This window comes from Strongylocentrotus purpuratus, unplaced genomic scaffold, assembly GCF_000002235.5.
Source record: "Strongylocentrotus purpuratus isolate Spur 01 unplaced genomic scaffold, Spur_5.0 spur5_scaffold_6, whole genome shotgun sequence".
In the NCBI taxonomy this organism is placed as follows: Eukaryota; Metazoa; Echinodermata; class Echinoidea; order Camarodonta; family Strongylocentrotidae; genus Strongylocentrotus; species Strongylocentrotus purpuratus.
The window spans coordinates 36,088,333-36,160,421 of record NW_022145612.1 but is presented as its reverse complement, the minus strand read 5'-3'; the positions used below and the strand labels follow the sequence as shown (position 1 = coordinate 36,160,421).

At 37.2% G+C, this 72,089-nt stretch overlaps 3 protein-coding genes across 3 annotated transcripts; 1 reads left to right on the top strand and 2 right to left on the bottom strand.

Moving 5' to 3' along the window:
• Nucleotides 1-33,952: 33,952 nt before the first annotated feature.
• Nucleotides 33,953-42,097, bottom strand: LOC115929890 (G-protein coupled receptor 161-like). Its single transcript, XM_030999990.1, has 2 exons — nt 41,711-42,097; nt 33,953-33,997 (listed from the first exon to the last, which is right to left on the bottom strand). The coding sequence occupies exons 1-2, from the start codon at nt 42,095-42,097 to the stop codon at nt 33,953-33,955; spliced, it is 432 nt and encodes a 143-aa protein (XP_030855850.1).
• A 5,818-nt stretch (nt 42,098-47,915) lies between these two features.
• Nucleotides 47,916-54,906, bottom strand: LOC576256 (39S ribosomal protein L32, mitochondrial). Its single transcript, XM_031000362.1, has 3 exons — nt 54,774-54,906; nt 51,190-51,436; nt 47,916-49,073 (listed from the first exon to the last, which is right to left on the bottom strand). The coding sequence occupies exons 1-3, from the start codon at nt 54,877-54,879 to the stop codon at nt 48,851-48,853; spliced, it is 576 nt and encodes a 191-aa protein (XP_030856222.1). The 5' UTR covers nt 54,880-54,906; the 3' UTR covers nt 47,916-48,850.
• LOC579111 (proteasome subunit alpha type-2) lies at nt 54,900-67,260 on the top strand. The gene is made up of 5 exons (XM_031000361.1): nt 54,900-55,016; nt 58,054-58,263; nt 61,767-61,889; nt 62,714-62,933; nt 65,307-67,260. Exons 1-5 carry the CDS (start codon nt 54,979-54,981, stop codon nt 65,421-65,423), a joined length of 708 nt encoding a protein of 235 aa, XP_030856221.1. The 5' UTR covers nt 54,900-54,978; the 3' UTR covers nt 65,424-67,260.
• Nucleotides 67,261-72,089: the final 4,829 nt, after the last annotated feature.

Below are 72,089 nucleotides of genomic sequence, written 5' to 3'. Positions count from 1 at the left end.
ATTGTTTCTGTGTATTTGAACGTACTTAACGATGTAACCGTTAATGATCGTGTATCTTAACAGAGTTCTGGTGGCGAAGCCAGAGTCCACCTACTGAGGGGGCACTAGAACGATGGGGTGGGGGTGCACCGGTCTTACTCGTAAAATTAAATGCGAATTTGATTAGGGGGAGGGTGCGGGAGGTGGTCCAGGCAGCCTATTTTATCGTACTTTCCCATTCTCCCTTTACCTTCATCTCTTTCTTAGTTTAAAACAAATATTTTCACCACTATGTACTCCCTGTAGCTACGCACCACGAGCTCCTCTTTCATTAATTGAACATCTCTCACATATCATTTTACCAAAGCTGTTTATCTGTTACATGTATTTCTATTCCCAAGAACCTTAAGGATGAATACGATAGCATCATAAACAGCTCTGGGAGATAACTATACCTTCCATGATCATGGGATAAGGATGTGGCCTGCATTCCAGAGTAGCGTAAATCCACTATTCTTTTGTTTCTTCTAAAGTGTGATTACTTATCTTCTTCTCCTTGAAATTGTATCGCCGTGATACAAATCTTTGAGCTTAACTGTCTTTCAAGGTAACCGATGAAAAGGTATAATAACAGCACTTGTGGGACTGTTGCGCAAGTACTGCCAATTACAATTTTTAAAGGACATCAAAATAGTCAATAAAAACTTTACCTAATAAATATTTTTATTCCAAAATTATAGATATTTAAGGGCGAAAAAAGACCTTGCATTTTTTTTCTTTTCGACATTAAAAAAGAAATTTGTTTAAATACTTGTGGTCATTTTTATCTACCTGTATTTCCAAATTGACTTATGAAAAGAGAAAGATCTTTCAAGACAGTAAACCTTGGCCATTTTCGTTTAAACCTTCCATTATTAACTTTAATTTATTTATTGGTATCTTTTTATGCTTAATCCATCCCCTCCCAATCACACTTAACGATATTTGATATGTTGATTGGTCATTTTCAGACAGACGTATCAGTTTTACTGAGTTAGTAGAGATTAGTTAAAAGACAATATTTTGAAATATCCAAATTGAGACATTTTGCATAAATTTCTCCTCAATTCCTAAAATATTGAAAATGAAAAATTTCGCAAAACTTAAATCATAATGTAGTGTGCTAGACAGATTTTGTCGGGCAAATGAAAACGCCCCTGGCGCTTATTGTTGCTTTTTTGTCGTTCTTCTTTTTCTCTTTTAAAATCTTGCTATCGTGTTACAGCCTACTCAAAAGTTGTATGATTTCTTTAAATGTTCTTTTCATGTTAGAAGAGCCATCTAAATGTTTAGTTGTTATCCGAAATTGCCTGCGTCATTGGGTCTTAGTTGGTAGGATCAATTCCAGATCCAGTTACCTATCTGCGTCACAAACTAGTTGTAGACACGTTTTTAAACATGATTTCTTCTTATTTACACGTGCTCGCGGCCAATTTCCATGATGTAATCCTTCTTGTGCCCATGTTGCAGAATCTTCACAAACCTATCCCATAGAGAACAATACGTGTATGTTAAAACTGTTTATAGCAAGGACGAGGATTTGTTAACAAATTGCGTATCATCTCCGCACCATGAAACATCCTCATGGCCTGTCATTATCACACCTATACTACTCGTACTTGCAATAATGGTTTGAAACATCAGAGTTGCTATTCCTGGCATCGTTATTATGGGTACGTGGGGTGGTTATGTATTCATGTTCATCTTGCTGTATTGTTAAAAAATAGTTGTTAATCTTAAATTGACAGGCATTGCTATTAAATCAAGTAAAGGGAATATTCAAATAAAATATCATGCTTTACAGGGCACAGAGGTCACAAAGTAATTTCTGAAATCATTGCTTAGAGAAGTTAACAGGATAGCAGCATGTTTTTAACTTTATCATCATCTTGTATAGAGTGAGTCCGTTCATAATGAAGGGGCTCAATGGTTTTACTAGCAAAGCAGCTGCTTAGTTGGTGGGTAAAATCGGAGGGAGTGAATAGACCACGAGGGAGGGGGGAAGGGGGGGGGGGGCTGGTTGTGTAATTTTTCACAGTTATCTAACTTCTCCCCCACTCTACTTTCTCCCCTACCCCCCTTTCTCTCTCTCTCTCTCTCTCTCTCTCTCTCTCTCACACACACACACGCACACACACATACACACACTTTCTTTCTCTCTCATTCCCCCCAATCATTATTCAGCTTGCATAGATCACCACTCAATCAGTTAGGTAGGTATCTGAACTCACGGACGATTCAAAGTGTTAATTGTATATTCTTATAACATATGGCCTTCATATCTTTCTGCAATAAAATAAAGGATAATAAAACAAGATATTGATAAGATAAATCGTCATTTTTGATCAGAGGTGCAGGTCAACGGACCTGAATAGCGGGTCAAAGGCTATTTCTCGACTGGCCTTCCTCTCATATTTACCTCAAAAAATAAATATAAATAAAAGTCAGAGCAGCCGGTTAAACGGACCTTAGGCAGAAGATCTCGTTTATGGCAAAACTAAAATACTAATAAATGAAAGTCAGAGGTGCCAATTAGACGGACCCTAGCAGGGGATCAAATTCGGTACAGGTGAGCAAAATATTCGGTAGTGCGGCTTATTGCAAGTCATGGTTAGGTAGGTCATTCGGAAATGATTACCAGTGCATCACAAATTATGGAATTCATTATTTTGGCATGTGGTGCGACCCGGTCATTCGAAAAATTGCGAGTAATGAGAGGCCCTTTAGTAATCTACAGCGGTCAGGAGTATGACCCAACCCTTTTGAATTTATGAAGAAAATAAATCCACTGTTATGACATGACATGGGAAATGGTAATGCTATCGATATTTACCGACTATAACGATGGGTAATGCTCCCACGTGTTTGCTTTATGGCTGCAGTGACGTTACTCAATTTTTCAAACAAGGGCGAGACTTTTTAAAGCTAGTTTTAGTTTTCTAGTATAAGCACATGTAACCCCAAGATCACATGATCCAACAATAACACTGAACATTAAAAAGCTACACTACGAAGCAAATGGTATTTCCACAACGATTTTGATCGAACATTACTAAATCGTTGAAAAATAGGCAATGGAGGATCAGATTCAGTTTTTGGATTGACGCAAACATTAATTCGTGCATATTGATCGTCCGAAAATGCATTTGCGTGTTGGTGCCTTGCCACGTCCGAAGTCCAATAGTTAGGCATTTGCCTGCAATTTAGAACGAAATGTATTTGAATATACTATAGGCAAAAGCATAGGAGAAGCAAATGGATGTGTTGTGTATTCGACCCAGTGTCTTAAAGATGTCATACGTGAAACAAACCATCAGGCCTGTACGCCATTTTTTTTTATTTTTTTTTTTATTTCTGCGTTCAAAAGATACAAATTCAAATTCAAAGTACAAAAATTCGAACAATAACAAGTACAATTAATAAAATGTTTACAAAAGTAATTAAATAGAAAATCATGTACAATTATATCATACGATAAACAATATGTATGAAGCATACAAATAAGATAAGAAATATATAGTAAATATTTTTCAATAAATTAGAGAGGTAATTTAGAACGCAGGAGACATGGAGACTACCATCGTAAGCGGTTAAGCTGGAGATGGATGGTGGCCTTAAAAAAAAAATTGGCGACATAACTCTCTTGGGGAAAACTGAGTGATCAAGTGGGGTGCAGTGCAAGTGCAGGTGCAGAAAGCAGTTGCATAATAAAGAATATAATAATTCACGGTGTTATTATACTAATTTAAAGAGTGGGGAGCGTATGATTGTTTTATTTGTCGTTTAAGTGTAGCTTTTAAGGAGTAGATAGTTGAACAAGACTTCATGTTGTATAGGGGAAATTATTCCAAATGTCCGGGCCAGAATGTCTAACAGATTTGTGTGTTATTGATAATTTTCCAGATATGCGAGTAGGATATGAATGAACAGAACTATTAAACCTAAACATGTTATCAAAGGATGGTGGAATTTGATTATTAATGTACTTAAACATAATAACTGCTACTTGAGTAGTGTTCAGATCGATTTTTTTTAATGTTTTAAGTTTATAGAATAAAGGATCAGTGTGAGCAGGAGCAGTGTGAACCTGTACAAATACGTATGGCTTTCTTTTGCAATTTAAAAATAGAATTAATCTTTGTCGAACCACAATTTGCCCATACACTATTACAATGTGTTATATACGGGTGAACTAGCGAATTATATAGTAGGAATAAGGTTGCATGGGGTAGAAGAAACTTTAGCTTGGAGATTATTCCAATACTTTTGGAAATGCACAGGTACGTTGAAGAATATGAGTAATATCTGATGTTACGTTAATAATAGCAGATCCCTGCAATTAACAACTGTACTGCCAATCCTGAATCAGAATAAATCTGATCATGATATCGAAAATAAAAACACAGCGCCATCTTATGAAATTTAGCAAAACAATTCTTGTTCGAACATTCAAAGTGGAGAAAGTAAATAATGTCCACAGTTAATTGGAAGCATTATTTTTTTTCTCTTCTGTTTTTTTTCCTTCTAAATACTCATTGAAAATTATTAGCAATGTAGATGTGTCCCGCCACGGCGCTAATGTCCTTTGGCAAGGTGTTTAATTACATTAATTTTGTCACTCTTCACCAAGGTGAAATAAATTGTTACTCGGTAGGAAGAAATTGCGCTATATAAATGGACCTATTTATATCAGTAGTATTATTATTGATTCATATTCAGGCCGGTGGAGAAAAAAATTCTGGACTAGATTTGGGTTATAAATCGAACTCCTTTTCTCACTGAGGTGGAAAAATAAAGAAATTTAAGAAATATTGCCCACAGATTATGGGAGCCCATAATTATATTTCACTTCAGAATAGGTTTGTACTATTATGTGGCACGGGGAGGGGAGAGGGCTTTGCACAGACTACCTACTAACATAACCAAGGCCCCGTCTTATAAAAAGTTGTGATTGCTCTGAATCAATCGCATGTTTGCCGTCATCAATCTCTTATGTACATAGTTGCGATTGATATCAATCGCATAAGTTGCGATTAATCGCAACTATTTATAAGACGGGTGCCCTGGTTGTATTGTGTGTCATTTGTTAACTAACCAATGAAGGATAACGTGGGGGAAGTAATTACAGTCAATGACCCCAGCCAGAGTCCTTCTGGATTCTAGAATGATGCATTGGTGATGCATTCGTGATAGTACTTATAACATAATAATTATGGTCTATTAAGATGTAGAAGGACATGAATAATTGACAAACTCGATTTTCATGAATAATCCATTAAAATAGAGAGGACAAAGTTATGACGAGCAATGACAACGCATATTAATGGTTAGTCGTTTTTTGTTTGTATCTTGTGCTTATCCCTTAGTTTCATAACCATGTCTGATTAAAGCTTTCTAATGCAAAGTGGTAGCTAATTCATCTTTGTTACCTTGAATGGTTGATAATCATAATGTTAAAATACATTTATAACGTGCGCGTATTTATCCCAAAGGACGCTCAAGGTGATTACAAAGTACTACAGGCAAGCTGCCCTGGGGTGCTGAAAGTATTCAATTAATCTCCCAGGCAAACACAATTACTACACCCGGGATCGCAGTGATAAATCTAGATCATTTTTGTTTTGCCACAAAACATTATACTTTCGCGAGGAGTCGCACTGCGAACCATGTGGCCCTCAGCCTGGAGACGAATCCATTAGACCACGGCACCTACATAGTTTAAAAAACATCAGAAATGGTTTGGTATCATTATTGTAATTGGCGGATTTATGAATTTTACTTTACACCACTTTTCTTTTTGTTTTACCTCGCGTTTCTCTTAAGAACTTTGTCTGACTTTCTCTTCACAATGCATGCATTAATGTTCTTTTATAAGAGCATGCATGGTTGAGGATGATAGGATATAAGCTACATGTTGCTATTTTTCTGATTATGGTATTTTAACGAAAATGTATAGCCTACGCTTCCAAACCAGACCGAAACGTGGAAATGAGTCATTAACGATGAATGACAGCCCTTAAGTACATTGTCTGATTGCGAGTGTGAATGGTGAGTATGAGGTTTATACTCTTCCTCTCTCTTAAAAAAAATGAAAGATCAAGAATATAGCGGTTCTAGAGGGAGCCGGGGTGGGGTAGGGGGGCTCAAGTCCTCTCATCGCCAATTTCGTCAAGCTCACCCACAAAAGAATTACCGAGTTTAAGCGAGGCACGTGTAGAAAATTTTAACAAAAGGATACCCCTAGCCTCCCACACACACACAACCAAATAAATTACTTTTCTAGAGCCGCGCCTATGAAGATCACGCGTTTCAAAATGCATGATTGCAACGTACTTCCATCATGTCTACTGTACATTCTGTTTACTGAAACATTTCCTGAACACAGAAAATGAATATTGATCTGTAAAGCTATTTCTATTCATTTTGTAGGATAAAAATTCTATTTCAGCAGATTATTTTGATATCACTTGCTGCGTTGTCTGTTGTGTACTCAATTTCATTCGTATGCTAATTTGTTTTTTGTTTTTTGTTTTGTTTGGCTAAAAAGAAAGAGGAAATTCTCCCTGTTAAGTAAGTTCACAATTCTTAAACTGTTTCACAATAACCGTTTGGTACAATATATTTGCCTCATTTGTAATTATTTCAGCCTGTCGTCGTCCAATTCGTTGCTAGATGTATGCTGTAGGATTACAACTAGTGGGCTATTTGTGAAGATATGCATTTTGAGTTTACTGACGATCTATGGTTTCTTAGCGACAGAAATTATATTCTTGGTTTAGGGGAAGTATATAAGTTTATATTCTTTTTAATTATTTTTTCAGGATCGAATAGGAAATTATGTTGTAAAATAGGTCAATTAGTAAAGCGAGCTCATTTACTCATTTCAATAAGTACGAATGACGTCAATGTATCTAGGGACTGGATTACGGCGGCCAGGGGTGCCCCGGCCGGCTGATTATAAAACTTGGCACGGCCATCTTATGCCCCATTCAGCATTTAATAAACAGTGTTTGTTAAAATGAAGGAGTCCAAAATAAATTTGCTTTATTGAAAACAAAGATCGATACACAGTTGCGAGGATAGAATATATCAGAAATAAGTTCATTTTAGAACACCTATATTTTCAAAAAAAATAGAAATCCGATATGCCGTCATGTTAGTGTTGAATTTTGAAAGGATTTATCTTTCACCGTTGAAGATTTTGTGGTAATGCTGATTGTTTTTGTTGATTAACTTTTTTTGGTAAATTCAACTGTTTCAACTTTCGAGGTACATGTTTGATGTTATCACAATAAACCAAGCAATGATAATAAAACAAATGAGATGATTGATTTAAAGAAATTTTATCACACGAGAAGTGTAACACCCATAATATCGAGGGATATACTCTTCCTCTTCCCCCTTTTGGGGACAATTTCTACATCGATAATCAGAGGCAATTACTAGGTGACATGATGTATACTCGAGCAGACGGCGATCACCATGGTTACGCGTCTGTTTCGTCAAACAAACGAGGAAATATCTAAATGAAAACGTCTCCACATTGAAGCGCGGATTGTATTACAAAATGTATAACTATAACTTGACGGGGGGGGGGACTGATCTGCTTGACAAATAAATGTCTCGTTTATACTGATAGGGACTTTCATGAAGATTTATCATTGCCTTACCTTGCTTTTCAGTTGCTATTTTATTGTTGGCACTTTAAGCAAAGCTTTGGAAATACTTTTGGATTTGGTGAGGGCTGCATCCTGACTTTATTTTTTTCAAGGATTATTAAGTCACAGGTCACATGGAAATCAAAATTACACGAATGTTGAGTCATGTAAAGTTTATCAGAATAAAAAGAAGCAGAAGAATGTTCAATATAATTATCTGCGTTTTAGCCAAGAAAAAGAGGAAAAAACTCTTTTCCGAGCGAAGGAATAATTGGATTGTATTCTACAAATCAAATATAAATCTAACCAATCCGATTGAAGCGGTCCATTAGCTTTGGCTGCAACACATTTTGTGAAGCTTGGGAAGAAGGACAACTAACAAAAAAGGATTTTTACTCAGAAAATTAATTCGAATAAATGTTCTAGCCCTGTGGGAGCACTGTGGTTAATATCAGTGAAGGCTCTGGAATCTCGTACGGGAGGTCATGTATGACTCAGGAAAGTCTTTTCTCTTTAGAGGACCTATGATAATTTGCTATCCAAGGGAGCATTCATTTAGGAGAAAAAACAGAATTTCATGATTTTTGTACACGACAAACGAGAGATTTATCCGCGACGACGTCACAATCCACTGAGTGTCGATTTGAGATTCGCACAGACTTAGTGATCTCATATTTCAAACATTCGTAACTTTCTTATTATTGGTCCGATTTATTTCAAACTATCACCAATCCACTATTTTTTTTTGCTTTCATACAAATGAACATATTACGGTTGTTTTGCCCTTTAAATTTGAGACATCAAGACAAAGTCCCGTAGTAAAAGTATTCATTAACGTCCAAGGCAATTATCCACTGTAAATGTCCACCTCTGTGTACAACAAGATGTCGATGTTTCTATGCACCATACTCATCTGGTACTCAGAATGCCAGGTCGAAAATCAGGGATGAAGCAAGATGGGGGCATTAATCTAAATTATGTCATTATCAGGAAGGAAATGCCAATAAATATTTTGGTAACGCCGTCGGATGACAGCAATAAGACCCATAATGATCTTCCTTTTCTGCCCTCTTAAGGAAAAGCAGACATCCTCATTTGGAAGTGAACATGTTAACAATTTATTTTTAAAAAAGCGACATCTATTTATGTCGTGTCAAAAAGGAGTAACAAAACTACAGGAGACGCTCTCCCAGAGTATATAACAACAAAGATAATCCTATTTTCATTGTTACGTCCTTAGGCATTCGCTTCTCTTTACGTCAGTGTACTCATGGGTATTTAGTATGAGGAAATTTCATGTGTATATTTTGGCAGCGCAGCAAGAGCCAGAATAATTATTTTGTATGCGCCTTGCCTGAGGATCCCCTGGGACGCATAAGTGTTCTTACGGTGGCGGATTAAAGCCCCTTTCACACCGGATCTGCGTAGAGTTGCGTAGTGTTGCGTACCGACTACGCCGAAGTTAAGCTGCGTATTCATGAATAAATTGATGCTTCGGCGTAGTCCCTGCGTAGGTTATGCGTAGGCTTGCATACGATCGGCGTAGTCGCTACGCAACTCTACGCAAGGCCCGGTGTGAAAGCCCCTTAAGAGCGGATAAGTCCCCCAGCCCCCCCCCCCCTTCTTCCACCTGAAATGTACTATTATGTAACAGATGTAGGAAATGTTTGTATTGTTATGTTATGACGACCCGATCACAAAGCCACCATCTTTTATTAAATTTCGTGTGTCAGTGTCATTTTCATTTTGTGTTCCTATTATAAGAAGGAAATGAATGTCTTTTGAATCTCACAACTGATTCTGATTTCTTGTTTTCATCCTTTCCTTTTTTGAAAGGTATCACTCTGTTTTCACGCGTCAAACTTGGAGACGACACACGTTCGTGTAAGCAAAGAGAATAACAGCAAGTGCTTTACATATGGCATCAGAGACCAATTTGATAATTATTGTCAAAAATTCTGTTGACGAAAATATTAATATAAAATTTAAGTGTTTCTAAGCTCTTAAAAGCATACATGGAAGAGGAAACGAGTTCGTCAATCAGAGCTGCCAACCATTCCGTTTTTTCCTCCAAATTACGGTACTACGTTTTTTAATAATTTTTAATTTAATTTTTTTTTAAATTTTTTTTATTTTTATTTTATTTTATTTATTTATTTATTTTTTTTTTTTTTTTTACATACCACACGTCATTTGATTTGATCACGAATTCAATAGAAAACTTATTTTGAAACATACTTGAAGAGAAAAATATTCTCAAAAGAAAATAAATGCCGATAATACCAAAATAACCACAAGAAAAATTACCTGCTTGTATGGAAAAAACAGCATGATGAATGAACATTTCTGCATTGGAAGTGTGTCGCGCGTGGTTGTAAGGTTCTTTTTATGAATTCCTTTTTTTGGCTTGAAATTCCTTTTTTTTTGCCATCATGATTCCTTTTTTCGGTCGCACAAGGTTGGCAGCTCTGGTCAATACCTTTGGTATTAATAATTCACTCGTCTGACAGGTAAATCCATTTCTATGCATAATAGATCAAAGTTGTACATTTACGAAATTTTACCTTTCAATAGATCAGACGAACTAACAACATGGTGATAATAGAGAGAGAGGGAGAGAGAGAGAAAAAAAAGAGAGAGAGAGAGAGAGAAAGAGAGAGAGAGAGAGAGACAGAGAGAGAGAGAGAGAGGGGGAGGAGTAGAGCATGGAGGCTAGAGCTATCAGGCCCGCTTTATTATGTCACCTAAATGAAATATGTGCCTCCCAATCCACATTATTTAGGTAATTTTTCAGTAGTTTTATAGCCCTTTTGGTTGGGGGCGGGGGTGTTAACAAAATTCCCTCCCTCTACTCAAAACTATTTATCACACCTCTTACTTCAACGGCTAGTATCTTTGATGAGGCTAAGTTTGAGATATTATCATGAATGACAAGAACGCACTGCAGAGCGACTCGTGAAGTGGAGATGCATGCTCAACGAAAGCAAATAAGGGCCCGACGACACATATCAATATCAATTCGTATGGTCAATAACAGAGAAGGGGGTCTCAAGCCCCTCCCCTCCCTCCGTCTCCCCCTGTAAGAACAGCGAAGCGAGATCACGATTTGGCGCACTCCATGTACCTCGAGAGGATAATGGAGTATGAAATTTACACAGTCTTGCGGAGAAGATAAAATATTAAAGCGAGACGATTGAATCTGTGAAGTAAAATGTAAATAAATGTCTACTCGAAGCGTAGGTGGGACTTTTCAATTAAGAGAAATATGAATTAGACATGACACGACATGACAATCAATATGGTTCGTAAGAATGATGGAAGCAGCTGAAGAGCAAATAATAATGGCTTACAATGTTTGTGATGCCAGGCCAGCAGCTAGGCATATACCCCATACAACCATGTAGTTCGTAAAAAACGACGCTCTGAAGAAAATGGGCGTATAGAAAATACCTGAATAGAATATTAAAATTTGCTTCGAGCAAAAAAAATGTTAAATTCTAAATCGGTTTGAAATAACACCCTTCTGGATCTCTACACATTTTTTAAAGAACGACAAGATAAAAAAATTCCGGTCAATCGTCAAACTTTGAAGATAAATGGAAAGATCTAAACAGGCCAATGTAACTTAAACTTAACTTTACTTTGAATCCTGTTGCAATGTAACTCAAACCTTAAATCTTTTAAAGATAATGGCACAGTTTCCACGGAACGTGATATGGATTGTGAAGATTCTCCACGTATTAAAGACAAAGAACAGTGTATCAATATCATGCTGTATGGAGCGTTACAAGGATATCATATGTAGGTAGGAAAAACTAGGGACAGGAAATATATGTATGCATGAAAGTATAATAAAATTATATTTCCATAAATACATAAGCATGGTGAATCTTAAAATGTCGGTGCAAGAATCTTCGGGGGTACAGGTCTCATTTATAGTCAATTGATTTCTACCTACGTTTCCTCTGGACGTTCCACATTCGAAAACCATCTTTTCCACTATGACATCCGTTCCTGTTATCTCTCCAGCCATTGGTCTTAGTAATAATAGGTATTTTATTCTTCAAATTACATTTCGATTTCCCCCATTCCGTCTCTCTCTCTCTCTCTCTCTCTCTTATTCTGTCTCCCTATCCCCCAATCTCTCCCTCTTCCTCCTTCCTTCCCCCATCGACCACCGTTTACCCCCTCTTTCTCTCTTTTTCTATAGCTATTTACTTGATTATCATCCTTATCCCTCTCCCATTCACTCTCTCTCTCTCTCTCCCTTTTTTGTTTCCCTCTTTTTCATCCAGGTCCGTCTCTCCATTTCCATCATCCCAGTTGAAGTGAGACTGATACGAGATGCGCTCCTCTGGTATTCTAAGACACATACTCTTTTTTGTTGTTACCCTTATACAGTTCCATGACGCCTTGAGCCTAACCTTACTCTGTCAGTCTCATCAATGCTCAAATAACAGCTACACGACAGGGCATTTGGACTACCATAGATCATAAAGTCTTCATAATATTACAGTTCACTAAATTCAGACACCCTGGGACACATTACGAATGACAAGGATCTGCGCATGCAAACTACTCTTATGTACATCTGTACGTGCACCGGCGGTGGTTCTTGGGAAATAACACCAATATAAACTAAAAATTAAAAAGGTGTCGCCATTTCCTCCCGAACACCTCGGCTATACATGACTTGTCTGTGATTGTATCAATACTATGCATAATTGGTATTACTAGAGGGGATAGGAGAAGATGAGAGGTGATCGAGCTCACTTGTTGCCATGGATGCTTCTGAGCCAAACAAAGGGGCGGACGGGCTGTCGAAGGGCAGGTGTGTATGGGGGGGGGGGGGTAGAGAGGGATGGGCTAATGATTTAGAGATCTTGATTGGAATTCACATTGATTTCCTTTTGATGATCGATAAAATAATATAGTTAACGTAGTAATTACTACAGTAAATATTAGAAAATAATGGAAGGAGGCGAATAGTATTGATCAAGAAGTCCACCCTAAAAATAAAGTGTATTTAAATAAAAACATGCCCCCAAATCAGTGAAATGGGTCAGTGAAAAATTATGTTAAATCCGAAGATAAATTTGTGACTCTTACCGTTACCACTACTACGGTGTAGTATAATGAATACAAACGTTTTTTCTCTTTCTAATATGAGAGCATGACCCAATGATATTTATTTATTTATTTATTTCTGATATTTAGACAGGGTGACTCATTATCACCAATAATGGTGGTCTTCCATGAGGCTCCGTTAAACATAATGAGGTACATTATAGTTTAACAAATATATATATATATGATAATAATATGAATAACAAAATCTTGAACATAAATTCATAACAGCAATAAACAATAAGCAAGAACATGTATAAACATATGGTATCCTCATAATAAAAGAAAGGTTTGTTTGTTTTGTTTTGCTTTGCTTTTCGTTCAAGAAAACGTTGTTGCATAATTATAATATTTCAATTTAACATTATAGCATAGACAGTAATTACTTTTTTAATCCGATGAAAAGTAACTATTAGCATATTTCGGTAATTATTTGACCTTGAAAAGGCAACATTTACTTTGAGATAATATATAATGCGGGCACATATGTGAAACATGTATTCGTTGAAAGAAAATCGAAGAGTTTTTGATTCTACAGTTTAAAATAAAGTTCACCGAGGAAGAACTTGCAGATTTCTTTGAAAATAACCTTTACGACTGCAAAACCAAAACTGTCTGTCGAATTTCATCAAAACTGAACTGACTTATTTCACTCACTTCTTGTCTGTTTTTATCAAAATCAACTGCTTTTGGGAAAATATGATAAAACACAAAGACAATGAAATTTGACACAACATTCAGGATTAATCATGTTAAAAGAAAGGGTAAATGGAAGGAGGACACATCGTAATCATCACAATCAATACCTTACTGTCACATGTCATTAGCAAGATTTTACGAAATGATCACGTGCAGATTCACCTTATGCCTATGATTAACCAATCCTTACAGGCTTACACACATGTTTAATGAATTACCGTCAAGTTGCACATCATTATTCACAGTCACGCCGAGTATCATGGTCATTTTATAATTAGGATAAACGAAGAGGCAGCGGTAGAAGGGAAATTATGTGCAAATGTTGCCTGCGATGAGTTTGATTTTTATGACTGCAATTATTATCACTGATGATATAAGCGCTTATAGGGGCTGATGAGGACGTTCACCGGGGGTTGGATAATTATCCGATGGCTCATTTAGGAGGGCAGTAACCTTCTTGTGACCTCCTTTTACACCACAAATCTTAGACCCTAAAGCACCTATACAAAATCTGTTACGTTTCTCTGTATGTTATTTTTGTTGTTTGTGCTGGTCATAAATGTTTTGTAATTTGCCCCCTCTTTTACAGAATCCCCGATCCGCCCCTGAAGCCAATGACCCGAGGTTGAGGTGATCATCTTCCATCTTCGCGCTCCGGTCTCCATTAATAAACCCATTTCCGCGAGCAAAGAGACTTGTCAAAATACGCAATTAAGATCAGAACGAGGTTGCTTCACATGACTTCCACAGCGAAGAAAGGCTTCAGCCAGTGACTTGTGTATCCAACATGTCGATAGACCCGTCTCATTCCGTTTGAACCACCCCTCCTTCCTATAACACTGTAATGAATACAATTTCTTTTGGTTTGATATGTTTTCTATCTGACTGCCAAAACAAAGAAGCATAGGCCTAGTTATGTATGCTTGTAAATAAGCGACCAGGTGACCGACGGATTTAAGCCCTGTCCGAGAAACCTCTCCGAAAAACTCGGTAATGAGGATTAAGACTTTAACAATGGGCATTATATACTTCACTTAAGAAATCCAGCCAACTGATTGGTCGAAATTGGAGTCGTGATTTTAGCCATTCCCGTAAAGAAACGAAAAATGCCAAAGCCGATTATAATAGTCCAAGAGTGAAATCCCTCAAAATTCCGGTTACCGGGAAAATAATACAATTTTGCTGCGATACCCATTGGTTTACGTGTTAAAATGTTCTGTGAGCGAGCGCGGACACCATACCGTACTTTTTGTCTGCGATTCCCAACTGATCGAAAATTTCAGTCATTTTTTCGGCGGTGATAAACAGACAGTTTCTCAGATTTTCGTTGATGTTTTAACCAATCGTTACTCGATAAAAGGATTTAACGTAAGAATTCTTGGTAGATTTTTGTTTGAATTCGGCATATATAAAAGGGATATCGACTGCTTTAATACTAGAGGACTGGCTGTTTCTATACTGGCTCTCGGGGAAATTTGCATCCGCTGCTATCACCCCTCGGCGCGCCGCCCACCCAGACGCACCTCGGGGTGGGCGATAGCAGCGGATGCAAATTTCCCCTTGAGCGTATAAAAAAAGCCAGTCCTCTCGTAGCAGTCGATATCTCTATACTATTACACCTCTCCTCTTATTATGAATATGTGGTATATATGACTTTCCTGAAATATCCCCTACCTCACTTGACTGAGGATGATTCTGTTCCCTTGTTTTATCAATAGCTGAATACGCGTCTGCTCGTTACATATTAAAAAGCTTTCTCTTGTGGTTGATTATATAGTGCATAAATCTAAATTCACTTAAAGAAATAGGCGGAAGCTTTATGCAGATAAATGTTTCGTGTCAAACTTTTTTCTCCTACTTTTTCTTCTTGTTCTCCCTTTTTTCCTTCTCTTTCTTCTTCTATTCCTTCTGTTCCTTCCTTTGCTTCCTCATTTTCTTCTTTTTCTTTGTGTTCATATTCTTGTGTGTGCGTGTGTGTGTGTGTGTTCTACCATATCACGGTACCTTTAACGGGCATAAAAAGAAAAAGAGAACCTAATACCTTACTAAATCAAAACACTCTTCGTGTGGGATGATGTATAGGGCTGCAAGACATTTTGTTTTTAGAATTAGATCAAATTCGGAGAAGCGACGAACAAACAAATTATGCACACACCGAGGAATGAAAATAATATTGCCACCGTGGGGTGTAAAACGGTAGCAAGATCAATCGATGTTATTGCCAATATTGAAGATTAGATGTGCTTACTTTTTTTTTCCTTCATCATTTCCATACCCACGCCAAAATCCACAAAAATGCAAATCGTTCCTCTCATAAATTGGCAGGTTTTTTGTTGTCATTTCCTCGAATGCAAGATCAGAAATGGCTTAAGAAAGTGAACAATTTTAAATTAAATAAATTACGTTTTGCTTAGTAAAGGACCATTCATATTCATCTATTTTACATGAGTTATTTTCTAGGAAACCAGTTGATATTTGTACACTGTGAAAAGTTTGAGATATTTAATTTGATAAATAAATCTAGTTGGAAATGTAAATTTTAAATGCTTTTGATAAATATTCTCATATTTCGGTGGAATTCATAATAATGTTCATGTTTAATAATATCAACATTACGGAGACACTGAATGATCTCCGTGTAACTTTACTTGTATTTGTATAATTAACATTCAAAACGTCCAATTAAAAAAAGCTATGTCAGTATAATGCTAATAATAATAAAAAATGATATTCAATAAAGAACTACAAATTAGACAAACCGGAAAATTCATCTCTTTTCGGTTCTTACCATCTTCTTCTCAATCTATCTTCTTTCGCATTTTCTTCCCTGTCCATTTTTTTGTTCGCCTCTCTTTTTCTCTCCGGCACTTCCCTCCCCCCCCCCCCCCTCTCTCTCTCTCTCTCTCTCTCTCTCTCTTTCTCTCTCAAATTGAACCCCATGTATCTTACCTTTCCTTTACCTCACAATTTAAAGTTTTACCCCTTAAAAGGGGCGCACTTCGTTGCTTTGAATAGTCAATCTTTTTGTATATAACTTCACTCTGCCTGCTTTTTGCTCGCCCCTCCAATATACATCGAGAGAAACGTGAAAAGATTTTCTAATTCCGACCAGAAGAGTCTCGCGAGGGTTAGATGTCACATACGGCACACTTCTTGATTATTCGGTAGGGCTTTTGAAAATCAACCTTTTCGATCCGTCAAGGACCGTCTCGATCAATCTCCTGGGATTCGATCCCATTACAGATTCCTTCGGTACATCCAAGCTGAGCATCCATCATAGAGAAGTATCGGCTTTCTCCTCTCCTCAACAAGGAGGGTCGGGAGGGGGGGTGTAACCCCCAATAAAACAATTCAGTCTGCAAACTTTTAATTTGTTCTAACCTTGTCGGCAAATGGCATATAACCAACCCCTCCCACTCTCGCAAAAAATATGATGGCCCCTTTTGCTAACTTATTGGCAAATGTGATCCACCCCCTTCTCCCTAACTGAAAATAAGTCTACACACGCCCCTATTCGTATCTTTACTAACAAAGAGAATTAGGTGTTTGTGTTTCTTGCGTAAGGTACAAAGTACTCTCGCATTTGTAGTATATTCTTGAGACAACTATATAATATGGTACTGAAGGTATTATAGATAAAATGCAGACCAATAACCATACTAAGAACAGTATAGGCGCACGAGGGGGGGGGCATAGGAGCTGCAGCCCCCCTCCCCCCTCCCCCCCCCCTCCCCCCCCCCCCCCCCCCATTGTGAAATTATCAATAATCGGCCGGGCAGCGAGGAACACTGCTTGTAATTTTATATATCGTATTCCCTGCATTTTCATGACGGATTAACGTTTTTACTGTACATCAAGACTTTAAATTACTTACATTGCTCTCTTGCAAATCATAAAATGGGAAACTTGATATTCGTGACAACGTCGTTAGTCCCCTGGAGAAATTTGGCCAGTCAGAAACATGCTAGCCTGCAGAGGTGACATTGAATCTACTTTATATATAAATTATTTATTCCTCATTTATATTCATGATTCAATATTTTATTTTGTTGATGCATGATCATGATTAGTTTTATACAACTGCAAGGTCCAGAGTATTCGCAATTACTTTTGAAGGTTTTTTTCTCACGCTCACTTCTGTTTTATATGATCTTCGCGAGCTAATTCCTTGCAAGACAAGAGTGTCTTTCATGATTTATAAATACGTTAATCAACCCATTAAAGGAAGGCTAAACAGGAAGAAGAGAGAGAAACGACAGGCTAATAAGTACCCTTTGTAAAAAAATTGTGTTTCGCCATAAATCTCAAGAGGGTGACACCTTTTCGTTTCCATGACAACGATTTGGATTCGGCGTGTGTTCCCACGTGATCGATAGGTCGAGGCGATCCCCGCTTCAGACAAGTGATGTTCACCTAACTATATGCCCTTCACCTGGGTGAACATAATATCGACTGGCAAATAACACTTACATTAAGGAAATAGAAAGGTTGCCCCTCGAGCAAATAGTATACTAGCATCCTACGTCTTAACATCAAAACAATGAGATCAACAACAGCAACAAGGACACACCAACATTTCAAATCGAAATGTAGATCTCATATTTGGTTAAAGCATACTTCGGACATTGTATTTATATATATATATATATATATATATATACACCCTTTGTGACCACAGTGTCTCATATAACAGTGTAAACATGGTGCTTTTTACATTTAGTCAAGAAATTGTTCTCAATCCTCTCTGTGTTTACATGCAATTTCAATGCTTTGAGAATGTCTCAGGTCAACTATTTGACAACACTGTGGTGCATGCATTATTAGGTTCACTATGTGCCCACATTGTGTGGCATTAAACTCTCTCTGTACATACCCTTCGTGTGACCCGTAATATTTCTGCCAGCGTGTTTTTATCTAGCAATTAGTTATCTCGTCGGAATATATCTTTCTGGCGAAGGTGGATATCCTCAACAATATTTATTTCTGTCCATAATGTTCCTGGAATTCGTTTGGAAAGTAACCAGTATTCAATGATTCCTTTTCAGGTTGATGGATTGCACGAAAAAGGCAAAGCAATTAGGATAATGTGATATTTCTGATCAATCACACATCAAGAAATATCTATTGCTATATACAAGGTGTAGAACAAGTGCATTAAAAGAAGCCAACTGGAGCACTGACATTAATCAAAGCTGCACATGTAGTGTGTTTTAATCAGTTAATGTGTTTTATTTTCTCCCGTCGTTTAATTTCTCTCTTTGTATTGTACAACCGTTTTCATCTCGGTATTTTGCTTTAGAAAGTAAATTATTGTCCATCTATCTCATTATCTTGCCCTCTCCATCCTCCCTCCACCCTCTCTCTCTCTCTCTCTCTCTCTCTCATATCAAACATTGTATTCTCCCCATCAATACGTGGTACAATTAAGAGCCATAATTATTCTCAAATTCTCTATTTGTCATCGTGCCAACTATTCCATCATCTACATTATCTATCCCTTCTGCCCATCACAACAGTGAGCGAACGACTCCCGTGGTGATGGGGTTCATGTCTACTCATTGAAATTATGTAAACTAATACGGCCCTATTACTGATGAGTGATGACTATCAGCAAGCTAAAACTCCCCTCGGCTAATTATTCATATTCGAAAGCAATAGCGCAATGTTGCAATTTTCCTGGCCATCGTTCATAATGCAAGGCATGTACTGCAACATTGCAGTAATATCGTTGTTTTGTACGTTCATGTTGAACTAGCAAAATTGTGAAAATGTGTACACAAATCAGAGTCAATTTGATGTGGTGTCCGCTCGTAATGGTGAAATGATTATGTTAAGTGGTATTTAATAATGATCATATCACTCTGACAAATAAGAAAATCCAGGGGCCATTTTGTAGAAACGGGAGGAAGGGGAGCACGGGGGGGGGGGGGGGGGGGAGTCCCCGGCCTAGGCTACTGGCGAGAAAAAAATATGACAGGAACTAAAAGATGGAGAGGGGAAGGCAACAGTTAAAAGAAATTGAATTATTAAAGCTCGTTTCTCTTATCATTTTAATTGACTCTTTGTTTTGTTTTATTTATGCTTGCTTCGTGTTTGCTTGATGGAAAATAATCTCGTAATCCCTATCGACAAATTTAACCCAACGTCGAACTTGCTTTCACCCATTCTAGCAACTTTCTTGGCAACCCTTTCTACAATTCTGTGGGCTTAGAATTAGGTGAGGCTGCTACGTATCGTCCAAATGTATATGAACGGGCATGTTCGTTCCTCAATCTCTAGTCTTTCGCGTCATTTATTGATGTCTTCATGTTCAATTTGGTGCTACGGACCACATTTTAAATCGATTGACTTGTTTGTGCAAATCCTGCTGTGGCATTTTGCGATATAGATTTTGTATATTAAAACACTTGCATTGCCATTGGCGTCGACTCGAACTATTTATAAGTAGATATAAGCTTGACAATGGCCTTAGTTGAAGAAAAAAAATGAAATAACAAAGTTAAAGGGCGAATTTTTAAATATCACGACCGATCTAATTAGATACCACACGTACTGGCCGGATGTTTACAGAGGGCAATATTTCAACCGAAAATTTCGGTCAAGAATCAAAATATTTCCAGTTGTTATTGTTATATTTGGCGTTAGATATTTCGGCAAAACACATTTTCATACAATGAAATAAATGGAAACTGTTCTTTATTTCTTAAAGATTGAATTTAATTGAATAGAAACTTCATATAAATCTAGTCATCTAATTAGTCGAAATTGGAGTCGTGATTTTAGCCATGCCCGCCTAACGGTCAATAGTTAATGAGAAAGATGCCCGTTGCTGAAATCCCCATTGGTTTACGTGTACAATTTGTCTTTGTGTGAGCGCGGATACCATACAGTGCAGGTGTGTGTACGATTCCCGTATGATCGTAACATTTAGGCAAATTTCCAGCGAAGATTAACAAACAGTGTCACAGATTTTCTGTGATATTTTAACCAATCTTTACTCAAGAATAGGATAAGGCAAGATTTTGTGTGTGTGTGTGTGTGTGTGTGTGCGCGTGCGCGTGCGTGTGTACGTGTGTGTGTGTGTGTGTGTGAATATGATTATGTAATGATCACGTTACAAGAATGACTCTACGCGGTATTGATCAAGCATTGATCAAACATTTCACTCTAGATTTTTTTTATGACGACCAACTTTTCAGCCATGCCTCTCACAGCAGTCAATATATCTATACTGGCATATGATTATGAAAGGATCACGTGACAAGAATGACTCTACGCAGTATTGATCAAGCATTGATCAAACATTTCACTCTAGATTTTTTTTATGACGACCAACTTTTCATTACATCCCGATTTTCAGACGGGGTAACTGAAAACAAATGAATACATATTGAGACTGTAATCACACACTACCACGTCTGGCAACAAAATCTTCAAAAGATAATGAAAATGACTGCAGACGAATCGATGATCGACAAAAGGTTGGCCATTTGGGTAATGCCATTTTTTGGTCGGTGTGTTGTCGGTGTGGCTCGGTCTTGGCAGTGTGACCGGGGATTCACGGAAATCAATTTGAGATGGATGGAGCGCAGTTAGAAACTAGTCTGTAGGCACAGACTCTAATTTAACACTTTAACACAATTCCTAAAGCCTTGAGCAGAGGCTAGCTCTGTCAGTCTCTGCGGAGCCTGGCTAGCTATGTCCAGCTATGTCCGGAGCAGGTAAAGTACAAAGCCAATGCAGTATGCCATCAGCATAGTCTCACAGACGCTGTTAGGACTGACAAGGGTTAGTGTTTGCAAACTAGTTAGAAAAGGGATATGAGATGAAGTAAAAGACGACGCCCGAAGAACATCGATTTTATGTTACCAATGACATTTCGCGTGACATTGTAACATGGCCAACAGGCACTGACATCGTGTGCAGGTGGTGTGGGGGAGAGATTCTTTTATAAACACCGAAGATAACGGGATATTGAGAAGGGACAGAAAGAGTAATGGGGGGGGGGGGGAGAGAGAGAGAGAGAGAGAGATAGAATGAATTAGGAGGGGGTTAGAACAGGGAAACAGGAACATAAACAGTGTCAGACACAAGACAGTGTAAAGGATACTACGAAGGAAATGCCATTCAGTCTCAAGTGTCAGAAGCGTCTCGCTGGAGAATTTAGGAGGGTAAATGTTTTAAGGTGACTGGAGAAGTGGTTGAGCAATTTTGTACTGCATCTTTTACGAGAGGATTCGGGTTCGATCATTGCTCAGTGTTTACATCCTTAGACAAGCAGTTCTACCCACATTTACATTTATCCCTCTCGATCCAGGTTTTTCAAATGGATACGTGGCAATGCTTGTGTAATAGCGATTGCAGGGCCCAAAGGAAGAAAAATTATTAATACTGATGTGGTAACCCTCGGTAATTAACACCAAATCATTATCAATTATTGTTTTAATACCTCAACATCTACTTATGATCAATGTTTGAACATCAATAGCATATTTCATCGACTTTGCAACACGTGTTGCCGTTTTTGTATTTTTTTCGGGGGGCGGGGACGTTTTGTTTTTGTTTGTTCTTTTTCTTCTTTAATTAGAGCACTGGATGACATGACGAAAAAATACACCCAAAATTAGTAAGAGATACGCGAGAAATCGAATATAGCTTAGCCGCAGGCACGGAAAGCGCAAAAATAGATTTTCCTCCACTTTTATTTTTAACAGACAAATCACGTGTGAGTACCTGCATGTAGTCCTGTACTGTAAACAAACGTTAAATTAATGGATGTGCGGGCTGAGGCGACTTTCGGTGCCAGACAAGGCAACATTTTCATATAAATTTGTAAAGAATCAAAGCAAGGATTCGTTTTTAATGGCGTCCCGCTTTCGACGCCATTATAAAGGACGCGTACATTCACGAATACACAAATATTACATGCTCCGGCGTTCAATAGAGCAAAAATTATGAACCGACAAATGTATATCTCCCGAATGGTGTATGTTTCACTGAGACCACAGGCCAATAATGAAAAATAATGGCACAGTGGAATTCTGAATTTGGAGGAGAATATATTGAACACTGAAATGCATGCAATATTTGCCTGTGCTCTTTCCCCCTTTTCATTTAGCGGTTTAAGAATGTCATATGTAAATGAAGCTGATATAAGTATTTTTTAAAAAAAACTATTACTCTAACTGTCAACATGTATTTATCCTCAGTATTGGTGGGTATTCTTTCTTTTCTTCTTCTCTCTTTGAAAGAGAAAATGAAATGAGCAACTTGTTGGAAAGGTTTCAGCTATCTCTAAAGGGACACGAAGTGTCAGCGTGGTGATCACGACACCTATGGGTTAGTGCTGCATGTTGCATCGGCGATTGGTGTTAACCATTGTTAATTGGAATGCTATCTAATATCATGCTTGTACATAAACATAGATGTCTAACGACTTTTTATCATCCCCCGCCGACAGAGTGGTCTAAGGCTCATTACAATGGCAATCTTATGGCGCCTCTGGCTAGCGGAGGCTGGGTTGTTTATTGCGCTCAGAATACCGAGTCATAAAAACCATTTACATTATTATAATGATAATAGGGCTAAATGGAATTGGAACAATTACGTTTCCATACTAGAATGTATACATGGCGCTATATGTGCAGTGGCGGGACATATACTTTTTATAGTTGAATATAATAATACTAATGACGATGTAAGGCTTATATAGCGCATAATATAATGTTCGAGCTCTATGCGATTAACAAATAATGAGAAAAAATAATAAGGTATAATTACATAGATTGACTAGCTTCTTAAATAGTCATAGGAAAAAAACAATAGGAAAACTTTAGAGTCACACATAAAGTTAATACAACAAAACAAAGACAAAAAATACGAGGTCGTTTGTTGGAATCCTATCTTGATGCAAATATTGTAGTTGGATGATGGATACCGATATCAACGACAAAGCAGTGAAATAAGGGAACAATCTTTAAAAAATAAAAGAAAGTGGAAAATGTAAAGTAGATTTAGGGAGGTAGCTTGAAACAAGTTGGACACAGGCAGAATAATTTGGATGTGATGACGAGAGAGGTAAGTCAAATTTGAAAAATAGAAATATCCAGTGCCCGCATCCGTAATCCATTTTTATAATGAAAGAGTTTCCTGACCACAAATCTTGAATAATTCATTAAATCTTTGACACATAAATTTCATGAATATAAAGCAAAAGGATCACTTTCAGGTTGAATCTATTTTTCAAAGTATCGGATTTTCTTCAACCTTTGACTTGCATGTACTTGCAGTTGTATGGAGGCGTTAGTTTTGTGGTTGAATTGTGACGCAACCCTTCCAGGAATACGTTTCCCCACATCATCCGTGGGGGTGCAAAGAATGAGACAGATGAAAGGAACTATCTGCTACCTCTCTTCAATTGGCGTAGCCAAATCGTTTGGAGTGGGGGGGGGGGGGGTAACAAGGGGAAACGAACCTTCTACATTAACATATATTTAGATAGTTTTTAGCTGCTTTACCAATTCTGTTTCTGTTGGGGCACTCTTGGCTCTTGACTCTCTTTCGAAAAGTCCTTGGTTCGATACTCACTCGGTCCTTACATCCTTGGGCAAGGTTTTTTTCTGAAATTATTTTGTCCCTCTCGACTCAGTTGTGAAATGGCTACTTGGCAATGCTGGTGTAATAATGATAACTGTAGGGCCCACAGGAAGAGCAGTGTTAATATTGACGTGGGTGTCCTGGGGAAATAAGACCCAATTATCATAAATTATTAATATTATATTGAACCCGAGATTGGAAACGTATTCCCTTGGGTCCTCTCCTGGCCCACGCCTCCTCATTTTTAAAAGTTGACGGTTCTCTTGGTGTGGTTTTGTCTTTCAGTATTTCATCGCGCTTCTTTCCGACGTTGATTAATTATTTGGTGCTGCATAATAACTTGAATATCTGCTATAAATTAAGATAGGCTGTTGCCTGATGGAAACCAAATTACTTTTTGATCGAACTGATAGATTAATCAATCAAAGTGCTTGGGTTGCACTACGAAAAAGTAAAACGAATATGGATTTCGACATTACAGCCCACCATGATTTTCTGATAGTGTCCCTGTCCAATTCTTGAGATCAGATATGGAGTTATCGACTAACATCATCTCCGGCATCGTAATTAAACATAAATACCAAAGTTCTACCTCTCACGAACAAATATTAGAATCATATCAACTAAGATTACCACTGGGCCTTACAAGTTTGCCCTTTGGGATTAGAAGGTTATCAGTGTCGGATCTATGGGAGGGAAGGGGGCACATGCCCCGATGAAAACTCGGTCTGGCATACCTGAAGAAAGTACCCCCCCCCCCCTCCCCCCCCCAAAAAAAAGGGTGCTCTTGTGCCCCTACCGCACAAATGTAAGATTGAAAAGGCTTCTGGAAAAGAGAAAACCATTGCATATTCATTTGTTTATTATTTTCACTTGTCAGGATTGTTCTGAGTTGTGACCCCTACCCCCCCCCCCCCCCCCCCCACCCACAAAGAATCCTGGATTCGCCACTTTTCATTTTGTTGTCTTGGATAGCTGGGCATTCTACGGAATGATTATGGCGGTGGGGGGGGGGGGGGGGGGGGGGGGGTAGCAATAGTGGCATAACCAAACGAACCATGTCGTCACAGAGATATATCGATTTGACACACTGATAATGGAGGTGGAGTGAATATTGTATTAAGGGGAGATGGGCAGGGGTGAAATGATTGAAAATCGTGAAAACCCGTTCATGCCAGAGTTGCTTGGGTAGCGACTCGAGTTTTTATTTTGAAGGTTGGGCAAATCTTTTCTCTATGCTAATCTTCTCTATACGTGCAAGGTTAGAACAGACTCCTATGTTTTCTAGAAATGTTGCTTTAATCTCTTATGTTCTAATTACACTCATCCTAACCCCTTCTTTCATTTAAATATTGGTTCAGTTAACTACAGTTAAATGGCCCATAAGAATACCATAAGGAAGTAATTATTTATTGCAAAATATTGTTAACCATAGCAACTAATATTTAAAAATGGGAATTTTCAATATAAAAGCAAAAGCATTATAACAGTAGTTCGGAAGAAAATACTCTTTTCTAATATGGCGTGTGTCAAATGCCTGCGAGAGGAAACAAAAATCCAAAGCTATATAGCGACAATCGATCTGAGTGATACATAGTCGAAAGTATTACTCTGAACCAAAGGAAAGTATCACTTAAATCACTCTGAAGACATGAACCACTACTAAGACCAGAAACAAAGCCCATTGCTCTTTATTTCTCTCGTCGTCGACTTAGTTTTCAAGCTTGCTACTAGTTTTATCCTCCTCCTCATGTTTTTTCACACGAGGAGCGTCGTTAAACTCAAGTGATGAAGAAAACGAACATGATCATGTGGATTTCCCGGGCGGGTGTGAATTTAAAGCATTCGATCAGAGAAAAACATATCACAATGCGAGGTCACCAAAAACTATGTTGTATTAAAGAGATTTGTTGCTCAGGAAGAACGTGATGCAATTAATTTGGTATCGGACCCATCGACCAGTTTGACTAGCCTGCGACTATTTTACACATAATTTTTGTAAAAAGAACCCACGTAGCTCAATAAAAAGCCCAAATTACAAAAGAAATAACAAACTGAAAATACGAGTGAAATGAATCTTTTGAAAAAAAATGTAATGACTAATAAAGGTTGGCAATTGAGGATAGTCTGGATTTAGGAATAGTCAGTACAGACTTTTCTCAGAGATTGGTCGAATATTAAGAAATGGTTTATATATTTTAAGGGTTTGTTCAGATATTAAGGTGCAATATGATCCAGGATTTTTGAGAGGTACACACTGATCTTTAATTTATTTAAAATAAAAAAAAACATTAAAAGCGAAATAATATTTTAAGGCGTCTTATTCAGGTGTGCATAGTACAAATCCTGTATAGAGTATAATTACAAGCCAAATCTATTATTTAAAGTACGATGTTAGGGGCCGTGAACCCCAGTCGTCTGTGACGGTATTTTGCCCATATATTTGCCAAGTACATGACTTGTATACAAAACGAAATAGGGCTAGGCATGAGTTCATCTTTCGAGGGGCCAATAAACGGCTTGCAATTAATTTGATCATCCTAATTTGTTTTCCATACTTATTAGATGTATGATTAGGATGCATGGCATTTCACACGTTTAGTGGGTAAAGCCGTGTCTATACTGTCCAATAGAAATATAATTGCGAAAGCGCCTTATCTCGTGGGGAATTCGGGGCGTTTGGGTTTCTCCTTTAATATTCTAAGTAAGTTTTAGAAAACGTCGTTTCCACTATTTTTTTGTAACTGGTAAAATGGAGTTTGATAAAGTGGCATAGTCAGAATATGGTGGATACGCCTCCACCCCCCCCCCCCCCCCTCGAGGAGGCAAATTTGAGTTTTCTCTTAACGAGATAACGTGTTGAGAGTCTAGGCTACGCGAGCAGTCAAAATAGCCCGGGAAAATAGTTCATACACTGCACAATCCAAACGCAGGCATTTTCATTTGAGATGGCTAAAAAATATAGATATACTCGGTGATTAATGAGTAATGTGTAATGTGTAATTTAAAGTTTGAAGTTTGTTCAGTTCATTTATGCTTGATGTTACAGTATATACTTTGTAACCATATGCTGTGAAAAAAAGAATGTCAATGTATTTGGACAATAAAAACATAATAAATAAAAAAAAAAACATAAATAATCAATCAATCAAAAGAATGCTTTATCACAGCGTTGATTTTTTAATTAAAACACCGGTTAAATCTTCGATTGCCTTTTCAACAATACATTTTCCATATACTGTTCGGTGTTTTGTGGTGTTTACATCGTTCTGAGGCACTCAAGATAAACAAATTAGTTATTATACAGTAGGCTTGCGGGTGCAACATGTGAGAGAGAGAGAGGATAGAGGAGTCCGGTCATGTATTTTTCCCCGACGTCCGCACCCCGGTTACTTAAGCTCAAGCACGCCAGCTTTTCTCCACTCCTGACGACGGACAGTCAACCTGTTCGAAACGTCGAGCAACTCCCGCCACTCATCCTCTCCAAGCGCTATAGTTCTCCTTAGAACTATAAGCTAAGAAAGATAACCAACAGTCTTTTTCAAGACTACACAAACAGTCCTTTTCAGGACTACACACCCCAAGAAAGATTACCGAGAATCCTTTTCAGGACTCCTCAATCCCCTCTCTCTCACACACATGGTGCACCCGCAAGCCTACTGTATATCTAATTATCTACATCACCATGCAAGCCGACACTTACAAGCAGCATCTAAATTAGTTATTCTTAACATCTTTCTAAATGAAAAAAATATATATATTTAAAAAGAGGCAACCTGTTTTGGATGGGGCCTGGTGTTTAATAATATAAAGAAGATGCAAAAGATGAGGTTGTGGTTATTGTAGAGGAGCAGTTGAAATTGGTTTTTGAGCGGGGCACAGGAAGCACGTCAGAAGTGCAAATATTATTGCACTGGTATCAGATTCATGGCCGAACTAAATTAAGAGATGAATAAGTACTTGCTGAGAGACACGGAGAGAGGAAAAGAGAGGTTGAGAAGGAGAAATAGGGATGGAGAGAGAGAGGGAGAGAGAGACAGACAGACAGACAGACAGACATAGACAAGGGAGAGTGAGTTATTGGGGATTTATGTGCGTGTGTTTGTGTAAGTGTGTAAGAATGAGATTAGAAAGAGAGAGAGAGAGAGAGAGAGAGAGGGAGAGGGAGAGGGAGAGGGGAAGCGAAGAGGGGGGGGGGTGTAGTACGATGTACAAGTGTTTGAAATTCCAGCCAAACATAAGAATTGCTTGATCAACGAAAGAAGGAAAAAAAACGAATGCTGAATTAAAGTATCGAGGATCGGAGTAAACTCGTCACAGGTAAAGGGAACTCGACAGTGCAACCAAACAACAATTTTACATTATGAAACTTTACGTAGCACAATAAACACAATGTTGAGCTATCAGAACAATGAAAAAAACAGCCGCAGATACAGAAAGAAGGAGTTATTAGGCTGAATCTTTGTTTAACCGAATTCGATGGCAGTTGCGTCGACTTTTACATCCATGGCTGTAGTGATGTTTGGTGTGCATGTAACTTGATAATGACACTTCAAATTTCTGTCTCTTTTCTTTATTTGAGTCGTCATAGGGGACTTAATCGTCAATCGTCCAGCCGATTTTTATGAGTATGTTGGGAATAGATAAATAAAGTTAAGATGTGTCAGGTAAAGTGTAATCTTTATAAAGTGATTTTTTTTTTTGGTGGTAATAGCGTCTCTCTAAATGCGATGAATACCGGCCGACGCTCAATAAATAATATAGTAGGTGGTTACGGCATGGTCTTCTGAAAATGTTTTATTATTTAATTTGAAGAATTTACATGCCCCACCTTCCAAAGTAACAATAGTGTTTCACCGTGTAGCATTAGGTCTCCATATACCCCATCCAGTGGCTTACGCAGGATTTTTTTCAAGGGGGGTTTTAAAATCAAAAGGGGGGGGTTTCCAAAGAAAACATACATAAAACATACACATAAAAAAAAAATCGAGGGGGGGGGGGTTTAACCCCAAAACCACCCCCTGCGTACGCGCCTGACCCCATCCATAACTACAAGGTGATACATTTTTGATTGAGTTATGGAAATAAAGTTATTTGAATTGAATTGATTACTTTCCTCAAATTTTGTTTCAACGATTGCTACATCAATATTGCTCAAGACCTATTGAAGAATTTGTTTTTAATTGTTTTAGACAGGGGATGGCATACATATAACTTTTTCAAAGAATGGTAGCTGTTCACTCATGCTGCACTTTATGTGCAATGTGATTTAGCACACGGGCAGCAAAATGATATATCTATTTAATATTTGTTAAGAGCTGGTCAATTATCAGTAATCAACGACAGAACGTACCTGAAATGTTTAAACAATCAATCAATTAGAAAACTATTATACAGTAAGTTACAGAACTGAATCCATCGTTGTTAATCAAACTTCACAATTATTTCAATCTAATATAGCACGAAAATGAAATTTATGATAGACTGGATATGATACTAAAACTTGTTCATTTTGTTACATCAACAAAGCTTGTCTAGCTCATTTTTATTTCTATCTATATGAGATCAGATTCTATACAGTTTCGATTTCACTCACTAGTATTCGTTTTTTTTTTAAAGATATTATTCGACTGCAGCACCTGCTATGGTATGTTATTAAAGTCCCCCTATCGTCACCGAAGAGTGAACATTGAGGAAAGGTCACGGGCATGTAGATGTCAGAGGTGTTTATCTATTGCAAGAAGATTGGCCCATGTCCTACGTCTGATTGTATATCCTATGTGGATCCAAAAGTGGAGAGAGGTGGAAACGCCCTTTGAGAGAAACAACATTGGAAAAAATGATACTACGGGGATACCCCACCCTCTTGGACCTGTGGACAATTGGAAGACTGGCGGGATTTCTATGGGAAAACAATTTTACGAAACATAGAGATTTTATTTATTTCCTAACTTGTAAACTATTTGCTCGGTTTTAGCTGTATTAAAACAGGGTTTATAAATATGTTTTGCTTGTAGTTATAGGCTTGGCACCTTTAAGTTTTAGTGTATTTTATGTGACGAGGTGCCTGGAATTACTGATACTGTATTGGATTCGACCGAGTTTTTTCTCAAGCCAAACAAAAATCCATTCCTGATTGAACTTGAGATAGCTCGCTCTATCACATCGGACAATACACGGCTCCAGACAATAAGAATTCTAGTAATTCACTTCATTCAATTGTCTCTCATCATGATTTTCCCCCTTATTCTTTGCCTCAAATAGAATCACATTGTTATCAACAATGGCATCCAGTAATGTTATTTTGTAAACGAAACAACGAGGGAAAATATAAAGGCCCCCCTCCCCCCCCCCCCCCCCCCGCCGTTCTGATTGATGATTTACAAAAGAACATTGCGTGAGTCAAGTCTTCAACTTTATAATCGAGTTCAAAATTAATCCTATCAACTTTTACGATGCCCCTTTTAATTTGTACTGGCTGTACGCGCGTGACTGTACGTTACGTGGTTTATTGGAGGGGCCAGTCAAAAAGTGCAGGGATATTTATAACAACAATGTGATGACTGAGTTAGTGTAGAGAGAGAATATAGAAAGGACCCTAAAAGGGGAACTTTTTTAAAATCGGAAGTTCACATGAATATAAGATGGTTAGGAACTTAAGATCGACTTCCTCAGAGACACGAACTTCTGACAGATGTTTCAATCATCACGCAATCCAGAAAAAAAAATAGTGATAAAATAGGAGCAAAAGTGATGAAGATTTAACTTCATAATGACCCCGTAAAATGCAAAGTTCAAATCGGGTTTTACTCCTCTGTAGATGATGGATGTTGGTGGTTCAAATTAGATTATTGAGATGCTGAACAGATGAGAACAAGTTTTCGTCACAAAATGGATTAATAAATATATGAATAATATAATTATACCAGAATTGAGACCAATTAAATTGTATCAATATAAGGATCGCTGGTCATGTACCTATGTTTATGTCCGTTAGGGGGAGGGGGGGGGGGATGCTCGAAGATCACACTTTTTTAACGAAATAATTGACATCCATAATTATGGACCACACATCGCTCATTTTTAAGCATCCCTTGCTTTATAAAATAGATGACGGCGCGCTCTGCCTAAAATATTATGAACAAGAGTAATTTTTTGTTGAAGATAATAATATTTTAAAGAATCAAAATAGAATCGATATCACATCTTTTAAAGTTTAGTCACTTACAGACTTAATGTCATCAGAACCAGCATGATCGAGAGCGTTTCGTGGGCTCCCGCTAAACCATGAATGAACTAGATAACAGGTCCGTGGTTTAAATAACGAAGACAAAAACGGGCAATCTTTGAGATAATGATTGGTTTCCTGAACTGATCGGGCTTGATGACAGGTTCACCTGTGCCATTTAGCACTAACGATCATAGCGTATTGAGATGGACAGTCAGTGTGACATGCGTACGCGACCGCAGGTTCAATCATGGAACTAAAATACAATGTATACGATGTCTACATGGTAGGGAACTATTTAAGGCCTGATGAAATGACTGACCAAGAAAGAGCAACTTTCGATGATGTAACTACTTCTCTCAACCAGCTATGCTAGCGATAATAATGCACTGAACCTGAATCGTCTGCACTATTCTCAGCTGTAAACTGGGTACAGAGGCATATAGCAGGTCTAACCAGAGGGGGAGGGGGGGGGGTACGCCAGTCTTGACATCTAGATAAAATACTAATTAACGAAAAAAGCCAATAATGGGTGCAAGGGCGTCCTATCACCATATTTCTGTGTTTGATCAAATAGTATGATAATAGTTATCATAGCAATCACCTACTTGTTAAGACCAGCATAAAATAAACATGATAAATATTATTGTTGGGAACCATACAGGCCTACTGAAAAGTACGGTCAGGGGTATACGAGTTGCAGGTCACTCGTATTTTGTCAGCATACGTTTTTGTTGGTCATATTATCAACGCCAATATTTTTCCTTATCATAGGCAATATTGACTAATTAGTCAAGACTATTTTTGCACTGTATTTATTTTATGAAGACTTTGTTTCTCCCCAAATCATTAAACAATCATCCATTATCATAAACATTCTCCAAGGGTAGATCCGCATGCATCATGATGTTTATCTATGCGAGGGTGATATCAGATTTGCACATAAGCGAATGAGCTATCCCAGGTTAGGTTGGAGGCTGGGTAAGCAGATGAAAGATGGTTATGATAGGCTATTTCATAACGCGTTATTTGATTGATGACAGACCTTTTTTGATAAGCCCGGTCTCTAATGGATATGATGCTTAGTTGAAAGTGTATTATCAAAAGTTGAAGGTTATTTAGGTAGTGTGGGGTGTGGTCTACATCACTTTCACGTTTATACAGTATATATTTACATTTACAAAGTTAATACTCTTTTTAATTATTGATTTTTGTTTGAGAAAAGTTTTTGACATCCCCTCCCTATTTTGAATGTTTGTGGTATAATCTTTCTTTCCTTGGTAAATTGACAAATTTTAAGTATTCGTTTAAAAATGTTTCGAAAAGATGGTTTGACTTCCCTCCTTATTTGGATCTCGGTGCAGTTGGGCTATTTTCTTCGCGGGGAGTTTGGTGGATGCACTCACTCACATTGACAATCCTGCTCTAATCGTTTTTATCTCGGCCTCATTGACAAAATGAAGATTATAATCCGATCTTGCCATGTAGTATTTTAGGCCCATAGCAATTATGTAAATCCTTGACCTTATCCTCTCAAATCACCTGACTTCAAAGAAAAAGGGGTATAATTGCCTCATTTCTTTATCAAAATGTTAATTGGTATTTCATTCTAATCCAACTATAGGGATGACAAATTTATGGCGGAATTAGGGATCATGAAACTGAATGATGTCAAAATATTAATTGGTGCTTTATTGTGATCCAGCTCATTTCTACGACCAGGCTTGAAGCTCCGGATCAATTTTCGAATTTATGGCGGAATTATTTATGGATTATATACAACTAACGATAATGATATGTCAAGGAGAAGAGAATTTAACGCTCTATCGACTATTATTCGAGGTCGAAAAGCATTACATTAATTAGCATCTCCTTTATAATTGATTGGCTACATGCACGTTGATGGGTTTCACTAGTCTGCAGGCACAGACTCTTATTTGATACTTGGGGGAAAAAAAATCATGATTTTCACTGATTGGACATGCACACCCATTGAAAATAATTGCTACCCATTTTACATCATGTTATGCCTTCTATAGGACCCAATAGATGCATAAGAGATGCACCAATACGTAAAGGTGATGCTTCAGAAGTTCATTTAAATGTGCGTATTAAATAAAATTGGTAGGTAAAAACCCAAGTCGTGATAAATTGTGACGTCACAGACGATTGCCATCATTATCTTACTCGTGAAGTCTGCATCGAAAACCATTGGCATATTATTCTCTTGCAGATATTGGGAGGGGGCTGAGGGCGCAGGTCCGAAAAATCTCCAACAGAGATTGTTGGGAAGGGGGCACAAGTCCGACAATTTTCTACATTGTGATTGGTGGGAGGAGGCAAAAGTCCGACATTTTCCAACAAAAATTGTTAGAAAGAGGGCACGAATCTGACAATATCCAACAAAGATTACTGGGGAACAGCCACAACTCCAACGATGTCCAACAAAGATTCCTGGGGCGGGAGCACAAATATGACAATCTCCAACAAAGATTGCTGGGGAGGGGGCGCAAGTCCGACCGACAATTTCCAACAAAAAAAATTGCTAGGGCGGGGGCACAAGTTTGACAATCTCTAATAACGTTGACTGTGGTTGGAGCACAAGTCCAACAATCTTTACTAAAGCTTACTGGGGAAGGGGCACAACTCCAACCATCTCCAGCAAAGATCGCTGTGATGGGAGCACAAGTCCAACAGTATCTAACAAAGATTGTTCCGGAGGGGGCTCAAGAAGTCTTTTGCTCATAATATAATTTGTATGTATACTTTTGGTTTGCAGGAGAACACGCTTCCTGTGCCCCTTGATTTATTAAATTAAATTGATTTCGCATCGCCATTTTTTCTCTTTTGTCTAAACTTATCCAATTTATTCTCAGCACATAAGCCTTGCAAACGCTTTGCTACTTTGGAAATAAATGTCGGTGGATATCCGTTGACTAATTAAACCGCATGTTCTATCATACATTTTAAATCTCACGTCCTCATTCCGCTCTCTATGAAGAATGATGACAGCTGCAAATTGGGAAGACGATTTTAGCTTTAGATTATAAATTCACCTCACCATGTCACGATACCTACTAATTCAGACACGACTCTGAGCGTTTACAACCTCTGTAGAGTTGTGTATAGAGTTACTTAAGTTAATGAGAGAAGAAATGAGGGAAAAACATGAATAGAAAATGAAATGTGGTTAGAGAAGATAGAGAGAGAGAAGCAGAGAGAGAGAGAGAGAGAGGAAGAGAACCTAAGAGAGAGGGAGAGACGGAGAGAGAAGCAGAGAGATAGATAAGCAGAGAGACAGAGAAAGGAAGAAAGAAGCAGAGTGAGAGAGGGAGAGAGGGAGAGGGGCAGGGAGAGGATGGGTGCACTCATCTAACGTTCAATCTATATTAATAGGCGAATTTTAGAACATTAATCAATAGACAGTCAATTACAGAACTAAATGAGAACCCAATCAATATAAGGTCTTCGACGCTATACTGTTTTATAGCATTTCAAGAAATGATTAACATCCAAGATGATGTAATGCTATCGTAACAACTGAAATAAAGGCCCATCACACATGGCCGCTTAAAACCGCCTAAAAATGGCATACAAACATAGTACATATTGTAATAGTGCCCTTTACATTTCTCCCTCTTATACTTTATTTATTTGATACAAGCAACAAAAAAAAAGGAAGTTTCATTTGCCGCCATCCCCGTTTTGTTAATTGACTTTTGTTCTTGCTGTTTTTTCTTCACTCATCTTCTTTATTTTCAATTGTCATATCATTTTATCATCATTCTTATTATTCTTATTATTCTTATCATTCTTATTATTTTGACGTGGTTCACAAAGTCATATGTGAACGTGGCTTACTCTATTATACGATATTATACGAGATTACACGATGTAATGATTTCCATGCTTTCGTGAAGTGCACTTTCAACACAAGAAGATGGTACATATCATTTTATCATCATTTTTATTATTCTTATCATTCTTATTATTTTTGACGTGGTTCACAAAGTCATATATGAACGTGGCTTACTCTATTATACGATATTATACGATATTACACGACGCAATAATTTCCATGCTTTCGTGAAGTGTACTTTCAACACAGGAAGATGGTACTTTCCGACAGATATTGCATTTCAATGAGTGTCTGAGAAAATGACGCAGATCTCTTTCAAAAGCACGAGCCTCGGGGTTGAAATCACCGTTCATTCGATGGATACTTGGGCGTAAATCCCGGGGATAGGGTAAACATCCCCTCGCCACCTTTAAGGGAAGGGTGACTGTACAACCCCACTCCCCCTCCCCCTCCCCCATTTATCAAGGCACCAATATTTTTTTAATAAATCAGTTGTAGAAAATGTTGACGAGATCAACTTTACTCTCATAGAAGTGAACATTTTATCTTGAAAGTAAATAGTCACATTATGTACACCCCCTCCCCCTCCCACCCCCACTACTCGGAGCGTGTATTACGCCACTAGATGTTATATTAATAGATGTACAGATAGGATGTTATTCATTTGACGGAATGAATGATATAGTCCACAGTGTCTGATTAATACTTACTACCAGCCTATCTTGTGGTCCGTGACGAAAGGAAATAGTGGTACTTGAATTGCATTTCCCATCTTTCAATGAGAATTTATTAATACATCGTAATTGATTGATTAATTCCATCTACAATTGCCCCCTGAGCTCAACGAATTCAAACGCTTACAAACACTCACACTATATACACGTTCAAACCGACTCCAATCGATCTTGGTAATTCAAGTTTATTTCTTCTTCTTCTTCTTCTTCTTCTTCTTCTTCTTTGTCGTATTTGTCTGTTTGAGTGGGATACTATTTAAGAACAAGTTGCCTCTTTGTATAGTTTTTAGCATCCTAACCTCTCTCTCCCTCTCTCTCTCTCTCTCTCTCTCTCTCTCTCTCTCTCTGCCTCTATCTCTTTCTCTTTATCACTGCCTCTTTCCTTTTTTAATTTTCTCACTTGTCCACATGCGTCACAATTGATACACTAAATAGGCTTTGTTAAAAACAGTATGTTTTTGTACATTTCTTTTCAATAAGTTCATAATATAAACGCACTTTGTACATTTGTAGTGTTTTGTAAACTGTGATATTGTGGGAAATGACTGGAAGAAAATAGACGTTACTTTCGAGAATTTTTTGTTGTTGATCGCATAAAAGAAAAAGGAGTTTCTGTCCTAGTATACAAAGTTACAGAATATATAGGATTCTTCTTCTTTAACGAAAATTAAGTCAATTTTGCTTTGATATACATGTGATCTTTATATAGCACCGTGTTGACAATCACGTGCAAATAATATATAAATTCTAAAGTTCTTAATTCTATGATCTTTATTTTAGAATCAAATCATCATGACCATATAATATTTTTTCTTACGATGCACCTATAGTTACGATACTAGTGTATCAAAATAGCTATGGACTAATTAGGAACAGACTTTCCAATGAACTAATCTCATTAATACCAGATGACCAGCCATATGCATCATGACCCGAGAAAGATGAGTTACATGTTCAGTCAAGAACGCTCGTCTCTTAGTCGATTTGTTATTATGATACCTACCCACATCAAATCTGCAAGTAATTTGCATTGCGTGCCAAACATCCAAAAACAAATCAGAAATCCTACTTTAAAATGGGATTTGAATCATTTGGTTTATATTGAAGTTCACATCCGCTGTTTGAGTAGGCCGAGAGTAAGACTGCAAGGGATTCGTGAATCTCATGACTCAAAAGATCACTACACATTTGGCCTCGTTCTTCATATTTAGAGTTTTCTTTTAGAGGGTTTTATAGTTTTCTATCTGCCATATTTATCCTCTCTTTCCCTAGCGACAAATCTTCCGACTCAGCAACACGCCTTATGGCGTCGATATAAAGTTTAAAAATCCCTTAAAATAAGAACGTAGAACGGAATCATCCAAATCGAGGACCACTTAAAACTTATTAATCAATGGAATAAAACGAGTATAGTGTGAAACTGGCTTATGAATTTGACGTTTATGTCATTTCCATATCTCGTTCTATTATCTCATTCTATGACACTCGTCAAGTAATATAATAAACAAAGTATGACGGAATGATCTGATCGAAGTCAACATTATACATTGTATCATTAGAATATTGTATGGAAATAATATACATTTACATAAAATTGTGAGAAATAAAAATTAGGAAAAATGGAACGTACAGGTAGCTCTCTCTCTCTCTCTCTCTCTCTTTCTCTTTCTCTCTCCCTCTCTCTCTCTCTCTCTCTCTCTCTCTTTCTCTCTCTCTCTCTTTCTCTCTTTATATATATATATATATATATATATATATATATATATATATATATATATATATATATATATATATACATATATATATATATATACATATATACATATATGCATGTAGATTATGGTGAAACTGGAAAAGGCGCTAAGTCATGGGACAAAGTGAATGACTTGCTTTTCATGAATAATCATCCATATATCTCAAAAGACACCTGTTCTTATCGTAAGGTTTAGTCTTGTCAGGTGCGAGCCCCCCCCCCCCCCCCCCCCCCATACAAGCTTACACTAATTAGCACCAGTAACCATCAGGTAAACATGTACGAAAGTGATCAGTAAAAAATGCCCGATCATTGTTCCCTAAACATTTCTTTCCTTTCTCAACACCAGACTTTTTCTGTATTCACTTTTGCGATTAATCCCCCGCTCCGCGTTGAAGCATTATTCGAGCGCCACTTGCTCGCCAGCTTATTCCCCGAAAGCATGATGACAACGAAATGAAATCTTCCCCAAAGTCGAACCAATTTTCATTAAATGCTAATCCAATATCCTGATAAGTCAGCAATTGGCTGTCACGGAACAAAGAGACTGTGCTCCTCATTAATTGATGGAATACAGACCACTGTTACAGTCGATCAGTCACAACATGTCACCTGCGATTCCTCAGATAACTGTTTTATCTTTTCTCTTTTTCCAGCCCGGATTGCCAGAGAAACAATAGAAAATGTTACTGTCAACAATCCTCTTTGAGTTTTAGAACAGGGGTGCATGAACTATCATTATTTCTATCATGTGGAGTATTCTGTTATTATAATATTGTTCATTTGTCGCATGATGTTCAAAAGGTTAATTCAAACGTCTATAGTGTACCCTACGAATCAAATTGATCTATTGAACTGTTACAATCGACGAGTTTTGTTACGTCTCCTCATTTCTGTCATCCTGACATTCTAAGCCTTCAGTTTCTGTTTTACTTTATCATAAAGTCCAGAGATTCGTTAGAAGAAGATTCAATTAAACCCATGTCGTGTACCTAATTACAAACAAAAGTTTTTCTGGGGTTTCAAATTCGTCCTTTCAAATCGATTAACAAAAAAAAACACACGAAATATTATATTTGTCACTTTTCTAGAACTAAACCTTCTCTTTAAGTGAAGGATACAATTTTATGTGAATTTTACTCAGTCGAATTTCAAGAGCTCTGCCAATAATCTGCATTAAAGCTGTTGCACAGAAACAGACGGGAATCCATAGCAACGGCATGTAATTCGTGCACTCATAAAGTATATTGACTAAGCGGAATATGTAGTCTTGATTTGAATTGTAACAAAAAAAGTGATATTCAACGATGGCAGTGTCCGCGTAACGTGGTTGACATAAGGGTTTAAACTTTGCTTCCTGCATAGGAGTCAAACAATGGATGCTTCTGATTGCTTCAGTCATCAATTTAGTTCGATTTGTTTAATACATTACCACCATGTTTTAGACTTGGAAATAATAAAACGGTTTTTAAACAAATTTGTTATTCCTTGCAGCAAAACTATATTATATTGATCAACCAAGAATAAGTTTTAGTTGTATGCATTTCAGAAATGACAAAAAATACATCAATTTCGGTAGATAATCCAAAAAAAGGACATGTTAAAAATCGAAAGTATTCGTCGTATATATTTAAAAAAGTCAGTTATTTCCCTTTAACCAACAATCCCCACCCCCTCACACACTCTCGATCTCTCAGAATGGCAAAGTTACACTTATAATGAATCCGTCATAAAATTCCTGGTAGAAAAAAGTTTAAAACTGAATATTATGTGTCTTATAATGTGGATTTATATCTCCTTCTATTCCACTCTCACACACGCCCTACCTCTCAGAAAAAAAGAAAAAAATCCACTATTAATTAGACAAGAAGGCGGTTAATTTCGATCGAAAATCAGAAAAACATGACTAAATAGTCCATTAAGGGTGTTCATTAACCTCTCCACTACTAACCTTTACAGCTCCACCCTACACACCAATCGCATACACTCCCATCTCACAAAAATCCAAAACTACCTTTGATAACAAAATATTAAAGTACAAATCTAAGCCGCACTTACTAGACAAGACATCCTTTTAGAGAATTAGAAAGGTTCAAGTACAGAATCGACGGTTGCTCGTACACTCCTTATCGAGTCATGTCACAGGTGAGATTAAGATTAATCCCAGAAGGATTTGAGGCCCCCCCCCCCCCATGCTGATTCATGCAATGGATAGAAAATCGGTCGTACCTGGGAAAGGAATTTAATCCCGTTCGATGTATAACTATTTCGAATGTACGTGAAAACGAATTTTATGAATATTGCAAGTATCCTGTCATAGTACATGTAGCAATATTAACGTATTTGAATTGTATTCTATTAAATATTTTTCCTTTTTTTTCTGAATTAATTTTTCTTTCTGTCTCGGTCATTCTTTCTGCCCGTTTCTCTCTCTCTCTCTCTCTCTTTCTCTGTCTGTCTCTGTGACTATGTCTATCTGTCTCTTTCTCTCTTTATATCCTTCTCTCCCCTCTTTAATCCTCTTATCTTTTCCCTTTCTCTCTCTCTCTCTCTCTCTCTCTCCTATATCTTAACTCTCTCCCTTCTCCCCTTCATCTATTCTCTCAATATTTCCATCCCTCTTTCTTACTCTCTTCACTCTCTCCTCCCCCACTCTGTCTGTACTCTAAATAAATCGGAGACGGCACACACCCTTTCCATTTGGAAGGCCCGAAAGAAATCAATTGAATTGAGAAAATGTACTTTGAATTAGGAAATTTACTTTGTCGTATTAGTGTGTACAAATAGTAGGAAAACTTTTGAACATCTTTGACATTTGGCTCATTTGGCGAAGCTGCAGAAGGCAGTGCACCTCTCCCTTGTCTCGTCCGATTATTATTTCAAGAAATGCAATTAGGCTCCTTCTCTCTATTTCTTTTCAGTTCTTTCAATCGCTCTCTCCCACCCCCCCCCCCTCTCTCTCTCTCTGTCTCTCTCTCCGTCTGCATATACTCCATTTCCACCCTTTTAAAAATCTCTTCTCTACCACCCATTCTTTATTCGTATTGCATCATAAACACAATAAACTACTTTTTGAGACTTCACCCCGATTCAAGCTCTGTTATCCAATTAAATCAAAACGAATCTAATCGAGTTTATAACTTGACATTCATCAATCTCGTCGCTGTCGTCGGGCAACTCTTCTTTGTCATGATTCAGATTTCATCTGGTTTTTACAATTTTCTTCTCTTAATCATGAAGAAAGAGAGAGAGAAAAGCATCAACATTATTTTCATGCTTGTACGTGTTTTTTTTTACCTTGATGTACTAATTTGTTTAAAATCTCCTTTTTTCTTCCTATAGAAGTGCTGATTCTGTGCTTACATCAACAATAGAAACATTTCCAAACACATCTTCGAAAAAGCATGTACCGGTATTGCATCTCATGAAAGTCAAATAGATATTGTCTACACAGATACTTTGATGGATGAGGAAATGAAATGAAAGCTAGATATTCATCGTTCATGTTTGTTGAGCTTTAATAGAATTCGCCTTTTTGCCGATCATCATCGGGTATAGTAACATGAAAAAGAAGTTGTTTTTTTTCGACAAATATAATTATATAGGCCTTATTTGACTATTGAATTTTATTTTCCTGAAATATTGCTTAATAGAAGACACAACATAATTATAATGACAAAATTATTATTTTGGGTGAAACATAAACAAGCGATATTAGCATGGTTACGGGAAACGTCCTCTGTTACCACGATAATGCTGAGTATCGACAAAACTAATGAGCAAATAGGCAAACTTTAGAATGCGGAGATTTACTTTTAGGAAGATAATTAAGTAAATAAAATGTAGTTCAGTGGTATCAATGATAGCGTACAATGAAACAGACAGATGGATGCAAAGATGCGTATATTAGAAAGAACACATGGAAGATGAAGTAAAGAGAGTAAATTAAGGAGGATAAATTGATTTACCTGTGATTGCAAAAATTATTCTTTTCTCAGTGATCCATGGAGTTCGTCGCGGTGTGAATGGTCTAATGACCTGATAGCGATTAATGGAGATCATTGCCAAAGTCAGGACCACGGCCAAGCCGTAAACCGACGTCGTGAACCCGTTAAACTGGCACCAAACATCGCCATAAATCCATTCCTCTTTGGCGAGGGTCGAGATGATAAAGGGTCCGTTAGCGACCACGGTGAAGAGACCACAGGCGGCCAGGTTGATGACCATCTTGTTGTGGACTGTCCGGAGGCGCACGTCGGTTATGATGATGAGGATGAGGCAGATGTTGCCGACGAGAGCGATAGCGAGGATGATGGACATGAGGGTGACCTGGACGATAGCGGACGATGTCATAGCGCCTGTCGAGCCTTCTTCCATGGTGGTCGGTGCTGTCATTGATGGTGAGGACGAGGAGGAACGCGACATCGTTTGGAGGGAAGTTTGCATCCATTGGGTCGGTGACCAAGTTGAATTGTTGGCCATGATTTTGTGGGCATCTCTTGTTCTTTTTATGTGTGGAAGAACAACAATAGTAGAACGACAAATATTTCCCCATCAAAGTTAGGAATATACGCTAATCAAACAGGTAGTAGCCCGACCGGTCTGGATAAACCATTCGTCACACTAGTTTGTTCGACATCAAATTCCACTTCAATGTTGAGTTGAGTCACATCGTCGTCATCAAATTTAACCAATTAAATAAAGTGTATATACTTAATTCCTTCCATGCCTAGCTATGGACAAAAGACGGGTAATGAAAAGCGTGGCTTTGACAGCCCATGTGAAGACCCAAGTCACCCAAGCATCCATTGGCTGATGTCCATCAACGTATGATTAAGCGTCATCTGATGCATGCCGCACCCGCAGAAAGGGCAACGAGCCTGACTGATTGCCAATGAATTGGAGAACGCGCACTAATTTGCGACTGCATGTGCACTGGCATATCAGTGTGTACATCCCTTATATTTACCAGACGAACGCGACGTCACCTTTAGTATTGACATGGGCTCAATTTTTGAATTTTGTGTCGTCTGCTCAATGACTCATCAACCGAAGCAATTCACGTTTGAAAATAGAAACTGATAATTAATAGTTCATTTTTTGGCATATTTTGGCTGCTGTAAAAAAAAATCATAATCGAACTGTATCATTATGTAAACTAGAAAGTGACTATTGAGAGGTCTTTTCTTTTTTGTCTATATTATTACTATCGATCAAACTTGAGTTTCTAAACTTGTTATGAGGTAACAAGTTACTGCGTTACGGATGAGCGCTTTGTAAGTGGCCATTGTTATTAAAACAAAAGCAAACAAAACAACATCTAAAGAAGAGTATATGTTGCCTTTAAACTTGACTTTAAATGTTACTACGGGCATAATCTGTGCTAAAATAAGATTAGATTTTGTTTCATGAATTAGAAGAATCAAATAAGATAACAATGCTGTTTTCAACTTAGGTTTGAGTCAGTATGCGCATGAAAACACTCCTTTTGAAGTTAAGACCAGAACAAAAAGAACCCCAAACTAAATTTCAGTAGTTTAGTTTGGTGCAAATGTATATGGGTGAAATGTGAGCAAAGTAAATTTCCATTGAACAATAAAAGTGAAAGTGAAATATCAAAATTGAACACTGGAAAGGGATGTTCATGACTGTGAAATGCACGTACTATCAATATCAACATGCAAAATGTATGAATGTTTAGTTCCATCCCTCCGCTTGACTGTTTGACCTTTGAATTTTGAAATGATAATCCTAAAATCCGGGCCTAAAACCGACTGCGTTTCCATTTATAGTTTTTTTTATAATTATAAAGTTGTCTGTCTTGAAAACGATAAAGTTGATGCTTTTCTTAATTGACCTGATTGCTAATACATCATGTATATGCTTATAAGTAAGCAACCACGGTCCTCGGAAATTAGTAATGAGGATTCATGCCTAACACATCGGATTGGTTTCGAACCCAGGACCTCCCCGTTACAAGACCACAGTACTCTACTACTGAACATCGGGCCTCCTATATTTTTACTCGATATGAAAGTTTTTCTTAACAGTTGTGTTTCTTATTAAATTATGTTCGTTTGCTAATATTGTTCGTTTTCAATGATTGTTGAGTTATCTCCAATGAGATAGTGATCTGAAGAGAAGAAATTGGATCAGGGCTTTTTATAGAATAAAAATGTGAGATAAACCCAGCGGAATTAATTTACCAAATCAAAACTATCATGTTTTGCTTCCTCGTTAGTAATGCGAGCCACAATGGTACGAATACACCCATTGCGGTAATGATTGTAATATTGAATGTAATTTTCAAATCCGGACTCAGACAATGATCGTTCTCCTTCTAATGCAAATTCTCTCTAAATAAAGCTCTTTCTCCTTAATTGTATTTGTTTCTATTTTCTTATTGTCCTAGCTTTAACAAGTTGTTGTAAATTACAAATTATATGAATGTATAAAGACCCCTCCAATTGGCAATCCCCCCCCCCCTCTCTCTCTCTCTTTCTCCTTCATTTTCTCTTTCTCTCTCTCTCTCTCCCTCTCTATTTCTCTCATTCTCCCTCTCCCACTTATTCTCTCTCTCTCTCTCTCTCTCTCTCTCTCTCTCTCTCTCTCTCTCTCTCTCTCTCTCATTATTCCACCTGTCGCGTTGTTCCAAACCTACATCCCCTCACCTTCGTTCTACTTCAAAGCCAATTTCCATGCACATCATTTGACACGCAGAATCCAGGTTCCTTTCCGGGGTATATGAAACCCCGCAGGAGAGGATTATGTTCATTCTAATGACACGCTTCCTGAAGAGGATTGATACCGATGTAATTATAGGTTGTGTCCTCATGGAACATGATGAGCTTTGTAATAATGATTATAGCCAGTTATCATGATTAGGGGTGTCAGAGAAACATTGGCAATTGGCAAAAGAAGAAGGGAAAAAAGGACAACAGGAATTAGAAAAAGAAGATGCTGAAGAAGAAGAAAAGAAAGAGGAGGAAAAAGAAGAAGATAATGACGAGGAAGAACTTGAGAAGAAAAAAGAAGGTGACGATTAACGAGAAGATGAAGTGGAGGAAGAAGAAGAAAGTTCCTTGTATTTTCGAATTTGCTGAAAAGATTTATCAAAAAGTTTCCAATATGCCCCTCCCATTACACACTTTCTCTCTCTCTCTCTCTCTTTGGATTTATTGTCACATATTCATAATTGAACATAACAAAAGAAAGCACTTTAAAAAAAGCATACCCAAGTAATTTCATGAATACACAGAACAGTACAAGGCGGGAAATAACACAAACAATTATACAATTACCCCACACCCCCCCCCCCCCGAAAAAATAAGAAGAAAGATGGACATTCAATGGAAATATACAACAACCGTGTCATATGGAGTAGCAACGCCACTAGTAGCCTTCTTCATAGGCCCATCGACATGCCTATTGTGTATAAAACAGTAATGTAAACAATAAATTACTCTGGGTCCTCTCATACTATCACCAAATTAAACGCACGATTTGTATTTATAGTTATCATAATGGCTATCTGAACTATATGCGTTCAAGGGAGGGGGAGGCAGTAGATTATATTCTAGGTCGTCGAGTGAGATAAGCGGTTATTCAAGTCTTAGATGCAGTGATTTGCTAGAAATAATTGATGTTTTTACATTTATCTCGCATTCTCCCCAGACCCCCTTATAAACTTTCTTTTACCAAATTATTAAGGAGGCTTAATTCCGAGGGACGACGACCACTCTGCTACATCGGTCCGGGCCATTATCGCAGGCATTTTCACCCAAAACATCGAACACGAGATTTTGTTCAAAGAGGCGGGGAATCAAGGAAAGGTCAGAGTGTGTCGTCGCACACACATATACAACTGGAACAGAAAGTTTATTGTGACGTCAGTACCATGGAAACCATCTTCAGTAGATGAGGATAGAGGATAGTAGATGCAGAATGGATAACGAACTGCGTCACTTGAACCTCTCATTTTGCTGACGTCATGCCTTCGGTGGTTAGCAGAACGCTTTTATTCATTATGCGTACAATGAAAACATAGGACTGGGCCATTAAAACAAAAATATTTATGAATATTCTATTTTTGCAATCATATTGAAATAAATTCAGCGTTTCTTGTTTTACTTAATATAATGCCAAGTAAATGTACACGGTGAAAACAGCACATATTAATTTAAAAAAACTAAGAGATCACAGTCCATTTCATACGGAAAGTAGGTATTAAACAAACATACCCTTTCAATTTGCAAATCACCATTTATTCATTCTATCATAACATCTCTCCCCTTTCTCCTCCTCTCCACTTCTGTCTGTCAGGACACTCGATGTTTAGATCCGCCATAGCAAATTACACCAAACACTCTCCCATCCCTTTTCAATGAAGCGATTGGAAAATGAAACTGCGTGGGCGTGAAAGAGCAAGAAAGAGAGTTCATCTTTCGCCCGTCGAACGAAGCATCGATTTACTCCACTGGCACTTGCCGATACCTGTGACTGACCTGGATATAAGCAGATGATGATTGTGTCTTTTGTAGATATTCCTATGATGAGAGTTAGAGATTAGCCTCGATTTTCCTGCCGATGATTATCTCAATGCAAATATTCATGAGCGTAATTAGCCTTTCTGTAAGATTTTGTACTTACAGAGTATGAAAGGTGGCCGCTTCTTAATGCTTGTATGTAGTGGTGCGATGTAAGGGTTTTTTTAAATATTTTTTTTTACTATGCACTGCCTCATCTTCTCGCATCTTTGTCTCATTTACATTATTTTTCTTTCTTTTTTTCTTTTCCTTTTACAGCACTTCTGATTTTGCACCCCCCCCCCTCCCCCACATTCTCTCTCTCTCTCGCTCTCTCTCTATCTCTCTCTCACACACACACACACACGCAAAAACTCTCCCTATCTCTCTTTTAATGTTTATGTATCTTCAGTTATATTCCCCTCACGCCCTTTCTTTTAAATAAATAAAAATACAATTATTTGCAAATCTGATGCATCAGAAAAATCAACACGCTCTAGTGAGATTGTTGAAATAAATTCAGAAAACAATATCGGAGAATAAATGAAAAGTAGGTGTGACGTCTTAACTCTTGAAATAAGGATGTTTCAAATGATTGATAGAACCAAAAATAGTGTCTGGGAAATAAAAACATTCCAGAAATGATGACACAATTTTATTGTACAGTATATGTACATGTATACAAATACAAATGATTCCTTTGCCATAGAGTGATTTTACAACACAAAAGGGAAGCATTTTTTAAAATCAAAGTTTGATTGTAATCCATGACATGTTCTCAAAATTACGTGATTACAAGCTATTTTTCATAGATACATGGCTCTGCAAAATAAATACATATCCTGAGTTTGATAGTAATCCATCAGTTCACAAACTATTTATAGGCATACATAAGGTAAAATAAAAAACAAAACATGTTTAGCGTCCTGTTTTTTTGAAAAAAAGGAAGGAGGAGGCCCTTTTTTTCTTCTTCAAAATGGCCGCTCGGTACATTTTTCCGGACAGTCTGGCTTTTTTTCAAGATGGCCGCCGGTATTTCTTTATTTATTTTTTTAAAATCAGAAATAGATCATTTTAGCAGTATGTTTTTCATGTTGTAATTCATCGGAAAAAAAAAAAATAGGAGGCAGCCCCCAAAAAGGAAGCGGGCAGGGAAGTTAAACATGTATATTTTTTTACTTGGCCTAATGAGCCCCATGACCTGTGACCTCATGACCCAAAAATCTAATCAGTTCATTGGCTCTGCAAGATTCATACATGAACATGTGAGTTTGCATTCACAAGCTACTTTTGCATACATAATGAGCCCCACCACTTTTCACCTTTGACCTCATAACCCTAAAATCTAATAAGTTAATTGGCTCTGCAAGATACATACATGTCTTGGGTTTGATGGTAATCTGTCCATCGGTTCTAATGATAGTGTGATCAGGAGGTGTTTTTGCATACGTAAGAAGCCCTGTGACCTTTGACCTTGTGTCCCCAAAATCTAATCAGTTCATTGGCTCTGCAAGATACATACATGACCAAAGTTTGGCGGGAATCCACCAATCAGTTCTTGAGATAAAGCAATCACAAAAACGGGACATATGACAACCCCAAAACATAATATAATGCCTCTTGCTACTTTTTTTTTTGAGAATATGGAAAACAAGCAAGGAATATGCACAAAGCTATTCATCACATCAGAGGAAGACAAATCATGGCTTACAAAAATGTTTCTCTTACAAATGGTCAAATAATTTTAATACCAAAATAATGTACTTGTGGCAAATTGGAAGTGTATCATCATAACTAATCAACTGCTTGTCCATTATCTTTCGTTCTTTGCATGAGATCATTTTGTATGAACAGTAACAGAACAGTTTACATTTGAAACACATTATTGAAATGCAATGTGAAAACAACATTATGGGGAAGGAGAGAATTTGATGGATCTTGGAGCAGACAGCTTATTGGTGATGGCAGATAATTATATAACAAAGGACATGTGTATCTCGGGATTTTAATTAGAAAAAAAATAGGGGGGTGCAGGATTTTGATAAATCTGTCAAGCAAGTAGGCAAAAAATTGTAAGGTGCACACAACGAGGCATTTTTTAATTTTGTGTATATATTTGTTTTAATTATGTTACATGTATACCAAATTAGATATTAAAAGGTTATGCCCCTCCCCCCTTAAATTCACCAATAATGTAACGGTCTGAAACTTATGTGTAGAATTAGCACAATGGTCGTACCGCCATAATCTAGATCATGATCTTGATTCTCAGCCCAGTATTTGGGTCCTTGGACAAGACAATACATACAGCTGCCTTACAGGAAATTGTGGACATGATACATCACAGTAGTAGTGTAGTCCCTGTGAAAGGGATGACTAAACTCTATGGCATTAGCATTTCATTTTGATTGATGGATGCACATTTAAAAATGTATATCGACTTGCTGTTATCAAAGAAAATCATGTTGCCAAAGATACAATTATTGTTTACATACATCCCATTACCATAGATACATCTACCGCCAGCATCCTGGAAGATTCTAGCCGACTTTGATTGATGAACTCCTCCTGTGCCATTGATGCAATTTTGCACAGAATGCACGAATCCCACAGACCATCATTATGTATGGCATAAATGGTTAATGAGCTGAGGCTACCATTTCCTCCAATCTTGCACAAGGTCTTTGCTAAACCATGCTGGTCTCTTTTTCTTGATTTCTACTGGGTGTTTGTCCCTTCTATCAGCCTCACTAAGAGTCTCTCCTTTGTACAAGACTACATTTTCCTTGTCTGGGAGCACTCCCTCTTTGTCTAGTTCTCCAAACATTTCCTCTTGAATCTGTTTTGTCTCCTCTCTGATCTTCACCAGACAATGCCTACAGATGCAAAATGATAAAAATAGAAAATATTGTGCTTATCAAAATAAAATGATTAAGAGAAAAGAAAAAATCCTGGTAAAGGTGAAGAAAAAAGTATGTATGCTTACTCATTCTATTGATTCTCACGTGGAAGAATATCATGGCAGTACCGTAAATTCACACTCAGAATGTCTTTAAAACACTGCCTTCAACAATTCTCCTTTACTAAACTTTATGTTTTAAAGAAAAGAAAAAAGGTTATATCAATTAGAGCTAGATGGAACTTTGACTGCGCGCAGTCGAAAATGATGCCTCTGTCAAAGAGCAATTTTACAAACCAAAACAGAATTTTTTTTTCAAATTCAAGTTCAATTGTAATCCATTAACAGGTTCTCAGAATATCGTGATTACAAGCAATTTCTCGTACACAAATATGACCCTTTGATCTTTGACCTCATGACCATAAAATCTACTCAGTTCATTGGCTCTGCAATATGTCCTAAATTAAATAGTAATCCATCTGTCAGTTCTAATGAGAATGCGTTCACAAGCTATTTTTGCATACACAATGAGCCCATGACCTTTGACCTTTGACCTCATGACCCAAGAATCTACTCAGTTCATTGGCTCTGCAAGATACATACATGATCTAAGTTTGGCAGGAATCCATCAATCGGTTCTAATCATAATGCAATCACAAGCTATTTTTGCATACATAATGAGCCCTGTGACTTTTGACCTTGACCTCATGACCCCAAAATCTAATCAGTTCATCGGCTCTGCTAGTAACATACATGACCAAAGTTTGGCAGGAATCCATCAATCGGTTCTTGAGATCACGCCATCACAAGCTGTTTTTGCATATATAATGAGCCCATGACCTTTGACCTCATTACCCAAGAATCTACTCAGTTCATTGGCTCTGCAAGATACATACATGATCTAAGTTTGGCAGGAATCCATCTATCTGTTCTAATGATAATGCGATCACAAGCTATTTTTGCATACATAATGAACCCTGTGACCTTTGACCTTGATCTCATGACCCCAAAATCTAATCAGTTCATCGGCTCTGCAAGTAACATGCATGACCAAAGTTTGGCAGGAACCCACATCGGTTCTTGAGATAACGCGATCACAAGCTGTTTTGCATACATAATGAGCCCTGTGACCTTTGACCTCGTGACCCCCAAAATCTAATCAGTTCATCGGCTCTGCTAGTAACATACATGACCAAAGTTTGGCAGGAATCCATCAATCGGTTCTTGAGATCACGCCATCACAAGCTGTTTTTGCATATATAATGAGCCCATGACCTTTGACCTCATTACCCAAGAATCTACTCAGTTCATTGGCTCTGCAAGATACATACATGATCTAAGTTTGGCAGGAATCCATCTATCTGTTCTAATGATAATGCGATCACAAGCTATTTTTGCATACATAATGAACCCTGTGACCTTTGACCTTGATCTCATGACCCCAAAATCTAATCAGTTCATCGGCTCTGCAAGTAACATGCATGACCAAAGTTTGGCAAGAACCCACATCGGTTCTTGAGATAACGCGATCACAAGCTGTTTTGCATACATAATGAGCCCTGTGACCTTTGACCTCGTGACCCCCAAAATCTAATCAGTTCATTAGCTTTGCAAGATACATTCGTGACCAAAGTTTGGCAGGAATCCATCAATCGGTTCTTGAGATAACGCGATCAGGAGAACTGGACGTACGTAGGGACGGATGGACAACCCGAAAACATAATGCCTCCGGCTACTTTGTAACGGAGGCATAAAAATACAACACATCAACCCTACAGTCAATTAATACTTGATGATTACTCTTCAATCTTGTATGGCCAATACCAAACATGTGTAACTTTTTTAACAAATTTCTTGCGACAAATTGTCAACCACAATCTGTGCTTTCTCTTTATTTTTGTTCAAAGGTAATGAACCCATACCAGTTTAAATTCCACAAACAAAAATTGCCCTTTCTGTCTGACAAGACGATATGCCAGTTCAAATTTGGGGCAATTGAAACTGCCTTCAAGGGTTAAACACTGGAAGTGTATACTGGATGAAAATATAATCATTTCCAAAGGGTCAAGATAAAGATCTGAGCTGTTTCTTACCCACAAAGGTACCCAAATTGTCTGAGATTGCCACACGTCTCACAAGGCACCAGTGACTCATTGTATGAAACTCTTTTATCTGTCGCTCTCCTTCTACCTCTGTTGCGTTCAATGCTGCGTCTGTGTTTTGGAACGGCCCAAAGGAAGCCATCGAACATCTCTTTTATTGAGTTAGGGCTATTTCTCAGGTCTCTTCTTTCATTCTGGGACTCTGTACCTCTCAAGGCTGGAATTGTGAGGGCTGGCTCTGGAGAATATAAAAAGAAAGCATTTTAATAATGTTAAAATGAATGCTAATGTACCTCCCTCCCCCTTTGAAGCTATCAGTCCAAAATTATGCAGACTTCTCGTATGCGCGATACCATAAACCATACGAGAAGTCTGCATAATTTTGTACTGATACTGATAGCTTCAGTTTGAGGTGCAGGACTACAGCGTAGAGACGGTAATGAGCGACGACGTCGACATCGAAGCCCTAAAGGAAGGTTTCCCGATGTCGAATGTGATCCAAATTCAGGTGGAAAAATCAATATATGATTTATATGATTCAAATTAGTTAAAAATTGGGCTAAAATTCCTTTGCTAAGAATGGATATTAAACTGCTAAAAAAAAATGGATACGGAACTACACTAGCGCAGAGAATCCAAGTTCAAAGATCGGCAATGCGTGACATTTTCATGATTCGTATAACACACTTATAAGGTATATAGCGTTTATTCAAAATCTAGCGCGTGCGTCTTGCGTAAGAGCATTTTCAGACCCTCGAAATGCGTGATGTCACGCCTAATGCGTGATACTTGGTAGCTCTTCTAGCACCGTATTTTTTCCCCACATCGCGTAGGTGAGTTTAATTGCATTGGTGAGTTAAATTGATTTCATTTGTTTGAGTTTGACTTGGACTTTGAGCGAGTAGACCCTACTACTGGAGTATAGGCCTTATCGCAAATAGCCTCACGCAAGGGACGATGGGATTGAAAAGGGAGCAAGAGCGCCGCAAACGTCTGATCGCGACGATGCGAAACGTTAGCAGCCGACGCACTCTGTGTATAGTACACACGTACGTACTATACTACGTACATCGAACGTTTGCTTATTCTACTTTCAGCTCCTATACCGATCAAACATCTCGTGATATTTTGTCTTGCAAACTCACCGATTACATTGATTCTACATGATGGGTGGTGGAGACAGATGTGCTGTTTATGGATGCAACAATAACCGAAGATATCCAGAAAGATAAGAATGATTCTGATGTTTTACTTTCGAGTTTTGTGATGACAAAGTGGGAGGCACTGCATGCCTCTAAATCTAATCGAAACAGTGTTACGAGCGAGTGGCGAAGGGAATCGTGTCGAGACAGCTACGGCGTTGTTGCCAACAACAGGCGCTAAAGCCGACCTTGTCATTCTTAATGCTTTTCATCTACCTGGTAACCTGGTTTAATTTATTTGATTGCCCCTGTGATTTTCCTTTTTTGAAAGAAAATTGCCTTATCAATACATTGAAATCAATCATCAACATTTTTGTCTGGAATTCGGAATAGGGGAAGTTTTCTGCAAAAATTAGTTGAACGAAATGAGAAAATAAGTTCAATTGACAATTTTAAATCGTATACATGATGATTGAGATGATTGTTGATCTAATTTGTGTCTTCTTTTTCTTCTCCCCACAGATATGTTGTGAAGAACCATGTTAACAACTAAGGTTTCACAAGTGCACAGATCCTCGGAACTATACGCCCAGTGGACCAGGCGTTTTTTTTCTCAATCCTATAATATTTTTTTCATAGCGAAATACATGCAATTGAACCTAAATATTTTGTGTGTCTTTTTATTTAGACTTGAGATTTGCAGACATGGAAAAAGATAAGAGAATAAGTCATTTATTACACAAGGGTGAATGTCTGAAGAATGCGAAAGAAGAGCTGGCAAAATATAAAAAGAATAAAAGAAACAAATGCTACATTACAAGCAGTATATGTATGAGATAGAGGATAAAAATGTGAAAGAGAATGTGATTAAATATTCGGAGATAAAAAGTTGTGTAAACGATGATCATTAAGATACCCATGCAGCTAGCAATGTTGTAGCCAAAGTGAATGAGGGGGGTGGGTGAGCTGTGGCATTCCCATAAGTTTTCTTGGCAATATATATCTCTTCCTCCTCACTACTTTTCTCAACAAGTACATCTCTTCACTCCTCTTCTCAACACGTACATCTCTTCACTCCTCTATACTTTTCTCAAAAAGTACCTCTTTTCCTCCTCTCTTCTATACTTTTCTCAACAATAACGTCTCTTCACTCCTCTATAGTAGCTCAACACTTACATCTCTTCCCTCTTTATATTCATTACTAAACAAGCAGTATATCTGAATCATTTTTTTTTTAAATCGTCGCTCATTGTGATGGCTTCATTAAATGTTGGAGTCACTATTAACCCTTACAAAAAAGTACAATTGAGTAATCAAGATATTTTCTCTCATTTTATCTCTTCCATAAATTACAAAACTGTCCATACACAGTAGAAATGAATAGATACAAGCCCATGAAAGATAGTTGTCTTATATTGAACATTTACTTTATTTCTCATATGTATACATTATAAAAAGCAATCAGTATCATGTAAACAAATTTACAGATCATAAAAACTAAGGACATGTATTTGCTTCATACGAGATAACAAACTTCCAATTCATTTTCGGAAATGGAGATTTAAATTATGAATATTGTTGATTTCTGGGACTACCCATCTTCCATCATCAAGTATCAACTTTTCCTGCTGACACTATAAAATCTCAGTGCTCAGCTTTATCATCAATCAAGCTTTTCTGTCCAAATGGCTTTTTCAGCAAGTTCAGCGTGCTTTTCACCATTGACTGGTACGCGCCTATCCCTCAAAAACTTCTTGAGTTCAGTGGCTGAAAACTGTAAAAACCTACAAGCTCCGTCTGCCATAATTGCAGTGAAGTACCACAAAACAAAGATTAGTTCTTTAACTCTGGGTACAAGTATCAAATTGTTTACAAACTGCGGCTGAAAGAGCATTAAATTTGATTAAAAATAGCTTCGACTTCGAGTAGTACTATACAAAACGTGTGACGTTGTATGGCTTCCCGAAAGCCGAGATCGTGTTTGCTCCCTTTTCTATCCCAGAGGCCTTTGCGCGAAGGGCGCCACCCAGCGACAAAGGCTATTTGCGATAAGGCCTATTGCCATAGACTGCAGTCACAACAAGATAAAATTAATGCAATGCAAGAGCTCGCTCAAGCCTATTAATTAATTATTCATCATGCTCATTAATTCATTCATTAAAAAAACCTTGAGTCCTCGAATTATAAAAGTATGCATGACTTGATCTGCTTCTTCAGGCAAGACTCTTCTAGTCTAGATCTACTCAAATCTATATCTAAGGAGTACGACGCGGCGCAGAGTCGTTCCCCTCCCCGGAGCTCCCCCGAGTTAACACTAACAGTAACACAGTCACTCGCACTCTTCAGCAAACAAGCCATTATTTCGAAGGTCTAAAAATTTTAATACATAGACTTTTAGACTCCCTAATGATAAGATAAGATTGTTTTACTTACCTAAAATCAACCCGTTTTCCCTCAGAAGCTCTGCTACACCGGTATTGCATCTATTCAGAAATTTCTGAATAGAAATGCTCATATTTCTCAACATGCTCGTCGCCATACTTATTCCGCCCTCTACGTTTCCTGTTAATACTTCTGTGCATTGTGCGGATCGGAGCGTGTAGAAACTCAAGAACAAGTCTAACAAATACCCTTCAAAATGACAGAGCAATACAGTTTTTCACTTACTACATTTAGGTAATTGTATTTTTAATTTTAATTTAAGATATTGAGTGTTGATTTATGGTGTTGAGGCTGATTTACAAGATGAGAATGATTCTGATTGTATTAGCAGAAACAGTGCAAGTCACCCTTTTTTCAATTTTGTCCCACATGCTGAGATTTGTGTTTGTTTCCAATCTTGTCAATACAAATTACAATACATCACGGGATTCTTCATCATCATCATCGACATACATACGGGAGTGAGGTAATCACGGAGTGCAGAATGCATGGATGTCGTGGATGCCAAATAGGCGGCCCAACTCATGAGAAAATGTTTATAGCAGCGAATCAGCCAGCCGATGAATAAGGGAGGCTGTAATAAGGGAAGCTGTATTTTTTGGCAGTTTCATATCCATTCTTAGCAAAGGAATCTTAGAATCTAGCCCATTTTTTTACAAATTTTAATCGTAATCATATTTTGCAATTTCCACCTGATTTTGAATCACATCCGACATCGGGAACCCTCCGTTTAGGGCTTCGATGTCAACGTCGTCGTTCAGGAGCGTCTTCACGCTATAGCTCTGCACCTCAAACTGAAGCTTTCTGTCAAAAATTATACAAACTTCTCGTATGGTTTATGGTATCGTGCATGCGCTTAATAATACCATAAACCATTACAAGAATTTGGCATAGACTCTAATTCTGTTTGTCTAAAAACAAAGATTTCCAGCTGAGTTTTTTTTATCAGGGATAGTTGTAAATATTTATGTATGATGTTATCCATGATTTTGTATTGGAATAACGATTTATTTCAACAACAAAAATTCAATCAGGGATAGTCTAGGTAATCTACTCAGCCAATGAAAATTAGATTATAAGCCAAACTAATCTGGTCTTTTTGCGTGTTTGTGATACAAACTAATTTTGTGGTCGAATTGCCTCGGAAGTTTTAGCGCTTGCCTGCTAGTGCTGTGATCACGAAATGCACACAATGAATACAAATCTGGTTCTACTGGACTACAGTGCTGCTTTCGATACCATTGACCATGTGAATTTGATTGAAATCCTCGAACGTGACTACGGCATCAAGGATGTAGCTCGACAGTGGCTGGTCTCCTATCTAAACAATCGGAGACAGAAGATCGTAGTTAACGATGCTGTTTCCAAGTCTTTTCCTCTCTCCCAGGGTATTCCTCAGGGATCGGTCATTGGTCCTTTGGCGTTTGTACTGTACACTGGCCCTCTATCGCAAGTCATCAATGCCCATCAAGGAATCCTACATACCATGTATGCAGATGACACTCAGTTGTATGCCGTCATCAGACCCGAGGAACATGAAGTCGGACTTCAAAAGCTACAGCAGTGTATAGCAGATGTTAAGGAATGGTCACTACAGAACAATCTTCAACTCAATGACTCTAAGACTGAGGTCATCCATGTATTCTCCAGGTTCAGAGGTGCTCGGATTCTCCCTGTACTGCAGATTGGCGATGGAACGTCTATCGGATGTGTTCAGGCCTCTCGTGATCTCGGTGTTATTCTTGATAAGAATCTCACCATGGCTGACCACATACGTTCGAAGTCTCGAGCAGCAGCTTTTGGAATCTCAAAGATAGGTAAAATAAGAAAGTACCTGACGGCCAGCGCAACTGAACGATTAGTCCACGCATTCGTGTCATCACACCTTGACTACTGCAACAGTTTATTTTACGGCTTACCAGACTCTCATGTTCTACCTCTTCAACGAATTCAGAATGCTGCAGCTCGTTTAATAACCCGTTCCAGAAAATACGATAACATTACCCCTGTCCTCCGCTCTCTTCACTGGCTTCCCGTCTCTCAACGCATTACCTTCAAAATCCTGATCCTAACTTACAAAGCCCAACATGAACTTGCTCCAATTTACATCACAGAACTAATCTCACCAAAGACCCAGACAACCTCTATAAGACTTCTCTCATCCACCTATGCTCATCTGCAACTGGCCCCGGGTCCAAGAACTCGAACACGATATGGAGACCGTGCCTTCACCGTAGCTGCTCCGAGGCTCTGGAACAGACTTCCTCTAGAGATTCGGGAAGCTCCTTCGTTAGATTCTTTTAAATCCTCCCTTAAGACATTTCTTTTTAATTCTCCCTGTTAATCCTCCCTGTTAGTCTGTAGCTTTAATGTGTTTTACACGGTAGATGTAATGTAATTGCCTTAATTTGACTTTGTAATGTTTCGCCCTAAAATTAATTGTATTCTATTGTATCTATATGTATTGACTAGATGTATATGTGCTTATGTATGTATTTTGAATTAATTGTAGATTGATTAGTATATATTAATTATAGTTATTGAATGTATTATTATCTAAGTACAACTTTGTAAAGCGCTTAGGAACATTGAAATAAGCGCTATATAAATATAATGTATTATTATTATAAATCAGTGACAAATGACAGTTGTTTTAATAAGCTACTAAAATCCTCCTTCTGATTGTTATCAACAGATTTGTCACTGATTTTTGTCATTTGTCATTGAAAAAAGGCTTTGTGAAATACCCCTCAGGAATGAAAATAGATTTGTGATTTAAAATATTAATAAATAATATTTTGCTTGAAATAATCATTGCATTAGCAATGGGATAAGTCTCTCCTATTTTTTGTTTAGTAGATCTGTAAATAAACCAAAAGGTTAAGGTGGAGGCTGGAGACATTTCTTGTTTGTGTGTTTTTGTTTTTAAATGCAAATCAGCCAAATTGTTAGGATGGGTACTAGGATAGTAGAGTACTGCCCATGCACAAACTTGATATTGATCCTTATTAACAGTATTTTTATATTAAAAGGAGATCATCCAAGCATAAGGTCATCTTTCTTTCTATTCAAATGAATGGATCTCTTATTGTATTTCAATACAATCGTCAGATTACTATACTAGTTCTTCTTCAAAGAAGAACAACCGGGCAACCACAAAAGAGCTTGTCTAGAGCTAATGCTAGTCATTCTCATTCCAGTGCTTCTTATATTAAACCATTTCTCATTTGTTCTTCTTTCTATTTTAACCATTTCACTATTGATCAATTAGCCCTTCAGGTAAACTGGTTCAGATTGAATATGCGCTGAATGCTGTAGCCGCTGGTGCTCCTTCAGTGGGCATCAAAGCATCAAATGGTGTTGTCATAGCAACGGAGAAGAAGCACAAATCTGTCCTCTATGAGGAACAGAGTGTCCACAAGGTGGAAGGCATCACAAAGAACCTTGGTATGGTGTATAGCGGCATGGGCCCAGACTACAGGTAGGTTCTTCAGGTGTGGTGTGAATTTAGTGTTTAAAATCCCTCTAGTAGTACATTTTGGTTACCCCAATTATTGAATAAGGGCATGTAATGTATCCTATACAACATGTGACACTGATATGTATCCATTCATTGCATCCAGAAATGAAAATCTCTATATTTTGATTAAAGGCATCGTTCAACAATCTTAAATCTGAGATGCATGGCCCCACATGTTATCAGTGTCTGTGATATCTTGTTATATTGAAGCCCTTACAAAATTGGGCTTCAAAATGAACAGGAAGTGCCTCAAAAAAGTAAAAATCTTTGAGTGACTGGTTTTACCATACTAATTTCCCCAGTAGGCTGCAGTGTTGTGAAATTCGTTAGGAAGACGAACTTTTAAATTATGATTTGCAATCATAATTATTTTCATAATCAGACAGGAAATCGGCTTGTAAAAGTCATTGGGGTTCCTGACTGACCTAAAGGTTCTTTATTATGATTGCAGTATGAACTTAATCCAGGATTTTGTTTCAAAATCTGAGACAAAGTTACCCAATCCCTTTAAGAGATTTGGTAAATGGTAAACAATCATTTACCTAATGGTTGTTTCATGTTTCAGTAACATTTTCCAATGGGCATATCTAAAGGTAGTGCTGTAAGTCAAGCGCCATGTTCGGGTTCGGTTCGGTTTGGCAGTTTGGCAATTTTTTGCCCGAACTTGGTTTGGTTCAGGGTTCGGTAATATAATAGCAAGCAGCGATATACGAGCTATGGTGGTCGGCACTGGGCGGGCTGGAGGGGTTCGCCCGACCAGCACAAAGGACTTCTGCCCACCACTCCTGATGAAAAACACTGCTTCCGACCGGCACGAATTTCACATAACAAAAAACTGATTTAAACGTAACTATTTGTAAAGAAAAGTAGTACTTACATTCATAGTGCAATTTTACAAGAATCATGTTTTCAATTTGACAATAATTAATATTTTTTAATTATTTGCTGAGGCGCTTCTTGTCTAATGTTACCAGTCATGGAAGCTGCCATATTGAATTTACTGATGTATTATAATACACAGAGATAGCAGCCCAGGCTGGTTTGATTACTTTTCTTATAAATGTTTATTTTCAATAGGGTAAATAATAAAATTCCAAATTTTCCTGAATAATAAAACAAAAATATATCTACATTGAAAAATTTGTCCGATATTGTTACATTTAAAAAATTTTTTTTAATTGATTGGGTTTGAGCAGAAATTGTTTTGATCAGCGCTTAGTACGCACATGTATTCTTGTTTATAGCTTGCGATCGCGACATGGCAAAGGTCAAGATTTGGGATTTAAATGGCACCAGTGAAGTCGCGCCCACCACTGGAGAGGCATAACTCACGAAGGAGGAAAATGGGAAAAAAGTAAATATAGAATGAGCAATCATTACATGAAAATTAGGTACAAAATGACAAGTTTATTAGCTCGCGAAAAACGTGTACATTTTTCTGCCGTTCGGTGCGTTCGGTTCTGTTCGGCTCGGTTCGGAAGTGCCATGTTCGGCGAACTTCCGTTTGGTTTGGCGGTTCGGCTACAGCACTATCTAGAGATGTCACTTTTGGATGAAATAGATGGAAAAATACATACCTGTATGTCGTAAGGGACACATTGTACCGCATGGATTTGTATTTTTAAACATCACTCTTGATTTTGCCTGTAACTTTGCTTGTCTGAACACCACATTTGTTTGACTAAACATGAGATGACAGTTTTTAGCTCATCCGGCCTGAAGGGCCTGATGAGCTTATGCCATGCTGTGGCGTCCGTCGTCCGTCCGTCCTTCCGTCCTTCCGTCCGTCCGTTCACAGTTTTCAAAATGCTTCTTCTTCGTTATTTTTCAACCAACTTTGATTCTGATTGTTTCTTATGATAGGGCTAGGAGGGGGATTTAAAACTTCTACACAGAATCGTAAAATTCATTATCTATGCTAATTTATGCAAATTTATTCCAAAAATAACAAAAATTGCTTCTTCTCCCTCATTTCTTGACCGATTTTGATTTGGTTTGCCCTATCTGGTAGAGCTAAATTTGGAACACTAAACTTGTACACAGAATTTTGAGATTTTGCTCCATTGATTAATTATGGTAATTAATGCAAATTTATTCCAAAAATAATTTAAAAATCACAAAAAATGCTTCTTCTCCTTCATATTTCAACCGATTTTGATTTGGTTTGCTTTATATCGTAGAGCTAACTTTGGTACACTAAAGTTCTACACAGAATTCAGAAATTGTTCTCCATTAATTAATTATGGTAATTTATGCAAATTTATTCCAAAAATTACAAAAATTCCATTTCCTTTAGTTTCTTTTTACATTTCCTTTAGTTTCAATTTAATCTTGTACAGCTAAATGAAATTATGTCCCTTCCAGGGCATTCAATTTTTTTTTTTTGACCAGTTCAAAAGTGTACCACATAAAATTTACGATATTTGTTGTTGCGAGATGCGGATGAGCGCTACGTCATTGACGTTCTGGTTAACTGTGTTTGTCCAACATGTAGGAAGCAGCATTGTACAGATAGACGTTATCTCATGGAATTCCTTGGAAATGATATTTATGATTTTTAGTGGTACCGGTACTGTGCTACAAATGATAATATTATTGGATATAAACAATCATTTGTCACCTTTGTTCAATATTAAAGTGAACCGGTATTACATTGTTGAAGGTTGATGGAGAAACTGCGTAATTTTTATATGAAAATCCTGAAAAAATTCTCAAACCACAAAGATATCTATAGTTTTCTTTGAAAGCGTCACTGTGCGACAATCTCTGACAGTAAATTCTCCTGTCCAATATTTGGATTTTACCAACCATTTTTCCATGAAAAAAAAACACAAGACAGGCTTTAAAAAATCTTTCAACACTTGTGTATATGTCTGGAATGGTGTATAGAACCAATTCATTGCTTTGTGATGATTTACATTCACCTAAAATGTAATTAAATTATACTATAGTTGAGAGAATTCAGGAATCGATCAGATCATATTTTTTTTCTCAATTTTTATCATTAATAATGGTCTGTTTTCACACAAACTTTCAAATTATCTTTAAATCTAGCATTGAATTCATTACTTCAGCACCATTTTCTCTCATGTGAACAATATTAACAAGTCCCTTTAAAATTACAAAGGTACACTTTCCTTATAGATCTTAGAAAAATTAAAGTGCAGTTCAACAAAGTCAATTTCACAACATTTAATATTACCTTAAGTAATATTCTATTAAAGCTCTTGTTGCATTTGTTGTTATCTTTGTTATGTTGTTTTAGTGTTTTTTTTTTTACTTTTGGTCTATCAACAAAAAAGCCAACCAAGAAGTAATGTCAAGCCCTGATATGAAAGTACCACTGTTTAATTTGGACATACCTTGTGGGAAAAGACTAAATTTCTCTTAGATCTCCTGGTAACTCTGTATGAATAGAAGTGATGTAATCATTGTAATGGTCAAATGTTGTATTTATGAAACAGACTGATGGTGAGGCAAGCAAGGAAACTAGCTCAGAATTACTTCTTGCAGTATCAAGAGCAGATCCCCACATCTCAGCTGGTACAGAGAGTGGCATCCGTCATGCAGGAATACACACAAAAAGGGTAAGGAATATCGTGGGGAGAGTGGGCGTGGCACTACTGTTTTGGCATGAACTTATCAAAGGGTACTTGCTATAGTGTTTAAAGGCATCGTTTAACAATGTTAAATCTGAGATGCATGGCCCTATGTGTTATCTGTGTCTGTGATATGGTGTAATATTGAAGCCCTAACAAAATTGCACTTCAATATGATCATGAAGTGCCTCAAAAAGGTAAAAATCTTTGATTGACTGGTTTTACCATACTTATTTTACCCTGTAGTGTTACGAAAACCGTTAGGAAAAGCAAAATTTGATTTCGATTTTCAGTCATAAATATCTTGATAATATTTTGATAATCAGACATGCGATTGGCTTGTGAAATTCATGGGATTCATGTATGACCCAAAGGTTTATAATTATGATTGCAGCATGAGCTAAATCAAGGATTTTTTAAAAGGATCTGAGACAAAGTTACCAGATCCCTTCAAAGCAATAGACTAATTCACATGTCTGTTCAAATTCATGATAGCTTCTTGAAACCACAAAAACCTAGTGGCAGACCATTGCACAGTATGTAACTTGTAATACTTGTAATGAGTTCTTGTCTTTTAACAGTCATGTTCAATTCTTAACTTGTGACTATGGGGTAGAAAAGGTGCTACAATCCCTTTGCAGGCTTCGGGTCATCATAGTACCCATTTTCTTATTTAATTCATGAGTCAAACTAAATGGTTCAGAATGTTTGTCCTTAGATGTCTGAAATGCATGCCCAGATCAGAAAGTGGCTTAACCTTCCCATCATGGTATGCCCTCTTCTATGTACCTGACTCTCTTCTTTCTCTACAGTGGTGTACGTCCATTTGGTGTGTCTCTTCTGGTTGCGGGATGGGACGAGGATGAGGCCAGACCATACCTGTTCCAGTGTGATCCCTCAGGGGCGTATTTCCCCTGGAAGGCTACAGCCATGGGCAAGAATCACGTCAGTGGAAAGACATTCCTTGAGAAGCGCTACAATGAAGATATGGAGCTGGAAGATGCAGTCCACACAGCAATTCTCACACTTAAGGTAATTGATTGATTATAATAATAATAATAATAGCCAGTTCTTATAAGGCGCTTTTCAGGATCGAAACTCTCTCAAAGCGCTTTACAGATATATATATTATTACCCCGATCATCGGATTCAGGCTTACCCGCACACAATGTATGCACATTCTCCTCTCCCTGGGGAGCATTCCAGCCAGGCGTCATTTTTACAAGCGTACACTTGATAATCTAAAGCACATTAGCTTTCGCATCTTACCGGGTACCCATTTAACACCTGGGTGGAGAGTGGCAAATGTAGATCAATGTTTTGCCAAAGGACATTAGTGCCGCGGTGGGACTTGAACCGCGCACCTTGTGATCCACAGTCCACAACACCATTATATTATGTTACTGCTGAGAAAGCGAGCATATATATGGTTGTAGCAACCAGTGGACCCACGGCTGTAAGTGTTACTTGTGGGACTTCTGGACTTGGTAATTAAGGATTGATGCCTTCCAAAGGATAATAGCGCATCAAGCTAGTTCTGAAGTGAGAATCCCTAGTTTCAAGACCACTGCTCTATCACTGAGCCATCATAACTTCAGTCACAACAAATGTGAAAGTGAATAGAATTATTTTTGAAGTCTTTGATGTGAAAAATTATTCCATTTAAAAATGGCAATATTTAATTGAATTAAAAAGTAGAATTTACACAAATTTATTTACTCCTAAAACAGAAAAAAGTTTACATCCTTTTAAGTTTTATCCCTATTGAATTATTTAATGCAACCTTCAAAGGTGCAACCAAAAATTTGAAAAATACAAAAACAATGAAAAATTGACACCTAAAATTTATTAATGGAAATTCATTGCAAAGGTAATGAGACAGAAGGGTCAGGGAATCTACTGTAAAAGCAGTTACTATGTGTGTATCAAACATCTTACAAATTTTATAAGTGGTTGAGATTTAAAAAATGTTCATGCCATGTTTCAATTTAGTCACAAAGTTTAATCTTTTCAATTCACAAAAGTTTTGTACCTTGAAATATAGCAATCATCAACATAGCACAAAGGTTTCATGTCACAGAATTTTCTGCTTTTATCGTACTTCAATGACCCAGATTTATTTCAAATTAGATAAATTTTTACTTTGGCTGATGGTCCCATCGTTCTAAATTCACAGTGCTAGAGGTTTTTGAAAAAGGGAAAAGGGTTTTCATTTCCTTATACAAACAATGTTATATTATGTACGTACATTACTGTTGAGTTTTATGGTGCCATTTTCTCATACAACTTTCAGTATGAAAGATTACCATCTTTTTGATTAAGCAAATTAATGAATAAAGGAATGAATGAATGATATATGAATAAGCCCAGGTTTAGAAAAAAGGAAAAATGTAGGTGTTGAAATTTTAGTACTACTAAAGCAATCCAGAAAGAGCCAGGGGGTCGTTTCATGAAATTAACCCCATGACAGTCATATCTTTGTCCGTGACCTTCGGAGATGTCAGAAAGCGGACAACTTGTTTCACAAAAGTAAGATAAGCAACAAATTCTACTTATTCTAGACCTCGATGCTATCAACTAAAAATATAGTCTTTGCCATGATCCATCATATTTTATCCTGAATTACCAACAGAGATTATGAGGCTTAATTTTACTCATAGTGTTTGAAAAAGCAAAAATCTAAGAAAGTGTTAGCACAATTGATATAAACATCCAATTTGCATAAAAACATTTGTTACTAATAACATCTAAGAATTTCTAAAATTGAGGCAACTCAATATTGAGGAAAGTTGCTATTGCGATGAGCGAATAAAATTTGCAAGTAAGAGGATGCCATTACTCATATCCAAACGAAAGAAGATCCTGGTTTTATTTTTATCAAAGAAAATAATGAAAAAAAGATATTTTATGTCTCACAGTTTAAACATTTATTTATCAAATGATTTATGTGATGTGATTTGTGTCAAGGTTATGCTTGAAAATGGAAAATATCTAGTGAAATATCTAGGTATACAAACATTTTGGTTGTTCTCATGGGTCATTAATTACGGACTATTCTATCTTCGGCGACTATTCTATGATAGACCAATTTATGGACAAATAATATTTATCCTAGGTACTCGTTAAAGATACTATGTCCCTTTTGCAGCCAACATCAAATTCTATAGAACTTTGCAGGAATTATGAATATGTCATGTATGTCCTATCTGTGAAATTTAATTGTCCTAATATTCAAATTATGCAAGGAAACCGTTTATGCAAGATAAATAATTCAGAATTACTTTAAGCCTGTTTACTTCAGAAAATGTAATATTAGCAGAATACCAGATTAGCTTAAATGTGTCCTCTCTCTCACTCTCTCTCTCTCTTTCTCTCTCTCTCTCTCTCTCTTTCTCCCATCAACAGGAAAGCTTCGAAGGTCAGATGAATGAGGACAACATCGAGATTGGAATATGTAATGAGACAGGATTCAGGAGGCTTGCTCCAGCCGAAGTTAAGGATTACCTTGCATCAATAGCATAACCCTTCATCAATATTTTTCATATCTTACTTACCTGCCATTGAGCTGATTTCTATGGGGATACCATTTCAGGGCATTGCCGTAATATGAATCACCTACGACAAAAGTCTTTTATCCATGTATCTCATCCATTAATGAAAATTAAATTCTCTTGGGCCCTATCTTACATAAAGTTGTGAGCGATTCAAATTGATCTCAACTTTAAATCAATCACTTCTCTGTAGTAAAGAGATAGAAGTTAGTTAGTTTGACAAGTCTTAATAACACAGGGCCCTGGTATCACTTCCATCAGTCACTGTCATACCAGGAGATTTTTCATTTTAGATGAACTAGACGGATATAGGACTTATGTCAGATGTAACACGTTTCGTATGATCACCCATGAGCGGGTATTTTTTTTCCTTTTTGTTTTTACAAGCCCTTCTCTTCTCTTATGATTGACACACGACTCTAATGAGAAAGCTAGTGGCTAGGTAGTGAGATATGGTAGTTTGTACATTGTATTTGCATAAAATGTAAAAAGAATTACTCTCTTGTGATGTATTGTCAGAATTTGTTTTCTTCTGTAAGACAATGGTCCATTTGTGATTAATGGCAAGTAGTATGTTTTGTTTTTTAAAGGAGTGACCATGTACTCTTCCTTTCAGGCACACTGTAACAATTTGTTCAAAACAATTCATTTGTCAAATGAATTATTCCTCTCATAGGATAAAAGTAAGAGGATTTTCAGGATTGCACTAAATGCAAGGTCTCAAGGTGAATGCAGTTCATTAATGGATGCCAATTTTCTAACCATCTCTAAAATCTTAGAGCATTTTGATAACTCGGTCTGAATACTCAAATTCAAATTAGGGATATTATCTTACCAGATTTTCTTGTAATGAACTATATATTCCATCCCTGAAGTATTATTGCATATCTAAAAATGGAATGCATAATAAGTTGTTGCTGTCAGGCAAGCACCGTGTAAGTTTTTGATTCGTCAAGGAGAACTTTCAGCGGAGTTGAATGTTATAGGATAGACCACCATGAAGAATAAAGTTGTAAAAGTATTAATAATATGTGAAAACCCCATCAGGTATGCACTTAATTCCAGTAATATGGAGTTGAGTGAGGACTGCCCCTTAGGCTTATGGAGGATCAGTGTCCCTGTAAGTACACATTTCAATTTGAATGCATAGTTGTTTGTCAGTTGGAAACTATAAGTAAGCCAGTTATAAGATACATGTACGATCAAGATTGTAAAAAGCTAATGAGAAAACATGGGTACACGTAAGTGCTCATGAAAGTTATGAAATTATTATTCATTTATGCAGCAACGGTGCAGTCCATCAGATACATGTAGAAGGAAGTATCCTTTTCCAAAAGGAAAAGAGAAGCTATTCATGAAGCACTACCATTGCTTTGGGTGTGATTATTCTATTCAAGATGCTCAAAGTAGAACCTCTTCATGTTTAAACAAAATCTGTGGATCGTGGGTTCATTTATACCATGTGCTAGCAACAGACATTTTTTTTTTATTCCATGGTGTTTAACGTTTTACAAAATGAATGTAGTTGCTTTGGAAATGTGTCCATCACTTAATAAATAATCTTAATCTCAAAAACATATCAGGTACGTTGTTTAGATGATTATCCATATGTAGTTATAATGCAGTTGTTCTACATGCATTGGAACGTTGCAATTCCTTGTTCAAATACTCTTGAAATTCAAACATATCTTGTAAGTTTGTAATCCTTTGCAGATATGTATCAATTGTTAATTATCTAATGCGCCTCGAAGTCAGAGGCTGTAAATCTTGCAGATGGCAAACAATGAAACTTTGTTTTAAAAATTTAATTGTGTATCAGTGTCAATCTGTTTTGCAAGGAGTGGACCTTTTAGACTACTTTATGTAAGTTCTATGATCCATGACACATATGTCAATCCACAGTGCTATCTAGCGCCACCAGTGTTTAGTCAATTTCACATGATGCATTATGGGAAAAAGTGGACAAAAATATCAGCTGTGGCATTGTTATACCCTAGCAGATAAGGTAATTTAATCAGAATTTTTGGTGGGATGGTTTGAATAGGTTATCTGGGGTAAACTTTTGCACTGATTCCCAAAAATATCAGTCCTTTTGTATGTCCATTGTGGCCCCTTTTTGGCCAAAACTGACCATTATGGTCATTTTTGGTCACAGATAACCTTTCCAATCGTTATTATCACAAAAGGATATTTTTTTCTCTCTTTTTTCTTCTTCTTTTTTTATTGTTATTTCTGAAAAATTAATAGAGTAAAAGCAACAATATAATATATAATATCATCTTAAAACTTCAAAACAGGCACCCGATCATGCACCCATATACACGCACACAGACACACACTCACACTCACATACTTTCCCAGGGGGTAAGTTTACATTACGAAAAGTCAATTAGGATGTTAAGGACAACAGAGCTTTGCAAGACTACTACACAATTTCAGTTAAACTTGATAGACCATTTTTTTAAATGGACATGTAACTTATTTTTCTTTTGGGCAATTTTATATTTTATTTTTTGTTTGAACTTTACTATTGAAACAAAAGCTTTGAAAATAAGTTCTTTTCCCTGAAACCTACAGGAGTAAATGTAATATTTTAAACATAAACAGAAACCATTTATACAAGAGGTGTGTTTGTCCCTTGACTGTATCCCAAACAAATAATTAAATTTTGACAGAGTCAGATTATAACTGTGATCAGGGCCAGTGTTAATCTTATCCACCAATTTTTCCCACAGTGGTACAACTTTTCTACAGTCACAAAACAAGTGATCTAAAGTTTCTGGAAAATTTGAACAAAAATGACAATTAGCAGACTCCTTTTTCCCAATCTTGAACAAAAATGCATTAAAACCAATAGCATTATGGAAAATTTTGAAATAAATACTCCTTAACTAAGTCTCAATTGTGCAACAAAAGTTACCCGTATGAATATTCGACCGATCCTTTTCTTTCGGTTGATGGCCAAAGAATTCCTCCCATTTACTCTCCCTACCAAAGGATATTTAATGGGCCTATTCTACGTAAAAACGTGTTCTGATGCAAGAAAAAGTGGTCAAATTGACCCCCCATTAACAACGATATGATAATTTTCGTCACTTATGGCCCTAAAATAACCATTTGTATTGATTTTTTGTTAAGAATTAGTCCAAATTTTCAGTCAGAAACAGTCAGATGGTGGGTTTTGACACCCAAATTCAATATAGAAATGTGTCCTGATATCAGAACAATTAATCCCATTTAATGAATTTACACATTTCAAGCCACTTTGACCATTTCGATCAGTGGCTAGCGTATTGATGCGGCGCTGCACTGGTTGAAAAATGTCTACCCACGTACGAGCTGAAAATTGGCCTGTCGGGGCTTGCTGGGGGCGTCATTTTTTCTGCGGCACACATTGGGGCTTTTTTATTTTTTAAAAAGAGGTCTTGATTTAACCCTAACCCTAAACTTTCTCATAGGCTCAACACGCACCTAACCCCAATCTGTGCCGCAGAAAAAAATAACGCTGCCGGGGGGGGGGGGGGGGCATTGTCAATTGGGAGTCCACCCTACGTACTGTTATAGATTGTGCCATTTAAAAAAAGATATAGATCATATTTGAATAAAAGTCTACAAATTTATTATAAGATAAATAAACTTATACAACATTTGGGTTTCATATTAATTCATAAAATGTTGAATTTTAAACTGCTTTGTTATGGAATGACCTAAAGCAATTACCTTCTTTGTCATTCTGTAACAAACGGTCCATACGTGCTTAATAACAAGATGTTATCACCCCTCATCTCCCCCAGACACAACAGATTTCTCATAACTGCAACCTCTATAATAATTATAGGCACCCAATTTAACCCTAATAAGGCCGGGGGGGCATTATGACCCCCCCCCCCCCCCTCCACGATTTTTCTGATTGCTCGGGAACGCATATGGATGGCGCCCCGCCGCTCATTGACTTTTTTCTTTCAAGTCTTGCGCATCTTTCAACAACAAAAAATTGAAAATCGGACCAACAGTTACAAGGTCACGTGACCTTTTGTTTTTGCATGTCAGCCCGAAAATCGCTCATTTTTGTGATTTGTGTACAAAACATATGGAAATGTAATTTTTCCTAAAACTTGGTTATTGGGTCTTGTTTAAAGTTTAAGTGGTTGTTTTTGGAGTCAAAATAGTTGAATTGTAGTAAGAAATGAAATAAAACAACAAAAACATTAAAATACATAAGTTAAAAAAACAATGAAAAACATAAGAAATTACGCATTATATGAGTTGCATCAAATAAAGAGGAGGATCTAAGCTTTACAAATATGTGTCATTGATCAATTATAATTGTGATTAAGTTATGATAACACAGTGATAGTTCTCGGTTTCTTTTTTTCTGGGTCGCACTGTATATATATGCCCCTTCTCTCTCTTTTTGTTTCCTCTCTTCTTCTCTTTTACCTTTTTTCCTCTTTCTTTCTTTTCTTAGGCCGCCATAAAAAGGGGGCCACGACTGATTCGGCACTGATCACCTGGATCCACCACTGTTTGTATGAACTAAACAAACAAGGAAAACGCTCTCGGCGGTCTCGCCTGCATTACGCAATTTGATATGATGAAAAATTGAGATTGGGACATTATTTATAGGCAGGATGGCCCATTAGCAGCCCCCCCCCCCCCCCCAATGATATCCTTTGAATAATCAGCATTTTGAAGTGAATATTGACTAAGAATCATCAGAAGAATTATTTACTATTATTTGTACCAAGATTAATAACTTATATGAAATATGAACAAATAACAAACATTGAGTTGTGAAAACATAATCCAAGTCTACTGACCTAAAATGACCTTTGACCTTGACTTTGTGACCTGGAATTTGTGTCATATGATTTGTGATATACTTGATAAATCATAACTCTTTGGTGCTAGTTTCATGAAATTTAAACAAACATTTATGAAATTATGCTAAAGAATTCAAACCTTGATGTTGATGCCACAACATAGTGTAAGTTTGCAGACCTAAAATGACATTTGACCTTGACTTTGTCACATAAAAGACTAATCACGTGATTGGTATACTTGATAACCCTTTAGTTTCATTGAATAATAACTTATACTTCAAGATCTTAACCTGATGCCACAACATAGTCTAAGTTTGTTGACCGGAAATGACCTTTGACCTTGACTTAGTGACCTGAAATTCTACTCACATGGTTGGGGATACTTGATAGCCCTTTAGTTTCATTGAATAATAACTTATACTTTAAACTTATATTAAAAATTCAAAAACTTAACCTCAGATTAAGTTTTTGATGTTGATGCCACAAAATAGTCTAAGTTGTTGACCTGAAATGACATTTGACCTTGACTTTGTGACCTGAAATTCTCCTCACATAATTGGGGACACTTGTTAACCCTTTAGTCCAAGTTTCATTGAATAAGAACTTATACTTTCAAAATTATATTATACAATTCCAAAACTTAATCTTGGTTAAGTTTTTGATGTTGACACCGCCGCCGTCACCGGAAAAGCGGCGCCTATATTTCTCCCTTTTTGCTACGCAGGCGAGACAATAAAATGTAAAATAGTGAAAATGTTCACTTTTCAGGATGTCTTACATTCTTTTTGATTTTTTAAATTTTTCTTTAAATTTTCTTCAAAATTTCTTGACACTTACAAAGTTCTGTATTTTCCTTAAAGACCGTCAATAATACTGCCCCCCCCCCTTGCGTACACGAGTGTAAAGGGACACTAGCGTTCACCAGAGCCATCTATACAGATGGAGTTTGGCCAACTTGATTTCACTTGGTCGAACCGGGTTGGCCAAACTCTCCTAATCAATGGCACTGGTGTTCACGCCTGTACAGCGCCCTCTCAAGACTGATATTACTTTAGCTTTCAAACAGAGCTAATTTCCTGTTGGCTCACAATGAATGACTTCTGGAAATGCTGTAGACTGACTTTTTTTGTTGTTGATAAACCCAATGAATACACCCTTTAATTTATCATTATATCACCAGCAAAATAAATTTAAAAAATCATAACTATTTGTGTCATGTAATCTTATTTTATTCTGTGGAGAAAAAAACATAATTTGAATAATATGTAGTTCTTGAACAAAACTTTGGGGATACATCAAGTTATAGGTTGACTTTTCTTCACTGTAAAGAATACCCTTTGTTGTAAAGCAGTGATGATCACAAACTTGGCAACGCATGATCTGCTAACATCTGACATTTCCCAGGATACTGGGCAGTATTCAGTATCATGCATTCACACACAATTAATGACATTGGGTTTCAATTTCCTGCCTAGTACTTCATATACTGGTGGCATTTCTTTCTTTTTCCTTCTATGAAATGCTTCTCTCCTATTTTATACTCTTTGATAGTTAATTTTCAGAACTGAAAAGATTATAAGTGGTTCTAACAAATAAAAATGGTCATCACTGCTTAAAGGTCCCATAATTAATGAATACACTGTACATGTAATATGTAGGGTCAACACAACAGATCATGCATTGAATAACCAAAAAATGTTTCATTACATGTATTTTAAAATGTTTTAATGATAAAACAAAGTTTATGGAATAAAGCATATTGTATGACACTTCAAAGAATCATAGATGAAATGTGATCCAGATCTATAAACCTG

Excerpts from the sequence above, each read along its gene's own strand:
- LOC115929890 (XM_030999990.1), bottom strand. The coding sequence starts at position 42,097 with ATGTCGCGTTCCTCCTCGTCCTCACCATCAATGACAGCACCGACCACC. Across the intron at positions 33,998-41,710 it reads TCTCCATTAATCGCTATCAG|CGATCTTTGCTGGAGATGGT; the intron begins GTCATTAGACCA and ends CTCCCATCACAG.
- LOC576256 (XM_031000362.1), bottom strand. The coding sequence starts at position 54,879 with ATGGCGACGAGCATGTTGAGAAATATGAGCATTTCTATTCAGAAATTT. Across the intron at positions 51,437-54,773 it reads GGAAAACGGGTTGATTTTAG|AGCCAGCCCTCACAATTCCA; the intron begins GTAAGTAAAACA and ends TATATTCTCCAG. Across the intron at positions 49,074-51,189 it reads CAATTTGGGTACCTTTGTGG|GCATTGTCTGGTGAAGATCA; the intron begins GTAAGAAACAGC and ends TTGCATCTGTAG.
- LOC579111 (XM_031000361.1), top strand. The coding sequence starts at position 54,979 with ATGACAGAGCAATACAGTTTTTCACTTACTACATTTAG. Across the intron at positions 61,890-62,713 it reads CAGGAATACACACAAAAAGG|TGGTGTACGTCCATTTGGTG; the intron begins GTAAGGAATATC and ends CTTTCTCTACAG. Across the intron at positions 62,934-65,306 it reads CAGCAATTCTCACACTTAAG|GAAAGCTTCGAAGGTCAGAT; the intron begins GTAATTGATTGA and ends TCCCATCAACAG.